At 33.9% G+C, this 72089-nt stretch overlaps 4 protein-coding genes and 1 long non-coding RNA gene across 5 annotated transcripts; 2 read left to right on the top strand and 3 right to left on the bottom strand.

The window, feature by feature from the left end:
* Window positions 1–5658: 5658 nt before the first annotated feature.
* On the bottom strand, window positions 5659–7935 carry LOC132046751 (transcription factor RAX3-like). The gene is made up of 3 exons (XM_059437487.1): window positions 7147–7935; window positions 6830–6959; window positions 5659–6666 (listed from the first exon to the last, which is right to left on the bottom strand). Exons 1-3 carry the CDS (start codon window positions 7280–7282, stop codon window positions 5952–5954), a joined length of 981 nt encoding a protein of 326 aa, XP_059293470.1. The 5' UTR covers window positions 7283–7935; the 3' UTR covers window positions 5659–5951.
* Window positions 7936–25056: 17121 nt separating this feature from the next.
* LOC132046750 (branched-chain amino acid aminotransferase 2, chloroplastic-like) lies at window positions 25057–32032 on the top strand. The gene is made up of 10 exons (XM_059437485.1): window positions 25057–25257; window positions 25384–25469; window positions 26753–26930; window positions 27075–27251; window positions 27336–27467; window positions 28177–28275; window positions 28778–28894; window positions 29583–29678; window positions 31562–31674; window positions 31750–32032. The coding sequence occupies exons 1-10, from the start codon at window positions 25135–25137 to the stop codon at window positions 31865–31867; spliced, it is 1239 nt and encodes a 412-aa protein (XP_059293468.1). The 5' UTR covers window positions 25057–25134; the 3' UTR covers window positions 31868–32032.
* Window positions 32033–33343: 1311 nt separating this feature from the next.
* LOC132046749 (uncharacterized) lies at window positions 33344–33685 on the top strand. Its single transcript, XR_009412776.1, has 2 exons — window positions 33344–33479; window positions 33552–33685. It is a non-coding gene; the product is annotated as an uncharacterized LOC132046749 (long non-coding RNA).
* On the bottom strand, window positions 33665–40068 carry LOC132046748 (protein CROWDED NUCLEI 4). Its single transcript, XM_059437484.1, has 8 exons — window positions 39625–40068; window positions 38327–38536; window positions 37888–38141; window positions 36677–36947; window positions 36482–36565; window positions 34918–36404; window positions 34585–34780; window positions 33665–33803 (listed from the first exon to the last, which is right to left on the bottom strand). Exons 1-8 carry the CDS (start codon window positions 39814–39816, stop codon window positions 33690–33692), a joined length of 2808 nt encoding a protein of 935 aa, XP_059293467.1. The 5' UTR covers window positions 39817–40068; the 3' UTR covers window positions 33665–33689.
* A 1925-nt stretch (window positions 40069–41993) lies between these two features.
* Window positions 41994–47914, bottom strand: LOC132046746 (uncharacterized). Its single transcript, XM_059437483.1, has 10 exons — window positions 47411–47914; window positions 46598–46784; window positions 46325–46458; window positions 45504–45616; window positions 45132–45255; window positions 44682–44831; window positions 44395–44550; window positions 43857–43936; window positions 43719–43768; window positions 41994–42568 (listed from the first exon to the last, which is right to left on the bottom strand). Exons 1-10 carry the CDS (start codon window positions 47801–47803, stop codon window positions 42429–42431), a joined length of 1527 nt encoding a protein of 508 aa, XP_059293466.1. The 5' UTR covers window positions 47804–47914; the 3' UTR covers window positions 41994–42428.
* Between the last annotated feature and the right edge of the window lie 24175 nt (window positions 47915–72089).

Raw genomic sequence — 72089 nt, 5'->3', positions numbered from 1 at the left:
ATATTGGCCCAAGAGTTTTCGAGCCTAGTGGGTTAGTCCTGTCCTTCAATTTAAGGGTCATTTGCACGATTGTACTTCAAAGGCACCGGTCTTTAATTTTTGGCCCTCAAATTATTGTTCTTTAATTTATTCCCTTCGCCTGATACCCTGAGGCTCTGAGTTAGAATCTAGACTCAGTCAAAAAATAAAAATCACAAAGCAAAGGTTTGTAGTAAAATTAAGCCTACTCGGACAAAATTAGGCCTATTCAGGCAAAGGTTTGCCTTAAGGCAAACTTTTACCTGCAATGCCTTAAGGCAAATCCTCCCCAAGCGCCTAACTTTTCGAAAAAGTTGGGCCTATTCGCGTACACTTTGCCGCAAACTCTCTCTGAATAGGCCTAACTTTGCCGGAATAGGCCTAATTTTTGTTACAAACCTCTGCCCTGCGATTTTTTTTTTTTTTTTTAATATTTGACTGACGGGGGGTTCGAACCCATAGATTTTTAGGTGAAGGAAAAAAAATTAAAGATTTCAATTTTGAGGGGCATAAATTAAAAATCAGTGCCTTTGAAGGACATTCCGCACAAAAGTCCCAATATTGAAGGGGTCATTTGCACTTTTTTCCCTATTTTGTGCTGGTCTTTAATTTTTGTCTTGCAGGATCGAAGCCTAGAGGGCATAAGCTATGCATCATAATATCCACAAGTTATGCTAGCTTCCTTAAAAAATTTACAGCGAGCTAGGCATAAGTTCGATTTTGAAGGGAAGAAATAAAACACCAGCTTACTTGAAGGGCAAAAATTAAATTAAGATCAGTTCATTTGAAGGCCAAAGCGTGCAATTAGCCTGCCAGAGGAAGGCCCATAACTTTTACCGCCATGTTATGGGCTTGGGCATTAGTAGTCCATTGGAGCTCAAGATTTTGGATTAATATACCAGCTGGCCTTGTTGAAACAAGTTGAGCTTCTGAGAAAATGAAGATGGGGTTCATTGGGCACTTATGTCCCTATTTCGTGCTGGTCTTTAATTTTGCCCATCATAACAAATAACATTTTCACATGGTATAAGTTTATATTTTTGTATTATAATATTTCATAAGTTATCTTACGCATTTACAACTCGCCTTTCAAGTTAACTTACGCCAAGATAGTTCAATTGCTAAAGGACAAAAATTAAAGACCAACCCATTGGAAGGACAAATCTTGCAATTTCTTCCTGGATTGACCTTCTAGGCTTTCATTATAAACTAAAACAAACATAGGAAGAAAAAACAAGCAAAATAAGCTTTTTTTCCTCCATAAAATTATAATTTCAACTGATTGCATAAAGGATCGATTCGACGATATAACAAATGGAATGTATTTACTGTTATATTTAGTTAGGACCTTTATAAGCAGAACAAATAGCAATATGTAATATTTTTATTAAATTGCAATTATATTTCTATTGTTAGATCATTTTGTAGAAGAGATAGGTTTTATAATATTATTTTCCAAGAAAAACTTCATGGTAATAACCCGTGGATGAATTATATTACACCGCCTATCCTACTTTATGGATATTTAATAAGCAAAGGTTGGTTTAGAATAAAATAAAAAGATTAGCAAGTAGCGAGGAAACGGTGATCGTGGAGTGGTTGTCACAGCTTAGGCTAATTTAGTGCTATAATCACGGATTTGTTTGTTGTTTAATTATTTGAGATAATAAAACTCAGAGACTACCTTTATTTTAATAGTTGCTTTTTGAAAGTTATATAGTTGTTTCTGCTGAGGCTTCAGAATTCCCTCTGACTTTATATAGAAAGTTATCGAAGTAAGCGCTCTTTGTCATTTTAATTTTGTATTCACATTCAATTTGTTAATTGAATTCTCCCTATCTCTGATCTTCTCCTCTAATCCCCTAATGTAATAGGAAAGAATGAAAATAGCGGCACTTCCATGATTGTAAAGAAGAATAAGGAGCTTCTTGTATTGTACTTGTAAAGTTGTTTACACTTTTTAAGCCTACTTTCGAACACAATAATTATGACTTGGGCTTTTAAGTTGATAATATTGCAAGTTGTAGTTAGATGCCGTTACTACTTCTTTAATGAACTCTATGATGCAATAAATATGTAATCATATCAATAAATTATCAATATTCAGATATACAGCGTCGTCTTCAAAACAAGAGATAGAAAAAGGAGTAGAAGTTTAAGTCTTTATTTTGAATAGGCGTAAAGTTATTACTTTGAATAAAATGAAAGTCAGCTATTGGGAAATTTCTCGCATTGTTATCGAGAAATTAATGTGACAGATTTCTTGCCAAAGTTTAGGTGATTTTGATGAAAATGCATATTATGATAGCATTGGGCAAGTCCCCATTTCGAATGAGAGTTCTTCTCTAACAAGATTACAGATTTAAGGGAAAATTTCAGAGACCTCCCCCTATGTTTTGCTTCATTTCACCGAACTCCCTTCACGTTTGCAATATTACGGCTATCTCTTATTTTAATTTTTGCAACAACTACTTTGTTCTATTTATTACTAATGAAAAATAATATACCTGGAATAATTTGCCCTCTGTTCAATTCAATTTCATTTTTTTGTCCTTTATTTTTTTTGTTTCAATCCTTTTATGTAAATTGAGAGGAGATCAGTTCACAATGATTTTACTCTACGTTGTTAAAGATCTCATTTTTTTTTAATTATTTCTTTTATTTGGGAGATATGGCTTTAGTTTCTTCAAGTTCTCAGACTGTAGAAGAATTCTTCAAAGATGACAGCACTCGCCGTGCTGGGATAATTCATGCTTGAACTAATGGTGAAATCATAAATAAATGCATGCTTTTGCCTGTAAAATAAATGAAATTGGATTGAAGAGAGGGTTGAGTATTTGGAGCTCACATTTTAAAGGAGATATTGATAAAATAATAATTAATCAAAAGAACATGATCTTAGGGAGGGCAAATCAGTCCATATATATTACTTTTTCATTAGTAATAAATAGAATAAAATAGTTGTTACAAAAAAGTTAAAATAGGGAAGGTAAGATAATATTTTTAAACGCGAAAAAAGGTCGATAAACGAAAGTAAAAACGTATTTAATATCTCTGAAATTTTCCCTTATTTTAATTCATATCCTTATATATGCTCGTCCCAGAACGTTATTAGTTCTTATAAATAAAGTAGTTCACGTACGTACTATAACTTGATATTGGACTGGGGTGATTGTTTCAAAATGAAATAAAATGGAAAAAGACTTAAATGATATCCTCTGCTGGCCGGGTAAAAATTATAAAGTGAACAGTTAGGTAACAATCCACATCAAGATGAGAAACAGATCCTAGTCTTCAAGATAGACGACGAAATGTATGTATAAGAATATGTCACTTCTTTCCTTGCGGAGTTCATAGTAAAAAAGCAATAGATAAAGATGGTTAGGGGTGTGAATGGTTCGGTTCGGTCAGTTTTTTGCAAAAATTTATATCATATCAATTTTTTCGATTATTCTACTATATAACTAAAATTAAACTTTTGAAAACCGTTTCAATGAGATCGGTTTTTCTTCGGTATCGGTACGGTTCGGTTAATATTCAGTATTTTTTTAAAAATCACTTAATGCAATACAAAAAACAAGGATTAAAAATCTATGGAAGAAACAAACTGAAAACACTACATTATTGATGCTCACAAATACAACGACATCTACTTATAACTTATAAGGAACGCACTAAATGATAAATACATATATTCGTTGCTTCTAAAAGAATATTAAAATTATTAAAAACTAGAATAATACAATGAATTGATGGATCTTGCAGCTAGCAAGGCAGCAAACCAATAATTGTATCAAGACATGATAATTGGTGTTTAAAGATTATTTTTATCATATGAAATTATTGAAAAGTAGAACTATATAAATTAATTGTCATATAGGTTCTAGTGGCAGTGGAGAAAGAGTAATTGTACTAAAAAAATTAGTTAAAGAATTTGCAATATGAAGAGGAGGAGAAACCAAACCTTTTCTTCTTTTGGAGCAGCTGATGATATTATCGTGTAGTAGTGTCTGAGACTTTATGTATTTGGTTTCAATAGGGTCGACGGGTAGGTTTAAGTTTTAGTTATATCTCTCTCCATTTAAATTCATCCCAAGGACAAAAAATCTAAAGCTATGTATTATAAATTATGATACATAAAATATATTTCTACATATGTATTTATTCGGTTCGGTTCGGTATTTTTTCGATATTTTTTATACAATAAAAAGTCCACCCTAATATTATTCGGTACGATTATTGATTTATTTTAAAACCTTTAATTTTATTAAAAAGAACCTAAAAATAAGTTCGGTACGATACGATTCGGTCGGTTCAATCGGTTTTTGAAAAATCATGGACATCCCTGTAGAGGGTAACAGTTTAACTCCGGTTGACAAAGTAAATGGTACTTGCAAGCTGAATCAACTAAAAGGAAAAGTAACACCAGGTCAATCTTTTTGGTGTTTAATTTTGTGCCCCACTTTTTCATCTGCTTTTGACTTCATTTCTTAGTTACACTGTACTGCAGTTTTGAAAAAAATATATCAATATCCTGTCAAAGAGCCGAGTGGAGGGTGACGAATTTTTGCCTAGTGAAAATCTTTCATCAAATACAATTCTAAATCATGTGAGTGGACTATATAAATAATTTATATACGTTCTACTCTATCTAGATTTATTTATTACACTAAGATTCTTCATCACATCAATTATTTTTTGCATAAATAGCCAATTTATTGCAACTCTTTCTTCTTATTTAGAATTAATACCAACTATCTTTTGAATCGAAACATAGGTGCAGTTCTTATCAAGTAGTACCATCAATTTTAAACATAAAAACTGAAAAACAAAAGAAACTGTAATTTCATTGGAGAATGGTACGTAAGAAAAGTGCCGTGTGACTAGCACTTTCTAATCAAAGAATGGGCAATGGGTCAGTATGCTCATGCAAAAGGGGCTTCCTTCGAACTTTATTTTGCTACGTGGGACTGCTTATTCTGCCTAGGAAAATAAAGAGCAAATAAACAAAAGTTTTAAGAATGCCAAATGCATGGAAAGCTAATTTGAAGTGTGATTTTCAGTGCTAGGGCTCTTTCTAGGGTAAGGATATTCTTCGTTCAAATCGTCTCTACCTCAAGATAAGGACCACTAATAGTAAAAATAATTAGTCCATGAAAAAAATATACTTATGTGTATGTCGTGCTAAAAACGTCGTTACTTAAGAATATTGCAGTTTCTAAGAGAGGACAAACAAGTAGTACAATATTGTTCATGTTGAAAGGCACCACTTGTGATACGGTGACATTGAAATATCGGAAAGCGATAGTTTCACTAAGTGTTGCTAACATGACTTTTATACATTAATTTTACATATCTTAAAACTGAAGAAAATATCCGACATTTCTGTTCCTGCTTGAACAACATGACACGGACCTTATTATAAGTTCTTCCTCGGCTTATTGTTATTTGTATTAATTGAACTCAATATAATACTAAGAAGAAACTGCCATTTATGGATACCCTACATGCTAAATCCAATCAAGTTGTGGCCAAAACTTTAAAGTACCTTTCCAACTTTCATTGCCGTTTGCCTTTTCCAATGGAGATTTCTAAAAATGCTTTTGTCGTACGCACACCTCAAACGCTATGGACCATGTATTAAATTGAACTATGATCAGTTTATTAATGTATCAAATATATATTGTGCGTACAATGATGTAAACTAGCAGTGCAGGTCTCTATCTCTAGGATTCCATACTCACACCAACCATATGAGCTGGTACAAAAGCAATCTAAGAATACATAGCCCGTATAGCTAAAAATATGCTCGCATATATCGAGTAAATACAAAGAGTTTTATAGTACTGTAGTAATCAAGATGAAATTGCTAGTGGAGCAAAACATACAGAAACTAGGAAAAGTAACGTACATATATATATGGCTAAAATGTTTTACTGTTTCAACATGCCCAGGTACCTTGGCTCTTCAAATACATAATAGGGTGATACGGTTTCGAATAAGGATGGGGGGTAATTAACGAGAGGGCTCAATTCTTCCCAGCCTGTACTTTGATCTTGTGATGTAGTGGTGCTAATAGTGCTGCTATTGACCATTTCAAATACACTTTTATCTATTGGCTGAGAATGAGTACTAGTACTGTTAGCCACGTCATCCAGCCCAACGGAAATGTAATTATTATACTCTTGAAGATTGCTGTTGATAACTCCGTTGCTAGGGTAATAGCCGCTGCTTGTCACTGAAGAAATATTACAAGTATTTCCATTTAAGGGATTCATCGATGCAAGCTGATTGGTCGAGCTAATTTGACACAATTGATCTTGGGCAAAATAAACCTGATCATTTGAGTATTGAAAGTTGTTGCTGTTTGAACTGCTTTCTGCCAGGTCATTTTGTGGAGCAATTAGTGCAGAGAAGAGTAGTGGTTGTACTAGAGGCCAAGAATATGCATCGATAGCTTGCTGACTAGCAAAGAAATTTTCGTGTTCCTTCATCGTTTCTAGCTTATTGTGATTGTATCCGGTCCGTGGTCGATGATCCTTTCGCTGCTTATTGCCTAGTAGTAACTTTTTCTTCAGCCTTGTATTCCAGTAATTCTTGATATCATTATCCGTTCTTCCGGGTAATTGTGCAGCAATAATGGACCACCTTTGACATTGAAAAATTGTAACATGTTAATGAATTATATATCGATTTATCAAGATGCTTAAAGTACCAAATTAAGAGAAGTAATAGATAGGGAATAAACTGTATAATACAATAGCCATGAGGGTAACCCTAGAACTGAAAAATGAGTGATGCAAGTTATTACCTACTGCCGATACTCATATAGAGACTGCAGATTATGTTGTCTTCCTCCTCGGTGAACTCTCCGTGTTTGATGTTTGGCCGGAGATAATTCAGCCATCTAAGCCGACAACTCTTCCCACATCTCTTAAGACCTAATTAAGCCATATAAAAACAAGATGAACTATAAATTAAACCTCATCAAATTCTACAGAAAGAAGCAACATCACATAGAAATGTTTGCATGCTAGTAGGACTTGCAACGATAACTTGTTGATCATATAATTAAGAAAAATAAAATTTACCGTCTCTAACTGTTTACACAATTTCATCATTACTCACCAACTTTCTGGGGAAGGGTAATCCAGTTACCACCAGTGCCATGTTGCTCAATATAGGCTTTGAGTTTGGAATCTTCTTCAAGTGACCATGGTCCTCTCTTGACATTGGCTTTGTCACAGCAAGGAGCTCTACCCATTTTGGTCTCAAGTATAATTAGCCACTCCTGCTGAGTCTTATCTCTGAATATTAATCTCTTTATTTATATAGAAGATAGACAGATGGAAGAGGGGAGAGAGTGCGAGGGTAAAGATATATGGGAGACTATAATAGCTGGAGAAGGAGAGACATGGGGATGGGAATGATTAGCGGCTTTTTCAAAAAAGTGGAAATGGAAAAAGATTGTAGTCTTTTATTAGATATTAAAATAATAGGGCAATTTGAATGCCAGAAGAGTGAATCAAATGTTTTCTCATTGTCTTACTTAGTATATCGGAATCTATATACCATCATGCAATTCATCATCCACCTTCTGTTCACACTCACAAATACACACACTATTTCGCTGATATCAAAATCTGGTATTATGTAAAGTTAGATCCTGAACGTTCATTTTTAGGTGTGTATACTTGGACATTTACGGTCCGATTTGCTTTAAGAATAGTTTGTTCTTTACTTTTAGTTACTAGAAAGGTACTTTGGAAATAGTGATGAGTTTTCTGTTTGGGAAAAACTTGAATTACGTACATTGGTATTGAATTATTATGGGGGAATTAGTGAGGTAAAAAGAAAAAAAATAATGTACGGTCCGATCCATGGAGTACATAGTATATGCATACAACATGCATAATGGTCTAACTATGCCCGTTAACCGGTTTAACCGGAATCGGACCGGTAACCGGTTAGGGAACCGGCCGGTTTCCGGTTAAAAAACCCGAACCAGGACTTTACAGGCTTGAAACCTCAAACCGGAACCGGTCCGGTTAAATGCTCCAAAACCTTTTTTTTTTTGTATTATATATATATATATATATATATAGTATTTATTAGTATATTGTAGATATGTTAACAAGTTTATAAGTAAAGTTTAAATATTTGCTTGTAACAGCAAGTCGCAATACATATACGTGTATACATATATATATTAAGTTATATGCTTAAGTTAACACTATATACTACATATACCTAAATATAGTAAGAATATATGTATATATATCAATATACCTAGGTTATATAACTTATATATATATATATACATACTTTAAGTATACTATAGATACTTATAACTTATATATTATAACTTATGTTATTTATAGCTTAATTTTTTTCTAAGTTTATAAATTCGTATATACGTATACATATATATATATATATACACACCTAAAATATAGTAAGAATATACTTATATATATATCTATATGTATCGGGATATAACTTAATATATATAAATATGGGTATAACTTAATATCTATATATATATATATATATATAACTTATATATATATATAAACTTAATATATATATATATATGTTTAAAGTTATATATGTATATATATACTTATAACTTATGTATATATATATATATATATATATATATATATACTATATATTATAAATATATTCTTAGTATATTTTAGTTATTTTTCAAGTATATAACTTTCTAGTTTTTAATTTAAGTATATTCTTAGTATATTTTAGGTATATTCCTAACTTTATAAAAGTAAAAATATGAACACAAGTAAATAGAAGAAAGCTCAATGAGCCATATATTTTATTCATTCTTGGATAACATTTATTTGTTGTAGTTTTTTTTAACTTGCAAATAATACATGAGTAGTATAGAAATAGTAGAATAATAAAATCACCAATTTTGAACCATTTCGTTAATTTCCCCCACATCATATTCGGTCATGGAAATATTGTCACGCCCCGAACCATGGCCTGGGCGAAACACGGCACTCGGTGCCTTACTGCATGTGACCGAGCGAACCACATGGCTTGCTGAATCATCATGATACATAACATAAGCGGAATATAACATGAATGCATGATGAGCCATAATACTTAATAAAAATACTTGTTTAAATATGAGTGCGGAAATAACATGAATGAGCCAAAATGGCTACACGACCCGAATGTCCGACATAACATAAGTCTATGAAACCTATCATGATTAGGGACAAGGCCCCCAAAGATACCTTAGATCCATAACAAATCATAAAAACAAAACTTGACTAAACCCCGAATGAGATGGGGTCTTATCTGAATATTAATCTCTATATGTAAAGCAATGAATGAAATAACATGGGACATAAAGTAACAAAGATAAGAAAATGAACATGAAACCGAGACACAGTTATGAGCATGAACATGAATACATATATAATATAAAGCATGAGTAAAACATGGTAGGTAGGGAGAGCATTTCATAACCGACAATATAATATCACCACGTGAGTACGTAGTCCGGTACTCTGTCGCCCGGAGGAACGTGCACGAGAGTGTAAAATTAAGGTATCGTCCTATCTCTGGGCGGAGCGATCCTTGTCCTACGGTGGCTACGTAGTTTCGGGCTATATTCTCGGTAATTTGTGCAACTCCCAAAACATGAACATAATATAGTTGGCTAAGAAGCCCATGACTTTCGTGAAATAACTTGTAAACATGGTTTCACGAAGTAACTTGTAACATAGCTTGTACCATGGTTTTATGAAATAACTTGTATTTAGCACGTATATTTCTTGTATCATGGCATGAAAATAATTATATGGTTTAATTGCATGAAAACTTGTAGACATATAGGATATTCATGAAATAATCATTCTTAGTCCAAAAACATGCATGCAAGAACCCATGGAATACAAAATATGGGTTTTCATGGATTACGGACAGATTCTCAATAATCATAAAGAAATATTAAGAACTCAATGATGAAATTATAACAATTCATACATAATATAATCATGGACATGGACCTAGGGTTATCCTGAACATGGTATAGAAACCCTAGTTTTAGTAGAGAATCATAATTTATGGATTATGAGGGCGTGGGAAAAAAAACAATGATGTTCCCACACGTATAGTAACTCTACATACAATGCTCCAAACTTGAATTAAATACTTTAACTTTGAAGAAGATTTCAAAATCTTGAGTTCTTGAACAGAGATGGGTTTTCTTGAAAACCCTAGTTTAGGAATGATGATTTCTTGTTTAGATTACAAGGATATATATTAGAATTGACTTGGAATGACTATAGGCTTACACTTGATGATGGGAGAGAATAGAAGGTCGTTCTAGGGCTTGGGGGTGTGAAGAATGAAGTCCTTAAAAACGAAGTTTTATAATTCTTGATCCATTTTAAGCCCTATTTTACGTCCAAAAATTCTACGGACCGTATGTCTTACCGTACATCCATTCCAGTGAATTGGGCTTTCTGGGCCAATTTTACGGTCTGAATATACGGCCCGTATATCTGCAGAACACTATTTTAGTAAAACGGGCATAACTTTTTGTACAGATGTCCGTTTGACCTCCATAATATACCGTTGGAAAGGTATTTCAAAGATCTACAACTTTCAAGAAGGAAATTTTCCCAAATTCCTTACAGATTTTTTTCAGTATACTCATTTTAATTGAGACGTGAAACTCACTTAAAAACACGCTTAGCTTCCGACTTTCCTTTGCTAAAGGACTCTTCTCATGTCTTTATTGGGTTTCAAACTCCATTTATACACTACTCAAATTGGGTTCATGATACCCTTGTCTTATGAGTCAAATCTTACAATGCACGAGGTGTTACAAATATCTTCAAAGTCTTCCATTTGTTCTCTTCATTTCTTATCTTCGCCTTTTTTGGTTGCGTCGCTCCGATCTAATCCAATCGCGAATACACACTAGTACTTGCAAGCTAAAGCCGATAATGAATGTCTAGTCTTCCTTGGCTAAATGCGTGTATACTTGAACCGTAAGGATATCCAACAAAGTCTAGAATTGCAAATCCACCAAAGCTACTTTGGATTGTTGCAAAATCACCAACTCCACCAACAATATTATAATTGCAAAATTAATAATTGAATCTATAATAAGACTTTGTAATATTTATTTGAGAGAAATATAAAGTGACTAATTATTGAAAGTAACTATAATTGAGAGATTGAGATTTGAGAGAAAGAGAAGAGTGAATTGGTGTGTTAAAATGAAAATGAAGAAATATAGGGGTTGAATGGGTTAAAGTGTTAAAAAAAAAGTTTGGGGGTTGAAAAATTAAGTAAATGGGGGAATTTTTGTGAGGACCGTTGCTAAGCACCCGTCGAATTACAAAGAAAAAAGTTTTTTTTTTTTTAATTTAACCGTACGGTCCGATCCATGGGAACCGGACATAGTGTATGCATACAACATGCATAATGGTCTAAGAAACACTGTGCCTCATTTATTCATCCTAGCTGTATGTGGAAATTTAAAATGGTACTCCAATTTATTTAACTCTTGTGTTATTATATTAATAATTGTTGGAAAGTTTTTAAAAAGTTGTTGAAAAGTTATAAGGTAGAAAGAAAAAATATTAGAATTCAATTTTACCCAAAAGGCCAAGAAAGGTATGTATATTATGCCGAGAAAGGTATGTATATTATCTTTCTTATTACATTGAAACTAACAAATATAATTACTTTAGCGGAAAAAGAAAAAAGAAAAAAACTAACAAACCAAACCTAGCAAACTAACAAACTAGACCTAGCAAAAAAGTTTCCTATTCCTATATATTCTCTTTGCATATTTTCTATGTCTCTAGATATCAAAATTACTATCCAGCACCTGATCAACCCTTCAAGTGCAGATTCCCTTCATGAAATTGATCAGCAATTAAAAGATGAAGATTCAAGAATGGAAAGATAAAGAGTGTTGACAAACTTTGATTTTCCAGTTACATCTTACTTTCCTCTACTATTCTTTAAGTCATATACAGTATATAATTAGCTATGATATCTTCGTCAATTCCCCTAATTAATTATCAGTTTTCCATTTTCTCCAATATAATTAAATATCTTATGGGGCCAAATACTAATGTTCAGTTCCCTCTAACTTGAGGTCAATTTGGTCCCGTTCTCTTCAAACTCTAGTTGGAATAATTCTTCATTCGATAGGGGCGATAAACTCTAGGTAAAAATAGAGAAGTAGAGATCATTTGCTGATAAACCTATAGCTAGCTAGCTACAAACCTATAATACATTGGTGTGACACAGAGGTGTATCAATGCTAACGCGACTGGTATAAGTAAAAATTGAATCTCAAGCTTGAGAGACTAGCCTAATAAGCTATAGTAATACAACGCTCCACTCATCATTACAGTACAATGTGAAAGTAAAATTAAATGTATACTCGTTGTTTCTTGAGGTTAATACTTCCACCGCTTCTAAGAATAATTCAGCGTTAAGTACTTATATTCACCAGGTTGTACCGAATTAATGAATACAAGGTACATTTACATTCATTAATTAATTAAGTCTTAAGTATTATAAGTACAGTTTTTAATGTCTAAGTCTAAATTATTTGATTTGATGTTTACACTGAATACGAATAAGTATTTTATCTAATGAGCCGTGGGACTTTTGTCTCCAAGCATATAATACATGTAGATGAACCAAATTAAGAAAAACAGCCGCATGATGCTCTGTCTAGGCCAAAGGAAGGAAGATACATCATAATCGTGTATACACGAATGATGAATATATCTTATTTAGAAGAGGTGATTGAAAAGGAATTTAGGATTAAAAATACATTCCACTATCACATCTTATGCCACAATTGTCGTCACCGGAATTGACTGCTGCCCCTACTTTCCTATTGCTGTAGTTTCTTGGACGTCGTCTTCAGCTTTCAAGTTTTAAACTTCAACTGTAAAAGGAGATTCATTTTATTCAACGTAAACTATAAAATAAATAGCTCAAGGCTACCAAATAGTTTTTTATAAAAAAGCTACCAAAAAAGTAATCTTGGTTACGTATAGATGTTTTTCGTCACTTTTAAAAGAATGGAAAAATTAGGTGGACTCTGGTTTAAAAAAAAATTGAAGAATATTATTTGCAAAAAAAAAAATTCAATTTTGTACAAAAACTATTGTTCAATCAAATGCCAAGAAAGAAACGTTTTAACTTTGGAAAAAACTAAAAGCTACTCTCGAATAGTCATAAATACGACTCTGTCAAAAGCAGAGGATGAAATGTATATATGTCCATTAAACTGTTACTAATATTCTATACTAATTCTTTTGTTCCCGGCCGGGATCACCATTAAAAACGAGTAGTAATTAATTGTCTTGAGACTTGTACTTGGTTTTCCAGGAACAATTTTGAGTTCTGTGATGGTTATTCACGATCTTAAGGGCCCGTTTGGCCATGAGAATTTTTCACTTTATTTGAAAATAAGTGTTTGGCTATGAAAATTCCAAATACAACTTGAAATTTAAAAAACAACGAAAACTTTGTTTTCACTTTTTTAACTTTCAATGCATTCAAACAACTAAATATTGTTTACAAATATTATAATCAAACACAACTCCATTTTCAACTCCAACTTCAACTCTAACTCCAAAATTCCAAATAAAGTGAAAAATATTTGGGTTTCATGGCCAAACGCCTACTAAAGTCTCGTACTTATTTTTCCTCTATCTAGTCACAATTTTGAGTAATTGCCTTAATTGAAAAATTCACCAGATTATACAAACTGTAAAGTTCTTAGTTTCTCTGAAAACATATGGGCTTAGTAGCAGGTAGCAAAATTTCCTTTGTATGACGTCAATTCCTTCCTTTCTGAAATATATATATTATCAAGGGAGGAAATCAAGTAAATAACACCTGGAGTGCAGCTATAAAGCAATGGAGATGAAGCTGTTTGGTACATGCAACCTGCACACACACACAAAGGAAAGAAGTAAGAAAAAGTCCATCCTGAAAGTAATCAATAATTCGGTTTCCATAATATAAACACTGGATAAGAATGTCACAAACATGAGAGAGAATATATGGTGGTGGCCTACTCCATGGACCGTTTCCTCCTTTCAGTGTTGAAAAATCTATATCTGATTTCTTAACAATTTTTTAATTTCCCGAATCATTATCTTTATGTACTTGTTTTTACAATTAACAAGTTTTATAATAAGGAAAGACAGTGAAATTCAACACCCATTTCTAAGTAAATTATATAAAATAAAAAGCCACCTTTGACTTGTTGCAATTTTCATCGCCCAAAGTCAGTCCTCAGATATCGCTCTTATTGTTGTTCTGTTCATACACCTTTCTTAAGCGCAATATCTCTCTGTGATATCCCTGTTTTTTCTACATTTTGTTTTCTAGTGGTTTTTGTGAAGAGTCTCACAAGCCCTACAGGCTACAGCTTCTATCCTAATGCCTTTTTTCTCCTCTTGTCATGACTGGAGTGGAGTTTTCCCAAGCTCCCAATGCTATTTTATTTCTCTTCCTTTAATTAAAACCTATATATTTGTCTAAAATAGCGATAATATTGCGAAAGTTTATGATAAAGCTCATATAAGTTTGTCCTCGTTGATGAGAAGACAAAAGAAAACGTGGAATTACGAGGAATAAGATAAATAATGAGGAAAAATAATAATAATGATGCATGTGTTATTTGTAAAACATAAAAGTTAATGAAGAAGATTGTGATCTACATTGGCAGTAAATTCTCGAGGTCATTCAGCAAACCAAAGAAAAAGAAAAAGATAAAATTAGACGGATGGAACATGTAATCACAGGTTATGACATGGACAGAGTATTTACTATTCCATTTGTGAAATCCGTTTGAAAAGTAGAAATATTGTGGTCACTTTTCAGTCCTATCTTTGAAAATTAGCTATTGTCTTTTACGGGTAAAATTTCATGAAAATTGATAATGTATTAGAATTTCACTTGTAAAATTTGAAACTAAGTGACAATGACTATTTTTTAATTACTAAGATAGAAAAGTATGAGTAGTTATTTGTGAATTTTACCTGTTTGAGAGGGTAAGGATATGATGGGCTTCTGGTGGTGATTGAGAGCCATATTTGGATGTGGGCTGCCCAAAGGGAAAGCCCAATAAACTTCATATTGGATAGCAGCTACTTACTAAGTCGGGCAATTCGCAGGAATGTCCTTAATTTGGGGTGGTCTTTAAATTTTACACATTAAATTGGTGGCCTTTAATTTTTGTCCTTCGTTAGAATTCTTTGGTTTCGGCTTCGAACTCCCGCTCAGTCAAAAATTAAAAAAAAATTGCAAGACAGAGTTTTGCCTTAAGGTAGAGTTTTGGGTAAAACTCTGCCTTAAGGCGGAATTTTGCCACCTGAAGGTAAAATTCTACCTTGCAAATTCAAACCTCTGTCTTGCGAAATTTCTTCCTTTTATTACTGAGCTAGGTTCGAACCCAGAACCTCGGAGTATTAGACGAAGGGCAAAAATTAAAGACCACCAATTTTGAAGGGTCAAAATTAAAGACCCCACAAGAAGAAGGACAATCCGCACAAAAAAAAATGTACTAAGTCCAATCTTAAGTCCTTTGGATCAAGAAACATAATTAACAATGGCTCTTTCCACAACTACAACATACTGGATAATTTACGAGAATGACCTTAAAAATGAGTGATTCTGAACTTTTGACCCCATTTGTTTCATAGAAAAACTTTAAGTTTAACAAGTTTTTTCCTATGGCCAACAAAAAAAGATTTATGTACTAAGTCAAATCATCCATTTTTGAAGTCCTTTGGATCAAGAAACATAATTAACAATGGCTCTTTCCACAACTACAACAAAAAATAGTTTAAATAATTTACTTTAGAATGACCTTAAAATGATGGGATTATGCGAACTTTCCGATCATCCTAGCCCTTCAAAATTATTTTACAAATAAACTTCAAGTTTAACAAGTTTTTTCCTAATACGGATAATTTTTTTAAAAAAAAATATAAAAATAATTAATTTTTATTGAAAAAAAAAAATTTGGATCAAGATTGAGTTATTTTAGGTGAAAGTAAAAAATTATCCGTTTTTGAAGTGATGATGCCACGTGGCATTTGGTGATAGGCCTACACGTTGCTAGAAAGGAAAGCCCTGCATTATTTGCTTATCTATCTGTTGAAGTTCGTGGCAATTTTGGGCCCATTTTCAGAATAACTATATCATTGGGATCACTGGTGTATTTAACCTCTACAAAATTCTTAATCTTCTTTCACCAATCCAAACTATGAGAAGACCCTTTGTAACGTTTCCACCAGTTCGTTTAAATTAGCATGTCAGGAATCATAGATGAATGGAGGAAGGCGGAAGAATTATTAACATTTTGATAGATTGTCCTGACAGATAAATTCTGCTGAATCCAAGGAAGGAACAAACATAGTATTGTACTTTTTTTTTTTCTTCCCGTGTTTGCAAAAATATCGACAAAACTTTTACAATCAAAATGGGGCAATTCGCAGAATTTCTGCGAATTGCCTTTAAATTTTGCCCCTCATATTTGTAATCTTTAAATTTTGCCCTTCGGCTAAAACCCATGGGTTCCAAAAAGTTCGAAACCCCACTCGATCAAAAATTTAAAAAAAAAAAAAAATCGCAAGTCGAGTTTGAATTTCGCTATGTCCCCCACCGGCGGAATTTTAGTTATGTTTAACCAAAAAGTTCGCCGATGGGGGGCGTACTTTGCCTTTCGAGGCATATATTTATTTTTTTTTTACTTTTCAAAGGTAAACTTTTAGTTATGCCTTAACTAAAAGTGTGCTCCATGAGACATAACTAAAAGTATGCCCCGTAAAACGGAACTTTCCTGAAGGAATAACTAATGTTATCTCACCGGACTTTCGGCATACCTATAAGTTTCGCTTATAAGGCAAAGTTTATGATTTAAGGAAAAGTTCCGCCTTGTGGCATACTTTTAGTTATACATTAACTAAAAGTCTGTATCTATACGTATAACTAAAAAGATGCCCATATAAGGAACTTGTCCTTAAATTAATTAAAAGTTTTTTATAAAGCAAAGTTTATATCTTAAGAAAAAGTTATGCCTTTTGAGGCATACTTTTAGTTATGTCTTAGCCCACTAAGTTATGCCTTAACTTTTAAAAGTTAAAGTGCACTCTATAAGACATAACAAGGAAAAAAACTTTTAGTTAAGGCTAATTAATGCCAAGTCCATAAGTATGAGTATGTCCACTTTGGCTATTCCTTAACAAGTGTATCACAGTGACACACGCGACCCAAACCTTGCTTTGCGATTTTTTTTTTTTTAATTTATGCTTGAGCGGGGGTTCGAACTCAGAACATCATGGTTTCTGCGCGAAGCTCAGGATTGCAACGCGAAGGACAAAAATTAAAAACCAGCAATATGGGGGTAAAACTTTAAAGATCACAAATATGAGGGGCAAAATTTAAAGACCACGCCAAAAGAACGGTAATCCGCGCAAAAAACGATCAAAATGAGCTACTCCAAAATAGTATTGGGCCTTTACAGTGGCCCAGCTGGTCCGTTGAAGCATTTAAATCAAGTTCATCATTTATCATTTATAAATGGACCCTCACAGGGTCACGGATTAACCGACGCATATTCTCAAGGACAATTTGCACGATTGTCGAGCTCAGTAAAAAAGAAAAAAAAATGTAGAGTTTAGTAGCAAAATTAAGCCGGTAAAATTTTAATATAGTAAAAAAAAAAAAATTATGCCTTGTAAAATTTTGCAAGATAAATTCTGCCTTATAAGGTAGAATTTTCGTGAAGTCTTACCTTGCGAAATTAATTTTTTTCGACCATGGCTGCTGCTATTACTGTAGGATTTTCGACCATGGCTACTGCTACTACTGTAGGATTCTTCTGGTTTGTAAGAGAAAATGAGATCTAGGGTAGGTGATGGAACAGAGAGAGAAAGAGGGGTGAGGGAGAAAATAAATTTGGTAGGTGAGAGAAAATCAATTTAAAAGACTAAGAGATGGAACGGAGAGAGAAAGAGGGGTGAGGGAGAAAATAGATTTGATAGGTGAGAGAAAAATATTTGAAAAAAAAATTGTGGGTAAGTGGGAGAGAGGTACCTTATTTTTAGGGAAATACACTGCAGCTACAAAAATAAGTTATACATAGTAATTTGATAAATAATTAAGCTACCAAAAATAATTTAAAAAAAAAAGGTAGCTATTACTAATAAATAAGTCTTAGAGGTAGTTATGGGTTGTAAATTTTCCTGCAAAATATCCAGAGAACTTTTACAATCAAAATGAGCTACTCCAAAATAGTATTGGGAGCTGGCCCGCTGAAGCAATTAAATCTGGTTCATCATTTATGGATGGACCCTCAGAGAATCACAGATTAACCAACGCATATTCTCAAGGACAATTTGCACGATTGTCGAGCTCAGTAAAAAAAAAAATTTAAAAATATATATATATAGAGTTTCGTAGCAAAATTAAGCCGATCAGTAGAATTTCAGCATAATAAAAAAGGAAATTATGCCTTGTAAAATTTTGCAAGATAAATTCTACCTTAAGGCAGACTTTTAAGGCAAATTCCGCCTTATAAGGTAGAATTTTCCTGAAGTCTTACCTTGCGAAATTAATTTTTTTTTGAATGAGGTTCGAACCCAGAATATCGGTATTTTCTATCACTTTCTGAAATGAAGGGCAAAGATTAAAGACCAACGCCTTTGAAGAGAATCCGTGCCAAAAAAAAAAAAAAAAAAAAAAACTTATTCTAACCAATAGTAAATGCTACGAAGATCGGTAGGCAAACAATTTGAATCGAATCGGACACGGTTAACAAACCGACCGGTTTCCGGTTAAAAAATCGAACAAGCCACCGTTCCGGTTTTAAAAAAAAAAACCGGTTCCAAAACCTCTTTTTTTTTTGTTTTTTGTATAGTATATATATATATATATATTAGTATATTGTAGGTATATTTACATATGTTATATAAGTTTATAAAAAGTTTATATATTTACTGACTAACGAGGCTAACGGTCGACAATACACATATACGTGTATATATATATATATATATATATATATATATATATATATATATATATATATATACACACACATATACATATACATACATATACATATGTGTGTGTGTGAATATATATGCTCGTGTAGCACGGTCCCAATATGTTTATTCAATTAATCGGTTTTAAAATTTATATTTAGTAAATAAACTTTCTAATAGCATTTTAATTGTTATTATATATATAATATATACAAAATATATTTTACATACCAACACTTTAGTTATAATAAAAAATCAAGTTTAAAAATTAAAAATATATGATGGAATTAAGTCTTGGAGATGAAAAGAGTTAGATTTTTTTTTCATTAAAATTGTTCATCCACGTGAAAAATAAAATTAATAAGGATATTAGAGAAAATTAATATTTTGATTCTATTTTTCCTTTTAAATTTTTTAATATCTTATATGTATATCGATAGGTTGTTATCAATCGCAATTAACTAACTGTTCAGATATAAACATAGAACCATTGTTATATATATCAAATTTTTAAAAGCAAATCAATAAAATATTTTTATTAAATTAATTAAAAATATGTTAATAAAGGGTAAATTAGTTACATTGTAATTTTTTTTATATTAACAAAAAGAATTGTTGTATAATGACATCAATGAAGTTAATTTATAAATAAAGATAGCATTTAAAATTAAATAATTAAAAGTCTTGATACAGTGAAATACTTTAGATGTTTCTTCAAATTAAACCATACAAAAAGGAATTGGAAAGTTAATGAAATTATTTGTCTTTCTTACTTCAGTCTTTCCTTTTCTTCAAAAAATATTGTAGTTTGTTTTCTTAATGAATTGTTATAATTTCTTAAACATGTATGTAGTTTTAGTGTTTCATGTTTATCTAACTATTTGTCCTTAATTATATAAAACATTGATTATCTCATAATTATATAAAACATTGATTATCTCATATTTCAATATAAAAAAATGTGATGATTATAATTATTTATTATTATTATTATTATTATTATTATTATTATTATTATTATTATTATTATTATTAGAGCTACAATATTTCTTTAATTAATTTTTTCATAACTATATATAAAAATAATTTTAAATTGATAATTAAGCGTGTATTAAGGTATATAACTTTTTTACTTGTCCGTATAAATTTTATAGAAAAAAAAATTGAAACAAATTTAATCATTTCCACATAAAATAAAGACAATAAACTTTCGGATCAATTTTTAATTTGGTTCAATTAATAATATTTTGTGGTGTAACTATCACCCTTCCACGTCATCCCTCCTAGAATTTAATTAGCCCGCATAATTATTCAAATTTACCAAAATAGGTGAGAGCTTATAAGGTAATTAAACCTTCAATTAGGGGTAAAATGGATTAAAAAAATCATGTGAGGATATATATATATATATATATATAGAGGATTTATTAGTTATTATGTATTTGTCTTAAAAGTTCATTATTATAGATTATTTTGCAGAATATATAAGCTCATAGAATCCCTACAAGGGTAGATTTAGATATTATATATAATACCCCCATAGTGTTGGATCAGTAAAACTTTACATTGCAAAAGAAAAGATCAGATAAATGCACTATAATATGAATCATAAAACTGGAAACAACTCATTGCAGGAAAGTGGAACAGGACATATCGGTGGCATATATATATATATATATATATATATATATATTAACATATATATATGAGGTGGAAGCAAAACAACAGCATATGGACCAACCCCCGTGACTAAGAAAAAAAATATAAGGAAATAATGGAAGAGGATCAATCCCGAGTGGAACATATCATTTTGCCCAAACTATACATATATAGATATTTTAATAATATAATTTGTGTTAGTAAGAATATACTTATATATATCATTTTCATTTAATATTTTAACTTCTATATATATATATATATATATATATATATATATATATATATATATATGCACTTTAAGTACATAATTTAACTGTAACGGATGGATATATATTATATATATGGAAAAAAATCTTTGGAGGAAACGCTCCCCACTATATATATTAATTGGGCATATCGTGCACCAATCGTAAAATCAAAGAACGTGAAAAATGAGGTAGGAGGTTCGATATATTAAAAGTAGACTTTAAAAACAAAAATAAAAAAAATTGACTTAAATAAATAAGATTAAGACCTAAAAGTAATTAATTAAAAAGTTTTTAAAAATTTGAAAATTATTGTGAGGACTACAAAAGTATATTATAGCTATATATATTAAAAACAAAAAACAAAAAAATTGACTTAAATAAATAAGATTAGGACATAAAAGTAATTAATTAAAAAGTTTTAAAAAATGGGTAAATTATTGTGAGGACTACAAAAGTCCTCACATTTGCTCTTATATAATATAGTAATATATATATATATATATATTAAGTTATATAACTTAAGTTATATATATATATATATATATACTTATATATATTAATATACTTAGGTTATATAACTTATATATATATATATATATATATATATATATATATGTTTAAGTTATATATGTATACGATATATTATAAGTATATTCTTAGTATATTTTAGTTATTTTTCAAGTATATAACTTTCTAGTTTTTAATTTAAGTAGATGTATATTATAAGTATATTCTTAGTATATTTTAGGTATATTCCTAACTTAATATAAGTAAAAATATGAACACAAGTAAATAGAAGAAAGCTCGATGAGCCATATATTTTATTTATTCTTGGATAACATTTATTTGCAAGTTGTAATTTTTTTTAACTTGCAAATAATACATGAGTTGCAAAGAAATAGTAGAATAATAAAATCACTAATTCTCAATCATTTGGTTAATTTCCCCCATATCATATTCGGCCATGGAGATATCTTCAAAATCTTCCATTTGGTCCGGTCCACTTGCTATCAAATCTTCAATCTCTTCCTCTTCGCCTTCCTCCGCTTCTAAGTTTTGGTTGCGTCGCTCCGATCTAATCCAATCGCGAATGCACACTGGTACTTGCAAGCTAAAGCCGGATAATGAGTGTCTATGGCCTTCAATTTGTTGTCTTCCTTGGCTAAATGCACTCTCCGAAGCCACGGTTGATACCTGAACCGTAAGGATATCTCGAGTCATTCTTGAAAGTATCGGATGACTTGCCTTGTATTTCTTCCACCATGCTAAGACATCCAATTCATCTAGTTCCTTGATATCCACATTTGGCTGCATCAAATAAAAGTTATATTCATCAAAGTTTGCACTACAAGGAGGAGTTGGCTGTGAATGTAAAACTTTTAAATGCGACAAACCCGACAAGCCCTTTTTGCTATTTTGAGAAGTAGTAGGGCGTGGAGCAACGGGTGTAGCATGTTCTTCCAAATTAGAATAATGAGTAAAAACTTTTCTAAACTTGTCATCGATATCGAGTTCGGCTTCAGCTAAAGATGGTTGAACTCCCTCTTCAATTTCTAAAAATGTATAAATTTGACCAACCAATGCTTTAGTATAAGACACTTTTAAACAAGGATTTAAAAGAGAACCCAATATAAATAAAGTTGGGATGGAAAAAAAAATACTTCTTAAATTTTATTATCATATAAAAAATAGTCACTTGATAACCGGATTTATAATTATACTCTTGTAAAACTCTAGCTATTTCCGCTAAGTAGGCTAAAATTTCGATTACCGTGGGATAGAATTGTTTAGAAAAAGCAAGAGTTGCATTATAAAAAATTTCTAAGAGTTCAATACATTCCTTAACATCTTCCCAATGCGTAAAATTTAACCAATCATCATTATTAATATTATATTTGTTGTGAACTTGTTGTATGGGAATCCTATACTCATATGCTTGTTGTAGCATAATGTAAGTGTAGTTTCACCTAGTTTCAATTTCTACTTGAATTTTTCTAGGTCTAAGGTTATTTTATGCACAAGCATTCTTAAAATCTCTAAGTCTTCCCCTATTAGCATTACAAAAAAATAAACGCAACCGCATCTCTAACTTTTTGAATAGAATCGTCAAAATACACAAGACCATCTTTAACAATTAAGTTTAAAAGGTGACAACTACATCTCACATGAAAAATATTTTTTAGCGGAGGATTTAATTCTCTTTTTAAAAGACCAATCGCCTTTGTATTATTAGAAGCATGATCTAGAGCAATACAAAGTGTTTTTCTATAAATGTTAAAAAATCTCATAATAGTAGACATTGAATCCGCTAAATTTTTTTCATCGTGACGACCTTTTCCTTCATCATATAAAAAAGATATAATTCTTTTTTGCATAACCCAATTGTCATCAACCCAATGACATGTAATAGCAAAAAATCTAACTTGTTAAGATTAAGGCCCAAATCGTTGGTAAGAGAAACATTACAATTTAAAGAATTAAATACATGGCGCAAATAAAATCTATATTTTTTATACAAATCTATAACATCCGTTCTACAAGTACTTCTAGGAATACCCTCAAATAACGGATTATAACAACGTTGAATGTAAGTAACAAACCCCAAACCCAAAGGAAAGGAAAATAGTAAACAATTATAAGCTACCATTTTAGCTATTTCTACACGCTCTTTTTTCTTGTCATACTTAAAATTTTTACCGGTTCATGGATCTATCGTCATTTGAATACCCCCCACATTTGAACCCGTTTGCTCTCCCCAAACATCCATATGTTTCTTTCTCATATGACCATTTAGTGTACCCGTTCCACCATCCTTACTAGTTTCTTACCTAAAAGCAAATACTTGTCCACATAGGGTACATTTAGCTGTTTGACTTTTCCTATCCTTAGTCATAAATTTTGAAATTTTAGCGGTTGACTTACGAATTCTAGACGGTTTGTCTTGTGTATGTGATTGTGCAGGACATGTATCTCCTATGAGATTTTCGGGGGCTTGTGTTTCATCATCATCATCATCATCATCAATTTCATTAAAAATGTCGGTATAATGTTGTTGCATTGCCTCATGACCTAAAAGTGGATTATTTCCACCAACATTAATACCTAAATTAGGTGTTTCTTCCACAAATGTTTCCTAATTAAGCCCACCCCTAACAATACCACTTATACCGGCACCACGTCTAAATCTCTTCGCCATTATTAAATAGAATTAATTTAAATCACATTCAAATAAATCACAAGAAAATAAATTGCAACAAATTAAATTGCTATAATTAAATTGCGAAAAATAAAGATAGAGTTGGAACGAAGGTACCAAATTACCGGACTAATTTCCAACAAAGTGAAGGCGGCTAGAATTGCAAATCCACCAAAGCTACTTCGGATTGTTGCAAAATCACCAACTCCACCAATAATATTATAATTACAAAATAAATAATTGAAACTATAATAAGACTTTATAATATTTATTTGAGAGAAATTTAAAGTGGCTAATTGTTGCAAAGTAACTATAATTGAGAGATTGAGATTTGAGAGAAAGAGAAGAGTGAATTGATGTGGATTAAAATGGAAATGGAGAGGGGTTTATATAGGGGTGGGGGATGAGTTAAAGTGTTAAAAAAAAAGAAGTTTGGGGGGTTTGGGGGGCAAAAAATGGGTTTGGGACCTTTTTAAGCAACGATTTTTTTTAAATGGACCGTTAAATTGTCAAATTAGCAGCCCAAGCCCCAACGGCTACAATTAATTTTCTTTTTTTTTTTAAATCGACCGGTTTTACCGGTTTAACCGGTCTGATTCCGATTTAACTGGTTTAACCGGTTCCGATTTCAAAAAAATCGAAACCGGACCGCTATGTAATAAACGGACCGGTATGTCAAGTTACCGGTTTAAACCGGTTAACCCGAACCGGTTGACGGGTTTACAGTGATAGGTAGGATTTAGCGTTTTAATGAAACGGGCTGAACCACTCGTTGTACATTGAGAGAATATTCAAACTAGGGTTTAATTAACGATAGTACTAATTAATTCCTATGATTGGCTTAGTCAAGTCTATGGAAACGATAAAATAAGAAAGAGTCATAAGATTTGGCAAATTTTCAACGCCGGAGCAAGGAGAGAGAAAAGATAAAATGGAGAGCGCCGCCGTGTTTGCGGGGCTTCACCCTAATCCCGGCCACCTTTCACGAACAGCTCCTATTAAGCTTCTTCCTCCTTCCATTGATAAAACTCATTTTTGTCCTCTCCCTCTCAAGGTCTCCTATTCAAATCTCCATTTTTGAAAATGTTGCTATTTTTATGGTTATGAATAATAAATCCGTCCATGCTTGTGGTTTTTGTGTAGATTTGGTTAATTTTCTGTGTTGGAATTTGTATTGCAGCTTCAAAAGCAGGTTCATTTTGCTTCTTACATTAATAATAGTGCAATAAACAATGGAAATACATTTCGCGTGGCCTCTCCTGCAAGGTATTTTGCTTTTATTTCTTTTAGTTTTAGGATTCAGATGTCCCTGCTCCTAAAGCATACATATCAAAATGTTTTAGGGTGAATTGTTGTAAAATATTGTAAATTAGTTGATTTTGGAGCAAGGTAATAGAATCAAGGGAATCAACATCATGTCCTCGCGAATTATTTAAAATAAAATTATTTTTTCAACAAATATCATGTCACGAGTTGTTCATAGAGAAGTTATAAACTTTTAGGTATGTATGGACCCTAACTGCATTTAGGAACCACATAGTTTGGCAAAATACTGTATTTCAAAAGATTAGTCAGGAACACCAATTATGGAAGGGTGAACAGTAAGTGCATAAAATGGCAAGACTGCAAAAGAGGTGTCAAGAAGCTTGCCACTTATATGGTGGACTGTTTGGAAAGAGAGAAATCAGAGATGCTTTCAAGATAAACATAGTGACATACAGAAGCTGAAGATGAATTGTTTAGCTCTTTACTATTTTTGGTGTAAGCAGGAATGTCTAGTTGAAACAGAAGATATCTTTAATGTTTTGGACAATATGTAACTAGTAATATAGGAAGGCGCTTTTTTGCTATAATCTGTAATAGTTTGGTTGGGGGACTATACTTTTATGGTATAGTATAGCTGTGGATATATAGAATGTTATTGTTGTAAAAAAAAAAAAAAAAAAAAAAAAAAAGCTTGTCGCTTATCACTTTCTCGTTCATTTCTTTTCTTATGCGTCACCGCCAGAACACTCCTATAAAAATGTCCAATGATGTCTGTACAAAGTATCACCAATGACTGAGTAATCATTACCTTATCATAGCCCACTTTCCAACTTGCTGGTTTTGTTGTTCGTGCTTCTCTTATAGAGAAGACTTGTTTAATCCTGGAGAAACATTTAGTATTGTTGAAATAGTTTCTTAGGACAGTGCTCAGCACGACTCAAGCATTATTTGTATTTGTTTATCAATAATTATTACATTTATTGTTATGATCTTTATTGTTTCCCAACACCATATTGGGAAGAACCAGGTCAAACATAGAAATTCATAGGTCTTGTCTCTTCTCAAGCTGCATTGAGGTGACTCAAACTTCATTACACAAAGACATTACTTCTCTTTTGCCACTTTTTCCTTCTATCATAAGAGATAAAGTCAAATGCAGTTTCCTGTGGGTTATAAAGTTCTTAATTTACAGATAATCTATGAACTATGAGTGGATCTAGATCCTTTGCATTGATTGTTAATTGCTTCCAGTATAACTGATAAAAGCTTTATTTTTATAACAGCAACGTAACATCTGAATTAGCCGACATCGATTGGGACAACCTGGGCTTTGGCTTTATGCCTACTGATTATATGTATATCATGAAATGTTCTCAAGGTGAAAACTTTTCTAAGGGTGAATTACAGCGTTTCGGTAACATTGAGTTGAGCCCGTCAGCTGGAATATTAAATTATGGTCAGGTTAGTGTTTGCCCTTTTGTATTAAGATGGTATCTGAAGAAACCTTTCTTAATATCTTATATATTTCTTGCTTGTTATTCATTTGAATGATTACAGTTTTACTTCATGTGTCAGACTCACTGAAAATGCTTGAACTTTTAATAGGGATTGTTCGAAGGTTTAAAAGCATATCGAAAACATGATGGCAATATACTGTTGTTTCGACCCGAGGAAAATGCAATGCGCTTGAAGATGGGTGCTGAACGTATGTGTATGCCTTCTCCGTCGGTTGAACAGTTTGTGGAAGCAGTAAAAGCCACTGTTTTAGCGAATGAAAGATGGGTAATATGTCACTTCAATCTTCATAAGAGACTATGTTATTGAGTGACTTGTGCCCACTAAATTTGTTTTCTTTGCTTACTTCAGATACCTCCTCCAGGTAAAGGTTCATTGTACATAAGGCCACTGCTTATGGGGAGTGGAGCTGTCCTTGGTCTTGCTCCCGCTCCTGAGTACACACTTCTGATTTATGTGTCACCTGTTGGAAATTATTTTAAGGTTTTCTCTGCATCCCTTCCATTTTTAATGCATTAATGCTTTTGTTGTATCCTCTCTTTTTAGTGCTTTCTTCTGCTAGTTTCTACATGTCAATATCCGAAGTACAGCTTGTAGACTATTAAATGTTTGAAATGTAGTTGATATGTCTTCATTAATTTGACAATTGCTGACTAAATCATGAGAAAAGTTAGAATTACAATGTAAGAATGTATAGTATATCAGAATAATTATTATTTACGAAGATATATTTGATTGGTCATTTGAATAACTTCAACTAGCTTTGAGATCTTGAAACTTGAGCATGGTGTACTGCTTATCAAAACAAAGAAAAGAAACTTGAGTTTAGTATATATGTCTTGACATGACGGATACTAGCAAATAGTAAGTATCTCAATAACTGTTAGTTGAAGAACTGAGAAATATATAAAAGTAATTAGTGTTTTTTGTGAAATGTTGCGAATGTGAAAAAGTTGACTGCAAGACATATCACAACGTAAAACACAAAAGAGTGTGGAGTCCATGGTCCATAATTTAGGAAAGGACTGGTCGATTGTTGATTTGTTGTTGATTATCAGAACTCGAGTGTGCATGGTAGTCTTTTGCTATAAATTTTCATGTCCATCTCTCCGACCTTTTGATAATCATATTGTACGGCAGGTCCCTCTCACAGATCACTCATTCTCCTTTTCCCTTTTGTCTTTCTCCGCAGGAAGGTTTGGCACCTATAAATTTGATTGTTGAGACTGAAATGCACCGGGCAACCCCTGGCGGTACTGGAGGCGTCAAGACTATTGGAAATTATGCTGCAGTAAGCTAGCCTTTTGGACCGTTAGTTTATTTAAACATTTGTTTCAGTACAAGTTTTATCTGCCGAACACCTTAATGGAGCCTTAGTTACATTTTCTTCTTAGAGGTTGACGAGAATAAACATACACGTGTTCCCACTCGAGCTTTTCTACCCTTCTTTATGTTATCATCATCTCTTTGTATTCACTGAGACATATGATCAAATCTTTTGCAATTAGCTCTCCCCTTACCCTTCCATATCTTTCTTACAAGTTTATAGTCATTTTATAAGAAATGTTTGCATTCTCACGCAATTCACCTAACTGGAGTCAATCTCATTCTTTCATGCTTTTTAGACTTCTATTCCATGTCTTTAATTCACATGTATCCGAGGTGTAGAATATTAGTCTAATATTTTCCTGGACATATGTAAAAAGAAATGCAAGATTGTTTCATGAGAAGAAATGCTACTTGCACCCTTCACCAATTATTTGATATTTTTCATCTTTGGGTTGTAAATGTAGGTACTGAAGGCACAGAGTGCTGCTAAAGCAAAAGGCTATTCCGATGTTCTGTACCTTGATAGTGTTCAGAAAAGATATCTGGAAGAGGTTTCCTCTTGCAATGTCTTTATTGTGAAGGTATAAAGTTAAACCAATGTTCTATGTCCTCATTGTAGGATATTTTGCTTGTGGTGCCGGAGTGAGAATGTGATTCTGGTTTAATAGTAATTAGTGACGTAGGAACTCTGTTTTTGATAAGGATGAGACAGGAATTTCTTTTCGAAACTTATCTTGCAAAGAATACTTTTTTGTCTTATTATTTTTATTCTTTATGTACTGCTTAGGAACATGTGATTTTCTGCTTTTAGATGATTTTTGTAATTTCTTAGCATTTCACTTCTCACAATCTTTCTTCGTAAATCTTGATTCTTGTTTGAAAGTTTAGCCCTTGAGCATATGTTCCTTTTTACACTTAAACTTGGTTTCATAGAAGTTGATGTCTCATGGATATGTGAGCTATTATTTTGTATGTTTAGTAATCAATTTAAAATTTTCAGTAGTCTTAGAGAAGAATTGGCTCGATCAATCACCCCCAAAAAATGATCTTAGATTTCTTATCTGTTCAAAATCATTTTCAACTTTCTCAAAAATTTCACATGACTTTCTATTATTTTATTTAGTTGTTTTCTTACATGGATGCTATGAGTTATTTGAACAATCTTCTTAAATTTTCTTTTTTGGAAGCGTAAATGAGTCTTTACTTAAATTAATGCAAAAATTTTCATGTTGATGAAAGCAACTATGTTACTTGATACCATGTTCACAGGGTAATTTGATAGTAACTCCTGCAATTAAAGGAACCATTCTACCTGGAATTACGCGGAAGAGCATAATCGACGTGGCTATTAGTCAAGGATTCCAGGTACCCCAGTTTGTCTTCAACATAACATGCTTATGCTAATGCTGGTTTAAATTTTGTTTATTTTTTGTTGTAAGTTGGGTTTCTTTTAATTTATTTAGTGAGTTTGAGTGAAAGAATTAGGATCGAGGTGTGCGTAAGTTGGCCCGGACACCACCTTTATTAAAAAATAAAAAAGAATTAAGGTTTTGTTTGGTAGTCATTAGGAAATTGACCAATGAGATAAAAATTATCATGGAATTGGATTGTTATCCACCATTTCTGGGAGCATTTTGCCCCTGGTTGGTGGTATTAAAATGCTCTGATTATTTTCCCTAAAAATAAGGTGCAAAAGTACCATTTTATCCTCACTGTAGTTAGTTTGAGGAGGATTTTTCCGAGTTCTCTTCTTCCTCTCAGCTCCAGATATCCAAATTCTCTCAGTTTCCTGTGAATGTTAACCACTCTGGCAACTATCCCCACCACCATCTGGTCGCCATGCACCCCTTTCCCCCCTTAAATGAGCAACTCTTTTATCCCCCCCCCCCGGGCCCCCACAACCCCTTTTCCAAATCCTCCTTACTATCAGCGTTTTCTCCTGCGTCTTCTTGCACTGTGCCAGCACTGCCTCCCTTCTCTGTTTTCTTTGGGTTCATGAACTTTCTCCTTTTTTTTTTTTTTTTTTGGTGGGTGAGGCCGTGAGGGGTGCTCTTTTTTCGTCTTCACTTACGCATTTAATTTTCCCTTTCCCCGATTATTTTCCTGATGTGCCTTTGACCTTTGTTGATTTAAGAATTCTAATTCCAGGATATATGACATGCTACCGAACAACGCATAATAAGGTCCCTTAGTTGACCTAAGGAAGAGTCAAAACTTATTCTGTTATATTTGCGATAAACCATAGTCTAAAAGGCTCCGAAGCATTATTGTGCTTGCAAAACCAAAAGCAGATACAATCGGGATCAGTGAAATGAATATCAGGGAAGATTTATGTTTTCAATGAACAAGCATTAACAATATTAGAACAACTACGCCTCAATGCCAAGTAAGTTTGGTTGAATTTTATACAAGCATTGGAAATATTGAGGACTGAAAATTTGAATGAAGTGAAATACATTCCATGAGTGTTGATGGTTGAATATTCTTCATAGAGAACCATGTTTGCCGGTAGATTCACCATCTCATGTAGACACCTGGTATCCCGTGTTTTTTCTCATCACATCGCTGAATTCACCTTCATTAAAAAAAGAGACACGTTAGCATCAAAATGCTTGAGGTATCATTCTAGTTTATGCAACTAGAACTCTGATCTTCTGTTGCTTAAATCAGCTGGTTAAGACCTCATTTGTTTCGAAAAAATAGTACTTAACTTTACCAACTCTGATGTGTATATTGATCTTCTTGCTTCTGAATGTTAAGAAATTCCTTCTAGTTCAGCTTACTAGTAAAAGTCTGCTTTTGCCCCCAAAGCTTTGGTCTAGTCTAAGAGCGCAACGCGTGATGTGACGGGTTCGAACCCTACCGAAAACAGAATTCCAGTATTTAAGTGGAGAAGAGTAGCGAGTGGGCCCATTCTCCACTGACCATTGGGGATTTCTCGGTTATTGAAAAAAAGAGTAGCGAGTGGGCCCATTCTCCACTGACCATCGGGGATTTCTTGGTTATCGAAAAAAAGTCTGCTTTTTCTACCTTGCCAGATTTATACCATGAACGCTGGAAAGATTAGGTTCCTGCCATAATAACATTCACCTTATGATTGAGAATTGAACTTGGAAAAAGAATGTGCAATCCCATGCTTATTCCTTCTAGTATTTTTGCTGGATTTGTCAGTTTGACTAATTTGGTATGCATAATAGGGCTTTAGTTTTGCATCACTTCAATTATGAGAACAGAATATCAATGTGTAGGTTGAGGAACGGCTGGTGTCTGTGGACGAACTGCTTGATGCTGACGAAGTTTTCTGTACGGGAACCGCCGTGGTTGTATCTCCTGTTGGTAGCATTACTCATCAAGGGAGAAGGTATACATATTTTACGATTTTGTTTTAACCCGCTGTTGATGATGAACTAATGTATCGGATAATTTATTCGTGCAGGGTAACATATGGAAATGATGGTGTTGGTGTTGTGTCGCAGCAATTATACTCTGCGCTTACTAGCCTACAAATGGGACTTTCGGAGGATAAAATGGGTTGGATTGTTGAGCTTAAATGAGCTCTCCAACCAAGGGTAGTTCTTTCTGTTGGTGCAACAATGTTTGACTTGGAAGTTTTCAGGCACTTGTGATCCAGGGTTTATCCTTGACCATTCATTCGTGTCAAGTATATCTGTATGTTTCATATGTATCCGTCATCTATAAAACAGTCGTTTCCACCCTAATTTGGTGATTTTCTCCAGTTAAATTTTGTGATTCCGTCAGGCCCTAAATCTCAGTGAAATAAAATGCGATAGATTAGATCATCTATGGGAAAACAAAGAAATTTGACTTCAAAGTAGGTTTGGAAAGCTCACTTGAGCAAGTTCATTATTGGAAAGTTTGTCTGGAATAAAATCATTGTCGGACTCAGCTCCTCTCTAGTCTCTGGTGAACATTTCCTTAAACAAGCCAAGATTTAATCAGCTCAGAACGAAAGGAAAAAAAAAAAAGGATTTAATCAGCTCAATTAATATGCTAGGAATAGCTAAGAGGCAATAACAACCCCTTATTTTGGACCATAAATCATGCAAAAGGAAAGGAGAAAAAAGGGAGATTGAACCTGAAGGCTTGGTAAACAGAGATATACTAACATTAAGTGTTTTCTTTAATTTCATTAGATTTAGGGTAGAAGGGCTAGGAAAAGGGGAGAGGATTACAAAGTCGAGAACTGAACTCTAACCACTCGAGGTGAAAGTAGCCAACCAATTCAACTTCTGAGATTCCGTATTAACATCAGCTAACTTCGTAAATGTTAACAAAGAGCTCGAGATGTTTTCCTAGACTTCTCATGCAATTTACATTATTATATCTTTTTAATAATAAAAGAACTCCAGAGATCAACATCTCACAGCAGATTGCCAGATTGTGTTTTTCTTCTATGGAGAACAATAACCGTATGATAGCTAGAATATTGCCCATAACGGACCTACCTAGTTGTAGACATTTGGAAATAAGCGAATGTAACGGTTAAAAATTTAAGTTGAATTTAGATATACATTTAACTTGAAAAAATAGAAATTTTGAAAGCAGAAAAAACAATTACTTGAAAAACTAGTCAAAATCACTTTCTAAAACTTAAAACTCATCTTTAAAAAAATAAAATAAAATCAAATAATCAGTCTAATGTATAACCAAACACTATTTTGACTTTTTCTTTTTTGAAAACTCACCGCCGATACGGGAAAAATATCCTCCCTACAGAAAGCGACCCTGATATCTAATCTTTGCTTAAAGTGTCATAGATGCAGTATAAGCAAAAAAGTACTTATAAGCATACCGAAACACCTTCATAAGCTATTACAAACATGGGGATGAAATAATGTAATGAAATTGATCAACAGAATATTATACTGTGTCGGTCTAGAAACTCAGGGAAAAGCACAAATAATTCTGAATTCACATCTAAATAATCCCCAAAATCTCAGTACTAAGTTGCATTTACCACAAGAAGCAGAAGAATTTAGCAGACAACACACAAAACCACTTTGATATAATGTTTACTTACAACCACAGCTCTTTGATAAACACTAAACATTCACAACTGCTAAGAGTACCTATTCTTACAATTTACAAAATACTTAAGGTTATGAGTTAGCCTGAGAAAATTTAAATGTTTGGGACGCACATAAAGTCACCAAACATGGCATAACACCACTCACAATCAATCATTAGCTTGAAAATTCTGGTAGGAAGTCCTGGAAGTTTCCCAAACATGGCATAACACCACTCACAATCAATCATTAGCTTGAAAATTCTGGTAGGAAGTCCTGGAAGTTTCAAATGAAGAAAGCAAACAGCAAAATAGTCGAGGCTCAACTCTTCTCACATCTAGCAATCTCACTACTTCCTTGTTGCCCTGGTTCTCCGGGATCTCCTCTCGGCTTTCCCATTTTGATCTGATTCCAAGCTACCGTTGTTCCCAAGCTTCTCACCACTTTCCCCAGAGAGAGTCTCCTGCAGAAGTATGCTTTTATGATTTGCGTTGAACAGAACATGAAAAAAAGTATGTTAGCCTCTTCAATCCAAAGAAAGAAGAGTCTTCATCATACTTTCCCCCAATTTAGGTGGACCTAATTTAACTGGGCGCAAGCACTGGTATTAAACTGAGAGTTGGAATTTTATGCTACTTAAATATGTGTCTAAAAGTAGGGAGAAACTAAAATTTGAGAAAGATTTCAAACTTTCTTGGTGCGAAAATGAGCCCCACGATAACATCTTTACAGTTGGATGTTAAAAATGTATTAGATATTATAGGAAAAGTTTCCTTTCTAGGAGAGTGGACACAAATTTCAGACAACTCAAAATAGAATCAAGGACTGATAACTGAGACGAAGAAGTAGAAGTATGCACCTACTTTTAGTGCATACGACAAAATTAGACTTGCCTCCCAATAAGACATCTGTCAGTGCATTGCATGCACTGCCCGAGTTTTGTACAACTAGAACGGTGGATAGTCATCAAAAGTTTAAAAGCATAAAAGATAAAATAGAAAAGAAGCTAGAAAAACAAGCACAGCAAAAAATATCGGTTATAGGAAAGAATTAAATTTGTTCTGAAACAAAGTATACCAGAGAATCAACACAGAGAAGATTACCCTATTGATCACATACTAACACTACCTAAAAGCTAAAAATATATGGAGAAAATTACGGAAGTTGATAATTTCAAAACATCATGAAGCCGTAGCACGCTTGCATTGCTCGAACATATAACCATAAAGAAAATTAGAGCTTACCTGACTTCCCTCTGCAACTTTTTTCACATTGATTTCCGTCATTTCATGAACTGTAACAATTTTATCAATGTATACAGTAGTCTCCTCTCCAGCAATGGGAGTTTGGTCAGGTGGTACTTCCAGGTGTTCAACTGCTGGTGCATCTGGTACTTCTAGGTGTTCAACTGCTGATGCTTCAGGTGCTGGTGACGATGGGCTAGAAAGAACCAGAAAACAAATGACGGCAACAAACCAATATTCAATTTCTATTTGATAACTAATAACATACGGAACGGAGTGGGATAACAGAAAAAAGTGTGCCACTTGACACGTCAGTTATTAAGACAGAAATACCGTGATGCACCATTCTCGGTCAATTGAGATATAGTATCCCCATTTTCCCTCCGCCTTTTGTTACTTGGTGTACGCTCAAGCAATGTATCAGCACATCTCTTAAGCCATGAGAATGGAGTAGAGATAGGAGAAGATGAATTTCCGTTCTCTCTCGTGACAGAAGAAATATCTCGTCTAACACCATTATTACAATTCCCATCCAGACCAGAACCCATCACCAAGGGATGCTTCAAAAATCTTTTTGCAGAAGGTAATTTTTTGGGTGTGACAATACGATCCGGTATAATCTTAACATCCTCCAATTTTTTCAACTGCTCAATCTGAGCAAGAATCTCCTCCCTATCAGCATGAAGTAATTCCCTTTGTTTCTCTAATTTCAGCCTTTGCACCGTAAGTTCTTCTATAGCATGATTTAGCTCTGCCCATTCTTTATCCCTTCTCTCACGATCCAAATTAATCTCTTTTCTCTGAGCATCTAGTTTCTTCAACTCCAAGCCAGCATTTTCCAATTCCTTCTCCACAGTCTCCCTGAGAGATGCAATATCCTGAAGTTCTTTTTTCTTTTGCTCCTCAAAGGCTTTCTCCTTTTCCTTTAGGTCAGTTTCTATTTCTTCACGCCTTTTTTCAATGCGGTTCTCTAGCTCCTTTTTCTGCATCTCAACATCCAGCAAAAAGTTTTCGCGTTCTTTCTGAATTTTGCTAAACCACTCTGCACGTTCACTCTCAATCTCATACATGAAGGTTTCACGGTCACGAGAAAGTGACTCCAGATTTTGCTTGTATTCTTCTTGAATTGCATGTTTCTCTGCTTTCAGGCTGTCACGGCTATCCTTAAGAAGCTTAGAAATGGCCAATTTCTCTTCAGCCACACGTTCAGCTTCCTGCTGCAACTCTTCTCTCTTCTCATCGATTACCTCCCATTCAGTCTCAAATTTAGCTTTCTCTGCTTTCAGCCGATCTGCCTGCTTCTCAATTTCTTCCTTCTCCGCTCTAATCATATCAATCTCTTGCTTTAGCCTCGTTTCCAGAATCAGCAACTCTTGAGTTTCACTTTTCATAGCCTCCGCTTGCTCTTCCTCATGGTCGACATACTTTCTTTTTTCATCCAGCATTTTCAGAGACTTTTCAAGATCATGTCTGATTTTGTTGATTCCTTCCTTTTCTTGCTGCAGAACTGTTCTCTGCAACTCTACCTCTTTTTCAGCAGCTTGGAGGTTTCTTTCTTTTTCCTCAACTACATGTACCCTGTCTTCCAACTCTTTCTCCTTCTCAGCTAGTGTTCTTGATTGCCTCTCCAGATCATACTCCTTTTCAGTAATTAGGTCCTCCCGATACTTAATATCCATATCTTTCAACTCCCAAGCCCGCCTCTTGGTCTGGATCTCATCTTCCACCAATTTCCGTTTTGTTTCCAACTCTGCCTCGATAGAAGATATCTTAGTTACTAATGTGGCATCCTGATTAACCACAGCCTGCTTCATGCCATCCTGCATGGTTCAAAATAGTTAAGAAGATAAAGGGATTTCACAGTGAAGGATGGAAGCATAGTTTTGCCAAAACTTACCATCTCCTTGCTTTGGAGTTTCCCCTGTAATAGCAGTAGCTCTTCCTCTTTATTGGTAAGTTCAGTTTCCCTTTTGATTACGGCCTATTAATATACAGCAATTGATTAAACAAATTCCACGATATCTTTTATCACAAAAAAATCATATACATAATAAGCACAATATTATGTAAAAGAAGAGAGAAATAGGCTCACTTTTTCTCTTGCTGATAGAGATTTCAGTTTCAGCTCCAGATTGCGCTTCTCCTCATTCAGGGTTTTAACGTCATTCTCCAGGTTTAATTTTTCATCCTCCAAGTCTTTCTCACGTCTGTTCAGTTCTAGAGATCTGTTAAATATAAAATCTTCTCTCTTGTTGAGAAGAGCCTGAGCCTCTAATAACTCTTCTTGAGATCGCTGTAGAGTTTTCAACCTTTCAGAGAACGATTGTTTCTCCAGATGGATCTCTTTCTCTTTTGCTTCACAACTGACAGATCAAAGGAAAAACAAACTTAATGATGTGCATGAGGATAATAATAGCACAAGTGCCTCCATAGAGGATATCTTCATTCCTACCTACACTACCTAAAGATATGATCATTTTTCTGTTAGTTGAGAGGAACAAAACAATTGATCCTTTTGGTGGGGAAGATCCACAAATGACAGATATAAGTGCCAATTTCATGAATGCATTCAATCCCCTTTTTTAAAGGATAGGTAGAAATTCTACTAATAAAAATTAGGACCAAGTGGGTAAAAGTATACCAAAATATCTATGAATTTCATTCCTTTAATTTAAGCAACTAATCCATGAAATCCAGTCCACAGTAAAAATTGTTTACAACAGTGTTTACAACAACCACGACATTCCCAGTATTATTCCACAAGTGGGAATTTACAACAGCCTTTTCTATGCCGAGAATACATATTCCATAAACACCTAAATTTTACAGTAGACAAAGGTAAATTATTGTCCTCAAAAAACATCCATAATTTCCTTTTAACCAGACTGTCCAAAATTCATAATGCAGTCAATCCTAAAAATCATACTTCAATCGCGAAATCCTCTTTCTAAGGTTTGAAACTCGGGGAATAAATAGGACCGTCCCTCTACCCTTTTCCACTTAAATAACAGACTAGGTTCATAGCAGGATGCAAACCCGTGACGTGGGTCAACCACACATCCCTGTTTGTAAACATTTGGCATTGAACCAAAGTCCTAACGAGCTCGAAGAGAATAGCATTTGAACCAAAGTCCTAACGAGCTCGAAGAGAATAGCATCTTAGTAAACAAGGTACAACACATCACGAAGTAGAACCTGAATGGTGTTTTGACAGTCTAACTACTATGGAAACATGAGATCAGCAACGATCAAAACCACAATACAGACAAAAGAACATCCTCGAAATCAACATTAAGCACATACTCTGACTTGAATGATAATGTCTGTCTCCTAAGATCATCTTCTCGTGACTCGACTTCACGTAATTTTCTTTCTGCGCTACGATTAAAAAGGCTGGCTTCTGCTTCCAAAGATTCTGCTTTATGCAACTTTTCTCCCGCATCGGCATACTTCTTCTGAGCATCCTCCATCATGCTTTGTGCTTCAGCCAATTTATTCTCCGATGCAACTTTTGCTTCAGCACACTCCGCTCGCATCTCATGCAATGCTTTCTCAATCTGTTTAAAATTCAAAAACATGTCAGCAAGATAATGAGAGAACAACAAAAAAGAAATCAAAAAAGTGAAGAGACCATGGCAAGATACTATAGAAAGCAAGACAAAGCATTCTAAAAAGGAAATAGTAACGACAATTAAAAAGATAATGAACAAACACGGAGAAAAAATAAGTGGAGTAATCATACGTTTGCGACGCATTCTTTCTCAATTCCAAGCGCTTTCTTCAGATTATTTTCAACTTTCTTAGCTTCAGCCGCATCAGAAAGACGTGCAGCTTGTTCACGCTTGTACAAGAGTTCAGCTGACTCAGCAGCTGCTTTAAATTGCTCATTATTGGAAACCCACTCCTTCCTTTCCAGGATGAGAAGACCCATTTGATATTGATGGTCATAGATCTACATCCAGAATAGAGATGCAACCATGAACCAAGTTAGCGAATAAATAGAAGACATCCAGATGCAATAAAGACAAAAATAGACAGTAGAAGCCTAGCTTTTTAGGATTTGGTCCATCTGTTCAGTCAACCAATATTCCTGAAGGGGCAGAAGGAACATTACAAGAAAGGAACATCAAGCAAATTAAACAGTAGGTGCATTTAGTATGGAAGAAGATGGTTTCCATAAACAATGTTATCCGTGAAAACTGTTTAAGGGTGTGTTTGGTATGGAGGAAAAAACAAGTCCCTTAAAAAATAAGGAAAATGACTTCCCTGATGGAAGTAGGGAAAACACGTTCCGAAGTGTCCAAGCTCTTTGTCTCCTCCCCACCCTCAACGGCTCTCAACCCCTTGATCATCCCATCCCCCGCCACCCCCAACTTCCCACTCCCCACCACATCCCACCCCCATAATGTTTTCCTAAATTACATACAAATTTACTTGGACAATATTTTTTTGTTTACCTACCAAACACCAGAAAATAAGTAAAAAACTCACTTATTTGTCCAAGAACACATTTTCTAGGAAAACATTTTCCTTCATACCAAACACACTCTACGTTGAGCAAACATTTTCTAGCATTTAAGGTAAGCAAATACTGAAAAAATATTTTTCCTTGATGAAACCATTTTCCAGGAAAACATATTTTGCTATAACAAACGCACCACAACGCTAAAGCCGCATGAACAAAGACAATGCCCTGCTCATATTTATTTTCTTACAAGAACAACAACAACATACCCAGTTTATCAATTTAACCACACAACCCGGGTGAGGGTAGAGAGGTTGTTTCCGATAGACCCTCGGGTCAAAGGAAAAGTAACCAACGCTCATATTTATTTTCCTACAAATAAGAAATTCAACAAAGAAACAGCAACCTTAAAAGCTAAGGATTTTGCCTTTGGCGTCTAGTAATAGAACAAGAGAAGTATCCCTCAACAAAACAATAAGCTACATCATTAACAATCCTATAACAGTAAAATTGACCCCCAAAAAAGGAAGCTAGTGGGTTCTACTATTTCTATGAGTCCCAAAATTAAGATATACCTCAGTTTCGAGTTTGGCAATATAAGCAATAAGAGCAGATTTATCTCTACGTTTAATAGAGTCTTCATCAAATCCAGCTTCACGGAGTCTCTTCCATATCACTTCATCTGTCAAAGGGGTTTTAGAAACCCTACCTAAAGCAGAACTAGGCGTTGGAGTCAAAGCTAATCTACTTGACCCTGGACTTGCCATTCTTGATTTCACTAAAGAAAATTCCAAGATTTCACTTGTTCTTGATCAATTTGTTTTGAGTTCTTGAATTTAATTGTCCCTTCAACAAGGACAGTGGAGTTGTGGTAATGGTGGACTCCACACAAACCTTTTGTGCTTTATTCTTTGCCTTTTTTCTCTTTTCAGTCACACTTTGCTTTGTTGGCTTTGATTTGATTCTCTCTCTATGCCAGAAGTGGACTTGGCTGCTCCACCGTTTTGAAAATTGTACTGGTTTTTTTGCTTCTGTTATAAGCTAAGCGGACTACTCTAACGGCAACGTTATAACGGTAAACTTTAGGTCGAATTTACCGCTGATTTGTTTATAAAAAGGAAGAGGAAATTTTATTACCTTTATTAGCAGCTCATTTTGAAATTTAAAAGTCTGATTACTTTAGAAAAAAAATTAATTAGAGGAGGGAACCTTAGCTGGCAAAATCTCGACTCAAAATTTAATATTCAATCTAGGAAATTCAGTTTGTGAGCGGGTTTTTTGAACTAAATTTTACATTCAATAGGACATTTTTAGTTTTTTATGGAGTACATGATTTTGATACTTAAGATCCCAAATGGATTATTAAATTCTAGTAATAATCTAAGGTCAACCAATTGACAGAACTGTGACATAGCATGGATCTAGCCTTGATGTTTTTTCCTTTTTTTTATTTGGTCTTTTTGAACTGTTTGATAATATACCTGTGATTAGAAATAAGTACTTTCACCATCAATCTATATCGAATTTTTTATATAAGAGTAATAACGCATCTTGTGTGTGGAAAAGTATTATCAAGGCTAAAGTTACTTTGTCCAAGAGGATAAAATGGAATTTGGGTCACGCATAATTGTTAAACACATTTTTTAATTGGTGGTACAATGGCGGGTCACTCATTGATAGAGTTAATGTCAATATTAATCAAAATGACATTTTCGATTAAAGTATTTGGCGTGTTACCCGATACAGAATGAGATATAGCTTCTTTACCTTAACTCATCTAAAATAAAAATAAAATAAAAAATACTATTTTATCTCTTTTTATTTATGACAATATTGTATTTGCAAATAAATCCTGATTGGATATGTAATGAAAAATTTAACAACCAAATCTGTAATTCTGTATACGAGAATACGAGATGGATATTGATGATGATACTAGTCCAACAAAGAAAAAGATTCCCTAGTCATTTATGTCAACTGATATGGTCCAAATTCAGTTTGCATTTAGTTTGATTATTTAAAAGATGCTCAATTTTGTGATCTGGGTTTCCTATACATGATATACTTTACAATATTTGTTTTAGGTCTACAAATCTACTCATATCCAAATCAATTCCTTCTTTTTCGAGTTAAACACGCGTGCATATTTCGTTGATAGATAACATTAAGACTCGAAGTTAAGATCATAGTTTGATCTGATGCCATATAGTGATGTATTTATAGCATTAACAATATCATGATTTGCTAGCAAACATGTGCTTCTTACAATAATTTTGACCAGATCGTTTTCGTTGGTCATCTTATTGTTATTGTTCCCTCTTTTCGCTTTCAGTTGATAGTGGCACATTTAAATTTAGTTGTTCCTCCTTTTTTTTCTTTTTTTTTTTTAATTTAGATATCTCTGCGTTAGATTAATTAAATTTTAATTAAGCGGGAAAATTCCACATTTGAAGGTAAAGCGCTCCCTAACAAAGGTAAAATTTAGTTCCTCTGCAAAGTGGTTAAAAATATTGAGAATATTGAGACTAAGGATTTTAGTTTATACGAACCGAAACAGATCTATTTAGTATCTCCGTGAATAAGTCATTAGAGGGCAGAAGAAAAAAAAAATGTCTCTCCTTATGGAAACGAATTCATTTCACTAGGCTGAAACATGCCTCTCAGATAACTTATACTCTTGCAGTGACCAATTTCCATTTCCAAGTTGTTCCACTAATTAGAACTCGTAAAATACTTGGGGTCTTGATTGATAAGTATTTTAGCACTTCCTCTGTCCTAATAAGAAAATCAAGACTTGGAGCTCGAAACTTAAAACATTTAAGTTAAAAGTGTAAATTCAAAAATAACTTTCTCATTTTTTTTGAAAATAAAAATAAAATAATTCAGAATCTACATAAATCTTTATGTTTTGAAGAAAAATCTTTATGTTTTGAAGAAAATGGAGTAAAACACAACTGCTCAATTCCCAATATATTATAATGTCATATAACAAAAGGGACAACAGGCGTACTAGACTGCAGATGCAATGATGCAAACAAGGAACTCAACAGAAGTTAGTCTTCAAATTCTTACATCCTTTTCCTGCAGATGTAGTTGGCGTTAGGAAGAAAAAGCTTCTGTTCCATTTCAGAAATATATGTTTAAGGTAATGGTCTGTTAATGCCCTGATATGTTATCTTTGATAGTTACCACAAGTGATCATGTGATGGTGGAAAGAAAAGGCATTTCAGTTCCATATGCTGCACTGCAACTGATGACCAATCTCTCGAAAGCAATATGTACAACAAGGAAAACACCGAGGCGTTTGTAAAAAGGTGGTTTCTCATGTTAGCAAAAGCAAGTATAATTTGCCAGTTTTCTGGTGAAGGAAAAATACTGTCTACATGCTGAAAGTTGCCATCTTTTCATCATAGTAATCGTCCAGCCAGCCCTTGATTAGCTTAACCTCACTTGACCTTTGATCCAGAAGCCAATCAGGATCTTCAGCAGTTGCAGCACGCAGATCTAAGTGATGGGCACCTAAACATAAACAACAGTGTTCAGTTATTCAAGTTTTTACTTCTCTCCTCTTGTTGTTTTCTGACAATTATGAATTACCAACATTATATAGAAACGTACACATTGATGTCAAACCGTCAAAGCCATTATATTCATTGAGCTTCTATAAAGAAAAATGAACTGTATCCTTGCACTCAAGCTAGTCAAGAGAGTTGATTATGATCTTTTTTCGGTGAGCAGAAATTTGATCACGATCCTTTTTATTTTTTATGATGGTGGTGTTTGGGCCAGCTTGTGGCACCTCAACTATTCCACCGGGTACATATTACCCCCCCACCAGTACAAACAGCAAGTTGATCACAATCTTATGCTCAAGAAATCGTTTATCAACTAGCAGATATAAAGTATAACAGGGAGTACAAACACAGATGACAAATATAATTGGTGGAAGAGAAAAACAAAAGACAAGAGGGACTTAATAATGGAGTTCCTTCTCCCAGAACAAAACACAGTTCATGATGAGGGGGCTTTCTGTTACCCGCTCACATAAACTTTGATGAACTTACTGTCTCATTCAAACCTTGCATCACACAAATAGTTAGATTACATTTTTCATTGGTAGCCCTAATATTTACTGATGAAGAGGTTCATACAGTATCACTAGCTGAAGGTGCAACTTCATCAAGTTGAGTTTCAATTAGGAGACCCTGAGAGACTAAATGGCTAGTTGCTCACTAACTATAAACGTGAACAGAGGAAAGCAGTCAGCCATCACAATTCACAAATTTGTCGTTGAAGAGTAAAACAGAAGAATCCTTTAAAGAAAGCAAGTGTTTGAACTGATTGCCATTCTTACTGAAAAAACATGCTGGCGATGGCACTTAAGATGGTAGTAATGTGGCTATCCCAGCCTTGCGCAGTAACAGAAATTCATAAACGAACATATAAGGAAAAGAAAAGGAGAGATTGGTGATAATTGGTATCAATCATAATTGCTTGAAGAAACAACTAAAGGATGAGGTCACATTAACTCAGCAGACAGAAATAACGAAAGCCATTCACTCGGATTGATGACTGCTTATGAGAAAAGATGGCACATTTTTGCACTGTTACTTACATCAAAAGAGTGACGAGAATGAGGAATTATCTAACAATGCAGTTAGAGGAATACCTTTCTCAGTATTTAGAGCAACTATAGTCTCTGACACATCCTCCAGAACACTACACAAAATGTGGACATATAATTTTAGCAAAAATTTTTGGATTGAGTTTCCATAGTCTACATAAGAAACTAAAGAAAAAAGAGTACCTGCCACCACTCCAGGGATCTAACAGGCCATTTGAGAATATGATGTTGCTGCCAAAAGCTTTTAGCGCACTCTTGAATGCCTTCAATACAAGAAAGAAACAGCAAATAACTCAAACAAGGGAGCTGAAAGAAAATGAAAATCTAGAAACTAAGCAGTTTAGAACCACTGCTACATTTTAGACTCTGTACAAATTCCTTCAAAGGAAACATCACTTGATTGCACATTCTATGTATTTTCCAAATAACCAAATTTATAATATACTGAGCAATTTAAACATAAAATAAGTATTTAATCCTTTTGAAAGTTTTAAAATACTCTTCTTGTCTTATCAAAAAGATCAAAGATTTCAAAATTGTTACCCCCCTTCTTATTCTATCCACACCTACAAGAACATGAACCTGTCATAAGCTCTTCAGAGTGAATAGATCAGGAGATATAGACCTCAAAAGATCTTATTTTCTAACTCTACACACAGTATATATATCTTCCTCAAAAGAATATACAGAGCATTGACATAGTTTTTGCACATCGTCATACATGTCCACCAAATTCAGTTGTTATCCATGTCGGCCTCGGTTTGACATGATAATCTTTCAAGCACTGCTCTTCATTTGACTTTGGGTCATAATAGAACTCTCGAAACATACTAGTCGTCTTGTTACTTGCCATTGGCATAACCATCTCAGTGCATGCCTGAATACATTGTACGAAAGATAAAAGCAACTTAGTTAGGAGGAATTTTTGTAGGAACACATCCTTTTATGACTTAAAAACTCAAATTATGAGCAACTACGCAAGGGTATGTGTATTTATCATCACCATACCTGCCAACCCCAACCACTCATACCATGAGGATCATCGTCCAGATTGAAACAGTTAACTTTTCCAGTGTAATTATAATAGACACTAATTCCTTCAAATATACGCTGCAGGACACTAGCACCATCAGGCAAACCATCAATCTTCCTACATACCTGAAAGCAAAGAGGTTGGAAGGATATTATTCACAGGAAAGAAATTGCTCCACACAACTGACTACTTGCTGATTACCAACAACAACAACAACAACATGCCCAGTGCATTCCCACAAGTGGGGTCGGGGACACACAATTGACTACTTGTTGACAACCATGCAGGGAAAAGACATCTGTTATCTGCAACACAGTATCCATTGAGAGGTGAATGCTTTTCCTCATAAAGATGGCTTCAGCATCATTTATTGTAATCTTGAAAATACAGGTAGCTTCACTGAGAGAATAAGGTCCAGTTCTAACCTCTTTAATGGGGCTTCCAGGTAAAGGCATCAAGAAGTCGGTAGGATAGGGGTAGTTGGCCATTGCCAAGTAACTATAAGCAGATTCCAACCAGTTAGTCAGGCCGTCAACACTCTCCAGTTCCCTGCCACTCACAACGTTGGATCAAATTGCCTCAACTTGAAACTTGAATCTTGAGATTCTATAGGTTAATTACACTGTTAGCTCACAAGCTATGTTGCTCGGACTCTCCAAAAATGATGCCGCACCCCTGTCGGATCCTTCAAAAATGCACTACTTTTGGAGGATCCGATACGCACCCGTGTCCATTTTTGAAGAGTCCAAGTAACATAGCTCACAAGACAGCAAATAGTGGTGTCGTAGGCATCTTACCTACAGATGTGGAAAGTCTTTGTCAGTTGTGCAAGTCCGCCATTTATCTGTCCCACCTTGTTAATCACATCCCAAGACTCTTTGATAGTGTTAAAGCAACTCATACTCTCACGCTGCAGAAGGTCTTACAGCAAAGATGTCATAAATGCTAAACTAGAGTTTCAAGAATGGAATTACAAGAACTAGATTAGTGAAGGATCACTGTGCTAATTTGGCAAAGCAAAATCTGGATCCAATCAGTCAAATGTGATAAGATCTTTGGCCAAGTCCATACTAGATTCAAATTATGGGGTTGAGATTGATGTTAATGTGAATTAAATATCAGTCCTGAAGTGGACAGTGTAAAACTTTGCTGTCGTTTGTAAATCTATTTTATAGTTTATAAATTACAATGCCTAAAGTTTTATACATTAAACATTTACATAGGTTAATGTGCTCTAAATCTGAATTATAGATTCCAAATTCGGATCCATTGAAATCCTACTAGTCTAAGATATGACGGCATGATAGTCTACAATTGCACAAAAGTTGTACTGAGAATTAGTAAAAGTTGTGCCTGCCCTTCAATTTTTGACTCATGGCAAGATTACTCTACCACTCTATAAATTGAAGCTAGATATGTATCTTCACTTCATCAAATTCAAATCAAAGAATGAAGTAGACCAAAACTGATGCGATTTGCCAAAAAGAAAAAATTCTTCTTATAAGAGATTTTATTGGATTAGAATTTATCAAATAAGATCTGATTCTACTCAAAAGTTTCCCAAATAGATACTAGTAAATTTAGATGTCACTAGAGATAGAAACTCAGTCTTACGGACCCTGAAATCATTGGAGACAATGTTATAAAAGGTTTCAGGTGGCACGAGATCTTCAAACTGAAGTATTGGTGCAGAAGAAGCAAGTGCACCAATGGAAATATGGGGATATTTGAGCCTCATCCAAGCTGCAAGCACTGTTCCAAACACAAAAAAAATAGAGAACCGCTAAGTGAAGCACAACTCATAAGATTGATTAAATACAAATGCACAGAACACATTCTAGAACAGTTAAAATTACTGATGCACTAAACTAGTAAATGCTACAGTACTTACTTCCACCATATGATCCACCAAACAACACAACAGGGCATGCCTGTGCAGATAAATTTCTTTTAAGCTCAGTGATTAACACGGCATAATCAGCTAGAGCTTGTTCAGCTGTTAGATGTGACAAAGTTGTAGCATTCTTATATGCTTCTTCCTTACTTCCATACGGCATTGACTCCCCATAGTATCGATGCTGAAAAAACCAAATTGTAATTATTTATCAATCTTCACTATATAACAATGTAAGGAAATTTTCTGATTACAACTAGTCTACAATGGTGAGTGTAAGTTTACTCCCTTTTCTTCAATAAGCTATAATGCTTCTTATTCGCTTTCTGATTCATTAATCTACATCTCCTCTTGTGAAGTCTTTAACAACCTCTAATATGTTGGCTGGCATTCATCTGTTAGCATCTCCTCTTGTGGAGTCCTAAGAACCTCCCAATTTTCGGGCTCAGCCAGCCCAAGAGTGACCCTTAACATGGTATGATACTATTCCTTTTGGACAAAGCCTTGACTTTTTCCCCCAAAAAATATTGCCTTTTGTCACGTCAATTTGATGAAAACATACAGTTTAAATTGTTTGGTCAAAGTTCAAATAATTTGCCTTTCGAGAAGTTAAACATGACAACTAATTTGGGAAGGGGGGAGTAGGACTTTGTTCGACACTCAGCATAAGCTTGACCCTAGTCTAACTGCTAATTTTCCGAGATTTACGAGTATGGGGCTTGTTATGTAGCTATTCAAGCACTCAATTCATTGCTAACAACAAAAATAGAAACTTTATGAGTAAAATAAGAAGAATGGCAAGTAATTTACCTCAGGGAAGATAACCATAGCGCCAAAACGAGGAGCAATTTCCCAAACGAAGCCTGTATTAGCAGCGAACCATTCGATATCACCTTCATTCCCACAGTAGAGGAAAATAGGACCCAATCGAGAGGGACCCACCCAGTGTTGAGTATTGATCAGATAACGCTGTTGAAACGAAGGTAAATCAGCGAAACTGAAGTGATCCAGCTTCTGCTCGAAATATTTAGTCTCATACTCGTATTTTGGGGCTTTGCTTTTATCAACAAGTGAAAATGTCTTGCTTGAGCTCTTCAAATTGCCAAGATAATGAGCACCTGGCAATTTAATAGCTGATGCTTGACATAAAAATGAGATAATGATCAGTATAAGAAGAGTGTAGAGAAATGAAGAAGTTGACATTTTTGCTGGAGGCTTTGTTTTCGGAGACAATGAGGAATTGACACTCTAAACTCCAACATCATCTCTGTTTTGTTGCGCTAACTTTATGTGTTGCTTTCTTGTGGGATGATGATGTTATGGGTCCATAAAATTATGTTTTGGTACGATAAATGTCGAGAAAACGCCATAAATAGTCCCTTAACTATGGCAGTAGGCCTAAAATGGTCCCTTAAATATACACTTACCGATTTTAATCCTTTAAATATTTAAAAACTTATCAAGTTTCGTCTCTGCCTATTTTTATACAAACAGCGTAGAGAATCCCCTTCTTGGACAAGTCATCCACCATTTTCTTCCATTGCAGCTCCACAACTTGGCTGCGTCATCGGTGTCGTTTAACGCTTCCATTACCTGATGTGGTAGCAATGCACTAGCAGAATTCTTAGCCTTCCCCTGTTTCACTTTCTCAAGATATTCTCTAAACCTCTCTTCCTCGTATTTCGAAACTTGTCTTTGTACATCTTTATAGAACTAATGCAACCCTATTGTAAGGAATCGAACCCCAATTATTTTGCCCAATATAAAATCTCTGGTAAGTCGAGAGCTTTGTGTAACGGAACGAGCACTTGCTTCTTTAATCGATCCTTACTCTGTACGCGTAATATGCATCTTCAATTCCGTCGTATTACGATTCCTTTGGAAAAACCTTCCTTGCAATGGTCTGACATGAAAGTGTTGGACACCACTGTGATGAAAGCAAGGGCAGACCCATGTGTTAAATTTTGGTGTTTGAGCACCCATTAACCGTGGCAGATACTCTATGTAGACATATAGAAAACATTGTATAAACAGCACCCAAGAAACTAAAAAGATATTGAAGTTTGGTATAAAATAATAATTTTCGATGGAACTTCATTTTTTGAACCCAGGACCATTGAATCCCTCGGGTCCGCCACGGATTTATCCAAAGATATTGATTGTGCTTTTAAATTAAAAGGTATATCTATCAACAACTTTTTTGCCATATCAATTTTCTGCCATGTCGTCCTCGCTTTCTGGTTCTCGATCAACTTTATTTCTTCTTTAATATATTTTTCGCTTGATTTTAAATTTCATGTTGAATCGTTGAGGTTGTGAGTTTTTTTTTCCACAAGAGGAACTTTAAAAAAGTCAAGTCGGGGATCACCTTTAGAAATTGGATGAAAATATTCAAATATCCAACTTCAAGTAATTCGCAAAAAAATCAGATACGCGATTGTGCAACAATTTTAAATTAGGATCAAGCCTATATCTATCAACAACTTTTTTTGCCATATCAATTTTCTTCTGCTCCCTTGTCCTCGCTTTCTGGTTCTCGATTTCAACTTTATTTCTTCTTTAATTCCACTAAGTTGTCTCCAACCTCTGCTTTCCTCCATTGAATAAAATTAGGGCTTGTATCTGCTTTCTCTCAGGAATTTCATGTTGAATCGTTGAGGTTAGAGTTTTTTTTCCACAAGAGGAACTTTGAGAAAAAGTAGTGGGGAGAGAGAAACAAGTCGGGGATCGGAGTATGAAGACTCTTATCACTATTTTTGGGTTGTGTCTTTAATCAAATTGTTTGTATGAAAAATAGACGGAGATCAAATTTGTTAAGTTTTTTATAGTTAAAGTGGGTGAGGATGGCTTTAGAAAATAGGATTTTTTTTAAATTTTTAATTAACTAAATAGTTTAAAAATAATTGTTTTATCATGTTTTATTTTTTAATAATTATTTTAATATATACGCCACATGTACTACTTTAATTTGTCAATTTGCCACGTTAAGGGGTATTTACACACATCATATATTTTCTCGATAAATGTTTGATGCAAAACTTGTAAACCTTGTGTTTTAGAACATTAATTTCAAAATGGGAATGAGTTTAACTTATATAGATTGTTAGTGAAATAATGTTACATCCCGTACTGTTGTACGTTGGGATATGTCGTAGTAAATTCATATGAGCTTGAAGGAATTAAGGTCATTCATGAGGTTATAAAGGATTTATGACGGTGTTATTGTAAGACCCTGTAAATTTGACAACCATGATACCGTTAGATATTATTTTGATATGACATATATCTTAATATTATTTTGATATGACATATATATTCTTTTAAGTAAAACCTTTTAGTTAAGATTTGATAAGTATAATTTCGGGTAGTTACTATTATTACTACTTCCGAATATGCTTTAAATTATACACCTGATATGAGGAAGTTATAAATGAGAATTTTATAAATTATAGGATAGAAATTATTTTCTGACAAGAAAAGTTATCTTTTCCTATTTTGGGAATTAATAGTACAAAAATTTGTAATCTTGATACAATGTTGGAAAAATTAGAATTTTGATAAATATATTTTTGTTACCATTTATAATAGTTACCCATTAATGGATAATTTGGTATAAAAATTACACTAGTCATATTGCCTAACTTATTTTAGTTTTAATTAAATGATTTGTCCCAATTATGAGGATATTCTTTATGTAAAGAAGGGACAAACTTTCCAAAGTGGGACCACTACAAGGAATATTTTTTAAAAAAATCCTATACTGATCTATTAGCTTCTTACGTGTCACAATTTCCATTTGCTATATAACACTAAGCATTAATCATTATTTATAGTGAAGAAAGTGGGGGTTAGTGGGTTAGCCAAACTTTGATCCTTGGAAAAATTTAACCAACTCAATAATTCAATTCTATATGTATGTATTGAAACTTTAAGTTACGGATCTGGAAATTGTTTTACATACTCAGCACATAAGAGTGCCTCTAGTCCCAAAGGCCGATCATTCTTTTAACTCCCAAATAAACCACGACAATTAAAAATCGATGGTTCGAAATCAAGCCGTTAAGCTAGGATTCAAGGTTAGATGTTGTTATATTGTTTGGTCGCCGTTGTTCTTGTGTTGTTGAGACGCTGGATATATGGATTAATGATGGCATGTTATTGTTAATGTTGTGACCTTGAGGGAGGTGAAAGAAACAAGGGAGATGCTGCCCGATTTATTGTAGAATGAACTGTCTCTCGATATATGAGTGTTGTATCGTTTGTAGCGTGACACTAGTGTTGTTATTGTTCATTGTAGATTGATGCGTAGAGGAGATTGTCCCCGACAATAGTAAGAGCTTGGTGCTAAGGTATGTAAATGCTATCCTTCCTTTTTTGTTTGGCATGATTCTTTATCGAACGAGTCCACGTGCACAAAGAGGTGCCACTCATAGAGATTCCATGTCTATATTGTTTCGTGATATTCGTGTAGCAGTTTCCCTCGTCGGGAATTCACTTTCAGTTAGCATTGTTGCCACGTAGTTAATAGATAGAAAGAGAGATTGTAAAGTTTATAGAAGTGTATATTTGCCTTCGGGGCTATGATGTTTGCCTTCGGGGCTATGATCGTTGCCTTCGGGGCTATGATGTTTGCTTTCGGGGCTATGATGCATGCCTACGGGCTTATTGGCCATGTAGTTGCCTTCGGGGCTATACAGACGTGCGCTTGAATTATTAGTTATTAGACGTCAGAGGCAAGTAAGTACAGCTGGATTCTTTATTGAATTTTCAGTTATCTTATATTTCATTTCAGTGTTAGTTTCAGTCGCCTTACAGACTCGGTACATTATTTCGTATTGACGTCCCTTTGCCTGGGGACGCTGTGTTCATGCCCGCACGTTTAGATAGGCAGTTGGAGAGACCGCCTCATTAGATTGTCGAGTACCAGCTAGAGTGGTAAGCTCCATGTCACTCGGAGTTACCCAGGCAAGAGTTTTGTGTATATACAGATTATGGGTAGGTTGGGGCCCTGTCCTGACCATAGTACAGTCATTACTTTTTAAAGGCTTGTACACGTATTCCTGTATGATATGTATGTCAGTATAGCAGCCTTTCCGGCCCTTGTATATGTTCCTTTTGGTACTGTTGGTTGTAGACATTTTTGGCGGCCTCGTCGGCCTGCACAGTTATGTATATACGTTTTGGGTAAGTTTGCCCTTCAGGTATGATAGTTGTTACTTACAGATGATTCAGGATACGGCCTTATCGGCCTTGGTTGGTATTGTCTGTTTGCAGGTAGGCCTCGTCGGCCTAAGTTGAGGGTTACCCCCCCCCCCCCTCCCAGAATCACAGTTACAAAGTGGTTCGTTCGGGCCTAGTACGACACCGGGTGCCGACCACGTCTCTCCAGATTTGGAGCGTGACAAATAAATTTTTACAAGTCAAGTCAATTTTAATTATTGTCGTAGTTAATCCCCTTTTATTTTGAGATTATATGATCAGATCAAACTTCTGATATTTTTGCTTGAAATTTTGGTTGCAAAGGTCAAACTTCAAATATATTCAACTATTTTGAATTTTGAATTACCACTTCATCTTTGCTAATACTTTCAAATTTTTCCAATAACACCTACTTGATGTAAACTCAATTCTCATATTAGAAATCCAAAATCCACTTCTACAAACTTAGTACAATGGTAATTAATGTTGAACGCTTAACAGACTAAAGAAATTTTTAAAAAGGTGACTGCATTTTAAATGATGATGTGTTAATAGGCAGGCAATTTGCGCTATTTCCCTTCAAAGGCGCTGGTCTTTAATTTTTTCCCCTCAAATTACTGGTCTTTAATTTTTACCCTTCGCTTAAAAAGGTGGCCGAAAATACCCTGAGGTTCTGGGTTCGAACCCCCATTCAGTAAAAATAAATAAAAAATCACAAGGCATAAGTTCATATGAAACTATGCCTATTCGCTATGTAGTTACATAAAAATTATGCTGGACACAGCAAAGGTTTCTATGAAACTACATTGAACCTATGCCTATAGGCATAGTTACGAAATTAAGGCAGAATTTCATTTCCACGCACCTTTGCCGTACAAGGCATAGGTTCTATAGAAACCTATGCCTTGCGATATTATTATTATTTTCGACTCTGCTGGGGATCGAATCCAAAATCTCTGGTGCGTAAAGGGTACTTTTGCCCACAAATTTTCATTAAATGAGAAGTAGGGACAAAAATTAAAGACCGGCAAATTGAGGGTAAACAATTAAGGGAAAATAACATAATAATACCTATTTAAGACTCTATATTACAAAACATAAGGATATTTTTCCTTATTTACAAAATATACCAACTTAATTACAAAACATAACTGATTTGAAAAAATAAAAAACCCACCCTTCCCTCCTTTTCCCTGTTCTCCGTATTAATAGATCCCCCACCCTTCCCCTTTTTTCCAATTCTTAGTTTCATACAGATCCAAAAAACAACCCTTCTCCCTTTTCCCTATTCTCTGATTAACAGATCCCCACCCTTCGCCCCTTTTCTAATTCTTTTTTTCACACAGATCCCCACCCTTTCCCTCTTTTGCCTATTCTCCATATCATATAGATCTCCACCCTCCTTCCCCCCCCCCCCCATTTTTCGTATTCTTTGTTTCTTACAGATCCACATGCTTCCCTTCAAACGTGGGATGTGATTTTGATAGATGGGCCACGTGAGTTTTTCTCAGTCGCTCCGGGAAAGGATCAAGGTGATATACACCGCCGGTGTTTTTGCCTGGAACAAAAAAGGTAATTCCAAAGAAATCCCATGTGTTTGTGCACGAAATTGATAAAGAAGTAGAGATTTGCAGCGAAAAGTCCTTATGCAGGAAGAATTTGGTGGAGACGAAGGAATTTGGTGAGAATTTGCAGTGAAGGTAATTTGACAAAATTGTGAAATTGGTATTTTTTCAGATTTGCAGTTTTCTAGATCCGTGTTTTTCAACTGGTGTGAATCGGCAAAATAGGGGAAATTTGTGCTAAACAAAGAATTGGAAAAAGGGGATCTGTATGATACGGAGATTCAAATTTGTATTAAAATTGTATGGTAGTTGTATGCCGAGTTTGTATGAAAATTGTATATGAAGTTTTCTATGTTGTTGTTGTTGTTGTATTAAATTAAATTCATATGAATATTGTATGAATGCTGAATAAATTGTATTGTAGTTGTTTTAAATTTCCAAAAAGCTAACATGAAGTTTATATAAATTTACACTGTTATATACATATTTCATATCGCTTTCACACAGTTTTCATATAAAAACAAGTGTGAGAATTCTAAGCCTTGAGTGAGATATGCATATTTGATGCAATTTTCATACACAAAATTTTGAGCGAAAGTTTTAAGCTTTAAGAAAGATATACATATTTCATACAGGTTTCATACACAAAGTTTTGAGTATAATTTTTAAGCTTTGAGCGAAATATACACATTTCATATAATTTTCATACATAAAAAATCGAGCGAAAATTTTAAGCCTTGAGTGAAAATTTTCGTATATGTTTTGTAAGAAATCTATAGTTATATTTTGTAAACTAAAAAGTATCGTCATATTTTGTAAATATACCCTATTCTTATGTATATATATGTTATTCTAGACCAGTCCGTATGAAGAGCAATCCACGCAATTTTTTGTTAATTGGCTACGGAGTGAAATTACTTCGTTCCAATCCCAGAGGGCTTCTGGGCTTCGAGTAAACGAATTGTCTTGGTTTGGGAATGTTTTGTCCAGTATAATGAAGAAATCTGGGCTTCAAGTAACTGAGACTGTCTTTGCTTGGGCCTAAAATCACGTTTTGTTTGGTCCAAACTCCAAAGTAACGAAACTCACTACGTCCACAAGAAAAATTGTTGCAGTACTATAATATTAGTACATAACGTTTCCAAAGAACAATTTGCGCGGTCAATGTCTTTATAAAGTTTTACAACAATATGATTAACTGCTTACTGCTATAACGTAATAACTTATAGAGAAAAAGATACTAGAAGTGGTCATCTGTTTAATAAATTACTCGTTGAGTTATAGCTATGTGTAGATTAGGAGCCCGTTTGGATGAAATTATGGCTTTTGATTTATAAGTCATAAGTTAAGAATTTTAGCTTATGACTTTTGACTTAAAAATAAGTGCTTAAAAGCCTTTTTTATTTTACCCAAACGTATAAAAGTGCTTAAAAATTATTTTGACTTAAAAGCACCTAAAATAAGCCGATCCAAACAGGCTCTAGCTTATCATGTTTAAGTCCCTTATTGACAATTTCTTACTTGATGAGATTAAACTCATTCAAAATTATTTTACCACAAGAAAACTATTTTCGTTATTATAAATTTATACTTTAACTTTTTAAGAAATTTCACAATTTCCTTGCATTGCTTAATTGACTTATTTTAATTAATAAAGAATTTTAGTATTTTCTTGTTATATCCCGTATTTTGTACATTGGGATAATCCGAGCTAACCATGATAAGTTAAGGACAATACTATTCCGGGATACGAGGTAGAGACTTTTGACCTCCGATTTTATTTTAAGGCACAAGTTGCTTACAATTTTATTGGATGGAAATATTAAGGAAAATTTGGGGTTAAAGTGAATTATGGAAAGTTAACATTTCATGAATTAAGGGCCAAAGGCCGTGTGGTTTGGGGTGGCTCCCACCCATGGCTTGGCCAAATTTGATTCATCCAAGCCATGTGTGGGGCATGGGACACATGGATGACTTGTATATGAGCATATTGGATGACAAAGACTAGAATTCATCTTTTTCAACACTTAGAACTTTGAAGAAACTTGGAGAAAAATAAGAAGGGTCATTCGGCCATGGTGACTAAAAATGGAAGCCCTCGGAAATAGTGATCAAAAAATATTTTCTTCTAGCATTCCCACCAATTGGAAGGTCCCTTTGTAACGTAGAGTAGTTGTTGGAGCAATCAAACATTCATTCTTGGCAACTTACAACCGTAGCCAAGTTGAGAAGTTAAGGTGGGACCCACATGTCGGGATTTTATAAAGGACATATGAAGAGATATATGGGTAGTACATGTGAAGTTGAGCAAGTCCTAAGAAGGACTCATAAGCTAAAAATGAGTGTAAGCCCTCCAAAAGGACGATTTAAGAAAACGTCTTGGGTGATACGACTTCGAGGGGCCAAAACGGTATTATGAGTTTGGAATTTGGGAAAACTCCCAGAATTAAAGTTGTAGATAATTGAAATAGCTTTCCAATCATAGGTCGTGGGTTCACAGGAGACATCGGGATAAGGAGATATGGACGTTTTAAGGCGAGAGGTCGGTGGGTCGGCCCAACCCGAGCCCAACCGGGTCGTGCCCATTACCCACACCTTTTTAAATGAAATATCAGCCTTTTCTCCTCATTTTTCATACCAAAACACCCAGAAAATTCTGGAGAAAAAGAGAGAGGAGAGCCTAGAGAGAAAAACTAATTTTGACCAAAATCCGCGCCCTGAATTCCGAAGCCCGTGAAGAGAAAAGTGTCGTACGTCGCGTTGCCTTCAATTTGAGCTAAAAATCAACCAAGAAGAAGAGGGTGGACGTGGTGGCTGCACACTTGAGGTAAGATTAAGATTCCTTTTCATTGTTAACAAGTTTATTCGAGTAGTTTTAACATTAGAACGGAGGGAATAGTGTGTGTGAAATGGATGAAATTCATGAAACTTTGTATGTTGATGTTGAGCCATGAGTATGGGCTGTTTTGTGACAAGGAATGAACTAAATTTACTTAGTGTTTTGGTTGTTGTTGTTGTGAATTCTATGATGTAAAATGAAGGTTTAATGGTTCAAGTTGAAGTTAAAATCGTGTGTGGAAATTTGTTTTTGGAAGCTAATGTGAATTAAATATAGTTTCTTGTATTTATGAAGATAATGTTGTTAAAGTGCGGATTGTTGGCGTAGTTCATGAATTTGGAAGAAAGAAATGTGTTGTTGTTTCTATTAGAAATGGAGGGTTTCGGTTGAAGTAGTATATTGATTGGGTTGTTTTGAATATTGTGCGGATTGTTTGAAATGTTCTTGAACCTCGTTTGAATGATCTCGGATTAGTACTTGAACTTGTGAGCGTTGATGTTGGTTGGAATGTATGTAGTTGAATTAAATATAAATGGAATATTGTCGAATTATGTAGAAAAGAGTTGCTAGCGTTATAATGCGTTTTGAATTGATTATTGATGTTGTTAATATGGTTGTTGGTATTGTTGTTGAAGATTTGGCCGAGTTGAATTCTAGGGATGTTGAGTTTATAGGGAAATCGCCCAATTTACATGTAGAGAAAGTGATGGCTTGGGAATGAATTCCTAAGTACTTATAGCTAATGTTTGGTATTTAATGACGTTATTGTAGATTTTGGGAAGCTCGAGACTTAAGGTTGGTTAGCTTAGGAAGCGGACGAGGTATGTAAAGCTTACTCGTTCTTTCTTTTGGCATGTCTTAGATGCAAGTAAGATATGACATGATATGTGCCTTGGGGTAACTCCATTCTTAAGTTCCAGTATGCTTACGATTCTTATTTGCTTCTTGATATTGGCATCTTTAATATAGTCGAGCTATGGTCTTCATGTCTTTTGTATGGTTGGATTTCAAATGTTGTATAAAGAATTTTTGTTCATAAAAGATTCTATGTCTAAGAATGGCCGTAACTTTCATAGACAGAACCGGATTGCTTTGATATGCTCGCAAATGATTTTATAACGTATAATGCCCGTAACTTTCATGGGCGGGCTCGGATTGGTTTGATACGTGTCTACGATCCCTCAAATTTCTTTTTAATGCAGCCCTAATGATGTTTAGAACGGATTTGATATGACTATCGTTTGATACTCGAGCGTTGATTCGTCTACTTATCCATTGAGTCTGTAATGATGATTTGTGTGCATATGGTTTCTCACTACTACTCGCTTCGTGCGGTCGTTATTACTTTCTTTCTTTGCGTCCGGGCCAGGGCATGTATTCGTGCAATTCCACCGCATTGTTCACCGCGTCCCTCGGCTGTAGGCGGGGCACGTTATACTCGCCGCGTCCCTCGGCTGGGGGGCGGGCACGTTATATGATATGATGATGGCGCCGGCCCGCGTGATGAGCCGAGTATGATGTACATGATGGAGACATGATCTCGTTCACCGAGTCCCTCACTAGGGGCCGGGTTACGTATATATATATATATGATGATGACATGATGGCATGATGACATGATGATATGATGATTTTATTTACCGCGTCCCTTACTAGAGGGCCGGGGCACGTTATATGTATATGCATCTGATGATTTTACTTACCGCGTCCCTCACTAGAGGGCCGGGGCATGTTATATCTATGCATATGTACAAGATGACTTTCTAATTATGTTTCTCCGTTCCATAATGAATTTGACATGATATTGACACGCATGATTTATGTTTCAAAGGCAAGTCTTACGATTTTCTGTACTCCTTATTTCAGTACGATCTTGTTTACTGTATTTCATGCTTTACATACTCAGTACATATTCCGTACTGACCCCCTTTCTTCGGGGGCTGCGTTTCATGCCACGCAGGTGTATACAGATGAGTAGAAGATGTTCCAGCTGGATAGCGAGCTCCATTTCCTTCCGGAGTGCTTTGCCGAGTCGGACGTCTATGTTGTGACATCGAGTTATGTTAGAGACTTTGCAGACAGGGTCACGTATATAACATGTCAGCTTTGTAAGCGGCTATGTAAGCCGATGTATCATTATGCACTATATTACAGATTTCATATGATTACAGATTTTATTTGTTTTGAGAAAGATGAAAAGCGTGTTGTTCTTGAAAAGCTTTTGTTATGCATTCTTGTCATGGTTTAAGGGCCCAGCATAATTATGAGTATAACGAGAGTCAGCGGGTTCGCTCGGCCCTAAGTAAGGGTCGGGTGCCCATCACGCCCTATCACAGGTAAGGGTGTGACATTTCTTATATGGGGATTGGGGACATTAAGGATACATTAAATCTTCTTTCCAAGTTTCATGTTATTATTTCCCAAGTTTAATACATCAAGAAAAAGTAAGTGACCTAGGAACTCATTAAACATCATTTCCAAGTCTTTTAGTTAATACAAAATTTTATAATTTTGTTGTATAATGACATAAGAATGCATTACTTCTTCTTTTCATTTTTTTTTTTATTGTTATAGCCAACTTATGATTATTTTTTAGTTTTTGGGCAAGTGCCTTCTTTAAAACCACCATAAAATTATCATATGCATCAAAAAAGTTACAATCAATATAGAGCAACTTCATTATTTTGACCTTTTCAATTAATAAAAACTACTCTACATTATTTCTCAGTATGGTCATTAACATTAGAAATGCAGTAAATCTACATTCCAATTTAAGTTATTATTTCAATTTTTCAACATTAGAACTTCACCTAACATTTTGGAACTATAAATGAAACTACTCAAATCTTCATATATGTCAAAAAAGTTTTTAAGAACAAGAATTAATGTAGTGTTTTGAAACAAATGGATAATAGTTTATTAATTTGAAGGAACCCTTACCCAATATATATAAACATTACTAATAAAGTCTCTTGTCAAGCTAAAGAGTATATCTAGCTTGTAAGAATCTTACAATTATAAACTATAAACATTAAAACAAAAAAAGTGATACTAAGTTATAACACGTACGACATGTATTAAATAGGGAGGATAGTTGTCATATTAAGGAATTAAATAGTATAATTAACCTCACTGATCATTTTGCATTGCAAGGCTTTAATATGTGTTTTGAGCTCTCGTGAGAAAATGAAATAACTATGATCAATACGAAATGCGTTCGTAAAATCCTGTGTATCACGATCATCCATTACTAGCAAAGCACCAAGTGATGCGCTAAGGGAGAACACAACACACAAGTCTAGATATAATTGATCACGCATCAGTGTTATAAACCTTCTACTGCAGAAGAGGCATGAATAAACTTCCAAAGAAATAAGCCGTCCATAGTCCTCGACTCCCAGATCATCTATTTCTATATAACTCGTTTCCGTATCATCTATATCCATCTCATCTATCTCTATATAAACCATCTCCGCATCATATTTATTTTTGTGATTTTTGTAATTCTGCCCATTAAAGCTTACCTAGTTGGGACTCTCAACTACCTCCTTATCCAATACATTGTCAACTTGTATGATGCAAGTGATCCTCCGGAATATCTCATGTCATTTAGCTCTTTAATGGTGTATCCTTCACCTATTTCAACAATATAAGCATAAAGCATTTGAAGATTGATCCAATAGTTCCTAGTTAAGAAAAAAAGAAGAAGAACAAGTTGAGTGCTTAAACCTATGAAATAAATTAAACAGAACAATAATGATTAGTGCCAATGGTTTGGAGAGTGTATGTCAACATTTTAACATAAACAAGTGTTCCACGACCCTTTGCATGTCTCTCACTTGGCGAAGTATGACCGCAATTTTTACGTGAGTTAATTTAATAGATGATTTCTTAATTTTTACTTTGTCATACCATGATTCTCAAACTATCTATTATAATAAAAAAATCATCACTTAACTTATGATAAACGCTACTAAGTATTTTTCGTAACGAAAAAAATCACTCAATTTTGCTTCAGGACCATAGAAAGTCAATTGGAAAAATATAAAGCAAATATTTTTAATAATACTTGGGCAAATTTTCAAAATTTTATGATATTTTTATCATAATGTTCAGTCACTCTACGTGATACCTAGTGGCTTTATCGTTACAAAAAATAGTTTTGCAACTTTGGTGAAATAGAATAAAATTAAATGACCATCCGGGAAATTACTTCTTTTCTGTTACTACGATGACGATTATTGTTAGCACGAATTCATCTTACGAAAGAAAAGAGCAATTAAATCCTTTTTCTATAATAAAGCACGACTACTACTGCTCCAATTGTGGAAGACCACCAATGTAGATCAATCAAAAGCGAATATTCCATGGCTGTGGTCTTCACAAGCCCCATCATCATATCCAAAAAGAAAGAAGTGAGCAAACGAACAGAACATAGTGCCCGCACGAGAACACTGTAAAGTATTCTCTAGACAGTTTCTTTTCTTTTCTTTCCTCTGTTCTTTTCAGTTTTCAATTATCTTTTCTTTGAGAATATTAATAAAGTAATTACTGAAGTTTAATCACCCATCATTCGGATTTTCAGTTTAAAACTTTTTCTGTGTTTTGTTTCCTTACCACGAGATACTAAAGGGAACATGCAAATGTTTGGGTTAATATCACCAATGTAAGTGACAATTGCCTAATTTTAGGGAAGTTAATGAAAAAGTCAATTGGCTTAAATTAAGGAGAAATTGGAAAACTTAAATTACTGAACTGTAAATAAAGAAGTATCCATAAAGAAAAGCCCAAAAAATGATAGAAAGCACAAAATGATATACCAACATGAATTGTGATGGAATAGTTGGGGTCCCGCTTTTAATTAAAGATCTCTAGTTTAAGCCCTGCAAATGAAAAAACCCTATTGGTAGCGCTGCTCCTAAAATGGGCCCTATAATGTGCGATTTGAATTTAGTCGAATTATAATGCGAGTATCAGCATTCGTGTAGAAAAAAAAGAAAAAAAGCCTTCAAATGACATGAACACACGTGGAGAAGACAATAATGAGAGAGAACAGGCGATCACTCACATAAGGGGACCAGTTGCCAGTAACTTTGTGCCACAATTCGAGCCGGCAAATCCTCAATTGTGTTTTTTTTTTTTGTACAAACGCCCAAGTCAATTTGGTAATCATCTCTAAACTTTGTTTGGGTCACAAATAGGACCCTCACAGAGAGTTTTTGGCATTTTGCACCCTTAATGTAAGTCCGTTTTTGCGATTTACGCTCTATTCTATTTTATTTAATGACTTGGGTCCTAATCTCTGTATTTCTTTGCAAAATGATAAAATCATTCTTTTTATCATTTTTTCTTGAGGGGAAAATAGGAAAGATAGTAATTAATATCTCCCTAACTTTATTTTTTGTGAAGATTCAAAAAAAATAAAAATAAAAAGAAGTATAGAATGTTGCGGTGCCGATTAAAATTGATCAACTAAACTTATCAAAAACGTGATCTTTACTTGAAGTCAAAAAAAAAAAAAAAAAAAAAAAATAAGTATAGAATGTTGCGGTGTCGATTAAAATTGGTCAACTAAATTAATCAAAAACGTGATCTTTACTTGAAGTCCAATGATTTTTCATTTATGAAAATGCATTATGTTGCAATTAGAAAAAAAGTTTAGGGGAACCATGGCAGATCTCAAAAGCTTTTATGTCATTTTTTTTGTGCAACATTATATTTTTTTACCTCACAATATTTTATGTGGTTCAAGATTTTCATTTGCAGAAAAGCTATGAGCAGATGATTTCATGGGTTATCATCACCTTAAATGAAACAACTGCCCTTTGATACCATTCACTTCTTGGACATTGAAATTACTCGTTTTTCCAAAAGAGTAGAGAGTGCGGATTTTCTTTTGTCAGAATTAATGGATTATATTCGTGGAGAGAAAATAGAATCTGGAAAAGAGTAGGGAGGGAGGGCTCACTGTAGAGAGGAGCCAACTCCATTTTTTTTCCGATCAAGTATGAACCTTGGCCAGGATATTCAACTCTCAAAGATTTTGGGATATATTAATTATTTTTCCTATTTTACCCTTAAGGAAAATTTGAAAAAAGAGTGATTTTATCGTTTTGCAAAGAAATAAAGAAATTAGGGTGCAAGTCATTAAAAAAAATAGGATAGGGTGCAAATCGCAAAAGAGGGCATACGTTAAGGGTGCAAAATGCCAAGAACTCCTCACAAAACCCTGAGGATTGTTTGTACCGTGAATAAGTTATTTGATTATAATTAGAAAAATTAAATTATGATGAAGTTATTTAGTAAATATTTAGCTTATTAAATTAAAAATAAGAGACACGATGTATACTATGTGTTTGATCTTACACTAGATAAACTTGGATAAAGTTTTATTTTTAATTTTAACCTTTGTTTTCCTAAGAGACATTGGGAGACGACCTTCGAAAAAATGAACAAAAATATTTGATTATTTTATCTCAAAATTGTTATATATTCGCGTAGCATGTGACATAAAATTAATATCATAATTATTGTTTTTAATATCACAATCTGGGAATGCTTGTATTGAAAAAACAACCAAACACAAAAAGAAAACAATAACAACAATAAAAACATATCTAGTGTAATTTCATAAGCAGGTATGAAGAGGGTAGAATGTACTCTGACCTAATCTCTACTTTCATGGGATAGAGAGGTTTCCGATAAAGAAACTCACAAAAGAAAATAATCTTATTTTTTTGAAATTATTATCCATAATTCTTGTCCCAAATGCACCCATATATTGTATTGACCCCCCACTTTTTTTGTGATGGATGACGAGAAAGTTGGTCACGAAAGTGGGGTTATGACATGGCGAAGAGCCCTTATTGGAATATGAAAACAATGGAAGAGAAATTAACAGGTTTTACTTTTACCTTTTCCAACATTTAAACGCAAGCAATGATGCTTCCCAACTGAAATCCTAATCCATGAAAAAGTCTTTTATTAGAAAAGAAATACAATAAAAGAGAGAGTCATAAGTGGGGTAAAGATAAGAAAGGTCGTCCCTTGCTTTTGTGAAAGTCGGTGCAATTTGATCATGTTCCTTTCCTTTATTTATTATTTCTCTTTTGCCCTTTTGTTGAAAAAGATGAAACCCCGACAAGTCATTAAGCTATACTTTCTTACTTGGACTCTTGTCCTCACGCTAGGCCACATCCACATCATGCTTATTTATACTTCCAATTTTGCCATCCACATCGCATGAAATCTAATGTTCACTCATCCACAGTGCAAATCTTATTGGATCCGCCATTATATATCATACTGCACTTTTCCTGTTATTTTTTCTGGAGGATTTATAAATTTAAGAAAAATAATAACAAAAACAACAATAATTATAATTGCTGAAATTTGAAACCTACAGACTGGTACAATATATATAAATTGCAACTACTATTTTTATAGAAAGAAAATGCATGTAATTTAATCATTGTTTTAAATGATTATCTTTCTTTTTCCCGTAGTACTTTCATAGAGAGTATGTATCAGACACCTGATACAGATAAAAGAAATTGCGTTAGATTTTAGTATTTACTTTGGTTAGATTTTGATTAATTTTGCTCCTGTAGTCATAACTTTTCATGCTCCCTTGTAGTGTAAGTATAAAAGTACACTTCAAAATTCCGGGGAAAATGCATTTCACCTCTATATCTTTCTCTGTTCAGTATATTATCATAGGTTAACTTGTATTTGACTACTAAATCATCGAATAAAGAACCTCATCTCCAACAGCAGCACATAGCAATTAGCATCCCCTCCCAATTAATCAATCTCTTTTTAGTGTATAAAGGAATCAGCAACAGTTGCCATATATATAGGAAATTTGGAGAATCTCAACTATATCTTTTCTCCTTTGTGCTTTCTTGACGAGTAGTCGTAGTTTTGCCCATAGTTTTTTGTCCTTTGTTTTATGCTCCAATCCATTGTTTCTTGTACATCGATTTTTTTTTATTCATGTGTGGTGGCTACGATTCCTTTTTTTTTTTTTTTTTTTTTCCAGTATGGTGTATCATGATTTTTCGCTTTCGTTATTTCATTCTCATACTACTTTGAATTGCTTGTTCTTATTTAACCTTTTTTTGCCACGCTTTTGCTTTGAAGGTCTTTTTTAAACAACCTCCCTACCTTTCGAGGTTGGGATAAGGTTTAGACACGTTACTCTTTTCAGACCCCACATTGTGAGATTTCACTGGGTATGTTGTGTTGTTGTTGCTGCTGCTGCTTTCTTGACGAGAAGTGCTAACTTCCCTCCCCATTAAACAGAATATTTACCTCACTTTGGGATCTGTTGAAATTAACATGAAACTAGTTGTTCACAACTTTTCATAATTGACTTTGCGCTTTATCTCTTCGTTTTTTGAGACCATTCTTTTGAAGAGAAAAAAAAATAAAATTAAAGATGAGAATAAATTGTGACCTCCATTTGTTTTTCGTATTAGTATAAGATTCTGATTTTCTATCATTTCACGTTATCTCAAAACATATCTCTTTTTATCATCAATGGAAGAGTATTTTTCTTTTCCTTTATCATTATAGCAGGGAAGAAAACTTTATAAAATAGAAAAGATATTCTGCCTTTTATGGATATGATTTTCAAGTACACTTAAGATGCATCATTTTTCACAAGTGTTTTGAAGTAAATATTCCAAACTGGTGACAAGAATATTAGGAAGGTACGGCACAATAAAAGACAGGTTCTTCAGACCTCAACGGAGCACAATGCATGCAGCAGTACAAAATTAGAATCTGAGGTTGCAGTGGGGTTTCCTAACACAAATTATATGAAGCCCAACTTCTGTAACTAACATCCATCTGCTGCCTGTAAAGACAGGCAATAACGAGGGGGGTGACTACTAAAAATATACGGTTAAACCCTCTATATTTTAAAATCAAATACTTACACCTCCTGTATTCTGAAGATCCTATACTTATCCCCTATAATGTATATCCGTAGTTAAATAAATTAAAATATAATCATTAAAAGACAAACTAAAATTATAAATAAGAATTTTTTTTGGAGTTACTTTTATAAAATTCTAAAACAAGATAAGAAATTTAACAAGAAATTTTATTCATACCTTTGATTAAAAAAATAGTAATAAATATTTTTAGAAACATTTATTGCTCGAAACTCATAAATAGAATATGAACACAAATTATTTAATAAGATGTTGTCCCAACTATTAGTAATAAATTTCTTGCAGTTTAAATATGGTAGTTATTTGGAATTTTATCCAATTATAATATTTATTATACAGAAATTTATCTTTTTTTTTTTTTTTTAATTTTAGTTTTTTATTTATTTTTCGCTTCAAAATTATCTTAAATATACTTAGTTAGATAAAGTTTCATTTGTGTAGGATTTTCATTATATAAAAGCTTTAATTTTTCTTAGAAAAGGGATAACATCATAGGCGTAAGTGAACGATTTTCATAATAAATGGTATGTAAGTGTTTGATTTTAAGATACTGGAAGTCTATCTGTAATTAAGTCATAGTACAAGGGTGTTCAGTGTAGTTCATTCTTTTTTATATAATTACCAATACTTTTAACGGATTATTACAAAACCTTACAAAAACATCTATAATAAACTGTTATTCTTCAAAAATACTCCCTCCATTCCATAATAAGTGACTCTTTTAGCTCATGCACACCCTTTAAGAAATTACTTACTCCTAGAAAATTATGAGTATTTTTACTAACTTACCCCTAATTAATGGTTAGAAAAAGAAAAGTTATTTAATGATTCTTGATTATAAATAAGGGTAAGTTTGAAAAAATAAGATTAATTTCTTCTTGAAATCCTAAAGTATCACTTATTTTGAAATAAATAAAAAGCCTAAAAGGTCACTTAATATGGAATGGAGGGAGTTCTTTTTTTTTTTTCCTTCAAAATAACCATATTTTGAGAGTTTGACCGATTAAAATGCATTGATTCATTGAATAGAAGTTGAAAAATAAAGATAAAGAAAATCTTATCCACCTTCCAAAAATTCTGGTTTGCATGATTGCCAAGTTCTACGCTCCATATTCCTCAATCCCCCACGGAATCGAATACCCATAATACCAAATCATTGGCGGGTCCCTTTATTGTCGCATTCCACGCTTTTTAATATCTCTACCACCTCCTTCGCACGTGAAAATGTGTTGCTCTTTTTCCTTTTTCCTTTTCCTTTTATCTCTTTGAGGACCAATATTATGCAAATTACTAATACTGTAGTTTACTGTATTCACTATTTGCAATAGATTCGATTTGTGTTTAGGGGGGGAAATTCAACTATATGTATGTGCATGTACATCCTCTAGATGCATGAATTTAGACACAAATTCGAGAAGAAACGTCTTTTCATACTGATTTTGAGATGAACACCTTCTTCAAGTGAGAAACTAGTATTAAGAGGATTGTTATCACCTTTTATTATCATTTTTTTCCCTTGCCTTCACAATTTTTTGCTAGTCATTAAGATTCATCATCTTTTTTAGCAACTTTTTTCTTTCTTCTTCAATTTTAAATTAAATATTTCTATCAATCTGTTGATTGTTTAGGTGGGTTCTCAATTATTCCCAATCATCTTTGATAAGGTTCTAGTTAGGACGGACAGCACATACACACGCGCACACGCACATATACATTAGCAGAATCTATATTATAGAAATATTAAAAGTTCTCCAACCATATCAAAGTCAAATGCTTAGCAAGCTGCTTTTGGTATTCGTCCACCAGAGACAAAAATGTTTGGATGACAATCATATTAAACAAGTTTCTTTAAAAAAATTTGATACCTTAATTTCACAACTAGTCATATTATACTACCGATACTAAACCCATTACGCACAAGATTAGGTTTTTTGTTCTGAGTGGTTCATTCATGATTGCACTTATACAAGTCAAAACTCAAAACAGCAAGCCACTCACTCACTTTCACACGTTAATGGTAAGTGGATATGAATCTTTCTGTCTTAGAATATGATCTGCAATCTTTTGAACAAAATATATGCCATTATGCCAATCTTCCATAGAAAACAAATACGTATAATGATTAATTATCCTGTTAGTTGACGTCAACCGAAAACATAATATCATTTCACAACTTTCGATTAGTCCAAAATTCACTAACCATGGTCGTTAACGAATGCTTTTTAATTTTATTTTATATCAAACGATATAAAACACGGTCAAATTAACATTTTTTAGTTTCTGTCCAGTTGGATAATGTTTATAAATTAAAACAGAGGGAGTGTAACCCTTTACTTTTCCATGTGTATATATTTTTATACCGTAAAGATAAATAGCTGGTAATGAAACAAAAGAATTGTATTACTCACATAATAAGTAGTTATTTCCAAGTACCAGTTTCAGATGTCTTTCCTTGACTTGCATATATTCTCTTTTCCTTAATCAATAAGCTGCAGTTCATTTAGAAAATAGCCATTTGATTGATTCTTTTAATTAGTTTTGATGCAATTGGTTGGTTTTAGCATATGGCATGCCTGCCTGCTGGCTGCTGCATGTAAAATGCAAAGATGACAAAACAAATTGACTAGTATGAATTAGGACAACGAAAGAGGTGGCGGAAAGAACTCGAACACATTAAAATTGTGTAAACGGAACAAAGTGACATGTGCACTTTTGTTTTTGTATTAATTTGTCAAATATTGAAAAGAATAATGAAGTGATAAAAGTAAGTAGATAAACACAAGAATATGTAGATTGTGGGAAAAAAAACTGGGTGCACCACACCAGCTTGGTGAGAGATGACTGGTTAGGCGGGACCATGCCCATGCCTTATTGGGGAACAATTCCAAACCAACCTTGTTAAATGAATAATCTAAACAGAACCAAGAATGGGAGATGTATTTAAAGTTAGACCAAATCATGTTTAATGGGTGACCTAACTTCTCATCACCTCAGCCGACAATGCATTATTATATCTGTTTGTAAGCATACAGCTCAATTAGCATGGGGTCCCAATACATAAATTCGCACACATAGATCGAAACTTCAAAAATATTTATTTATATTTAATGAAATCAATTAATTTAACTTTAAAATTTTATTTAAATATACATAAGTAACAAATATATATGTAAAAATAATAATACATTTTTAATATATATTAAAAAATATTACTGTATATGTTTTTCATATTTATTGATTTAATATTTTTTCCAGGAAAGCAACACAGTACATCAACTTTCTAGTTAAGCAAAGATCCGGATTCTTGTCGATGAATCATATTCTGGCAGCATTATTACTCTTATGAAAATCCCTATAGTGTCTTCTACCTACTTTTCTTCCTCTATGTCTTGCCTCTTTCCTCACACACCAAACAATGAAGACATCATGCTCAGTACTGCAGATAGTGCACATCTCTATCTCATCTTCAAACCAACCTCACTATACCCACCTGAGTATATATTCTACCCAAAGCAGGATATACGGGAAGTAATTAATTCTACAACCAGTTAATTCAACTATATATTCCTGAAAGGTTCGCTCAATCTGGTAGCTTGTAAAAGGTATATAAACCAATTAATTAAGTGATTTTTGGTCGGTTAATTAGATGTGCATGCCTTTCCTTCTAGTTCTTGAATAATAGTTCAGTACTGAAAATTTGATTTATTTAAGTTATTTCACTTTATATATCAGGTACAACTTGGAAATTTCCAAGAAATAATTGTACCTAGGTGAATAGTAAGACGGTTATGGGGCTATACCTAATAAACATTAGTGATGGGTACATCATGGCTGCTGTCACACAAGCTGGTTAATGATTGTAGTACATGTATTTATGAGAAATATGATGATATAAGTACACAGTGGATTACGTAAAAAAAATGCAAAAAAGAATAAATAAGAGAAGAATCGCCGAAGAATCGTCCGAATGAGAAAAAAAATTAAAAGCGGGTGGTAAAGAAGAGTGAAATTTTGGTATGGTGATGGGTGGCCGAGGGCAGACGAATGATTCTCCATTTACATGTGAATCCACGTACTCATTATATGCATTTATTCTTTTGGTATTCCAAAAGTTCAAGTAATGAGAGAGCGTATCCTTGTTTGGTTAAAGAGGCCAATATTGTAATGCAGAGTTAAATATTTCTTCATTTTCAATTAGAGATTTCAGATTTGATATCTAAAAATAGAATACTCTTTGAAATGGAGCCCATTATTCTCAATATGAAATTTCTCGACACAAATTCGAATTTGTTATAAAATAATAAAGCAAAGAACAAGAATATTTGTAGAGAAAGAGAGAAGAAAGGAGAATTCTTAATTCTCTCGTTAGGGATTGATTTACAATGAAGGAGAACCTTTATATATATAGGGGAAAAGTGACTTGATCCTAAAGTCACTAGGGGAAAAGTGACTTGATCCTAAAGTCACTAACCCTAATATTTCTCCTAAAGATAGACATCCATAATAATAAATAATATTTATAACACTCCCCCTTGGATGTCTATTTGGTAGATAATGTGCCTCGTTAAAACCTTACTAGAAAAAACCCAAAGGGGAAAAATTCTAGTGAAAGAAAAAGAGTACACATTTTTAATAATACGCCATTTGGTTGTCTCATTAAAAACCTTGCAAGGAAAACCCAATTGGGACAAAACCTTGGCTAAGGGAAAAAGAGTACAACACGTATTAACTCCCCCTGATGGGTACATCGCTCCAAAACTTGAATTTTCGCATTCCAATCTTGTGCACCATCTTCTTGAAAGTTGTAGTTTGTAGAGACTTGGTGAATAAATCAGCCATATTATCGCTCGAACAAATCTCTTACACGTTGATATCACCATTCTTTTGGAGCTTGTGTGTGAAGAACAACTTTTGTGAAATAAGTTTTATCCTTTACTGAATCCACTCTTTAGTTGGGGTATGTATGTTGCTACATCTTCAGTCTTTGGATAGAGTTGCATTAGCATATAATATTGTTGAAATCACTCCAAGTGCATTCCTGAATTGCTTTATAAACATATGTTATCTTTATATGATTTGATTGTCATGTAGACCAACATCATATGACTATAATCCCTCATAGTCGTAGCAAAATATATAAATGCATCAATTGCATAAAGATATGACACTTCAGGACCAAGAATTCTGCAAGTTTCTCATTTCAACTTCTTTTAACGAATAATATACTGCTTTTGAGAATTCTTTAAGAGTTTCAATAATATTCGTGTAAGCAACTTGCACCAACAATATGACAGATTTTGATTTTCACAAAGACGTAAGGATAAATACAGTCATTTGTGCCCTTAGTCAGTAAATATCCATTAAGGTGATAAAATCGCGTTCACCTTGCTTAACTTAATTGATATAAGAATTATGAACAAATTTCTACAACTTGTATATGCTTCAGGCATTTAAAATTCTTCAGGAATTTTCATATAATTTTGTCAAGTAATTCATATAGGTTGTGACAACATCTATTTCTATTTAAATATGTGACATCTTCTGGTGTCCGGACAGCAGGTCCAATAAGCTTTACGCTAACCAAGGTGCGTCATTTCACTCGATAATTATTTCTACGTTAGCATGCTTTATATACGTAAAATTCAGATCCTCATAATCTTTTACAATGTTGCACTATATTGTACCAAAGATATCGTCGACGATATATCATTTGTATCGGTTCGCAATGTGACATAACTTATTGAGATCTCATCACTTCCATTATTTTTAGCTACCTAAACCTCTCACGAGGTTTCATGAAGTGTTATGTCATAGGCTCTTCAGGAGCACATTGCCTCCTTATAATGATCATTGTCTCCTTATAATGATCATTGATCATTTTGCTCCTCTTTCTTTTCAATGATTCTTGCTTTTGGAACCGATTAGTCTACCACGCTTCATGCATGCTGTAGACTCTGTCCTTCAGGGACATGAATTTAATAGGAGCATTTTGCAGCTGAAATTAGAAATTAACTTTGGGTCGGCAAATGCTTTTAGCATTTGAGTTGAATTATCTTTTGAATGAGGATCATACTAATGATAATTCATAACATATTTCTCAGCTGCTTCTTCTCTCCCCTTTATGTTAGAAAAACTAACATATATCCCATCTTCTTTAGGGGAATCCATCTTTGTGCATCACGGTAGATTAATTAATCATATACCACACATAAAAATTGTTAGATGGAAATATCTGGTTCCTGACCTTGAACCAATATCATAATTCTTTGGTCTGAAGCATATAACTGTTGTTGTATGCAATATAGCATATTTCAGATCACCACATGAAGCTTTGTTCTCATAAACAATGGTTTAGCTATTTAGTAGAGGCATTTAACGCCAAACCAAATTGATATAAACCAACATTAATAAGATGAATTATCTTGATTACATAATCAAAATCGTGCTCTCAACTCAATTATTTTGAAATAAGTAACTTTGCATATGTCAAATCGGGTTGACAATAAAAGCATTAATGTGACCGTCTTATCGATGAATCTATTTAAGACATCACATAACATGCGAACGCCCATATTCACTTTTTATATTTTTTCGTAATTTAGGGAACTCTATCCCAACTTTAGCCAAGATAATCAACTTATCGCTGAGAACAAGTAACAACAATAAATTCTTGAAGAATCTTCTAGTTCTTCAATATATGCCAAATACTCAATTTTCATATCATATTTGAATCGGGATGGCCAACCGCTCATGCCGACTAATAAAATTATTATACTAGTAAACTTCAGGTTTACCATACCATGTGTTATATGTTTTAGTAAACTTCTAGTTTACTATGACATGAATTTTTTTATTTTTTTTTAGGAGAATTCTTATTTCTCTTGTTAGGGATTGATTTACAATGAAGGAGAACCTTTATATTTATA

Source organism: Lycium ferocissimum, chromosome 2 (assembly GCF_029784015.1).
Source record: "Lycium ferocissimum isolate CSIRO_LF1 chromosome 2, AGI_CSIRO_Lferr_CH_V1, whole genome shotgun sequence".
In the NCBI taxonomy this organism is placed as follows: Eukaryota; Viridiplantae; Streptophyta; class Magnoliopsida; order Solanales; family Solanaceae; genus Lycium; species Lycium ferocissimum.
The sequence above is the reverse complement of the archived record's forward strand: the minus strand, read 5'-3'. Positions and strand labels throughout refer to the sequence as shown.

Coding starts and splice junctions, on each gene's coding strand:
- LOC132046751 (XM_059437487.1), bottom strand. CDS start 7,282: ATGGGTAGAGCTCCTTGCTGTGACAAAGCCAATGTCAAGAGAGGACCA. Junction 6,960..7,146: donor TACCCTTCCCCAGAAAGTTG/GTGAGTAATGAT, acceptor TGGCTTAATTAG/GTCTTAAGAGATGTGGGAAG. Junction 6,667..6,829: donor TATATGAGTATCGGCAGTAG/GTAATAACTTGC, acceptor TCAATGTCAAAG/GTGGTCCATTATTGCTGCAC.
- LOC132046750 (XM_059437485.1), top strand. CDS start 25,135: ATGGAGAGCGCCGCCGTGTTTGCGGGGCTTCACCCTAATCCCGGCCAC. Junction 26,931..27,074: donor GAATATTAAATTATGGTCAG/GTTAGTGTTTGC, acceptor AACTTTTAATAG/GGATTGTTCGAAGGTTTAAA. Junction 31,675..31,749: donor ATTACTCATCAAGGGAGAAG/GTATACATATTT, acceptor TTATTCGTGCAG/GGTAACATATGGAAATGATG.
- LOC132046748 (XM_059437484.1), bottom strand. CDS start 39,816: ATGGCAAGTCCAGGGTCAAGTAGATTAGCTTTGACTCCAACGCCTAGT. Junction 38,537..39,624: donor TTGCCAAACTCGAAACTGAG/GTATATCTTAAT, acceptor TTCTGGATGTAG/ATCTATGACCATCAATATCA. Junction 36,405..36,481: donor AACTCCAAAGCAAGGAGATG/GTAAGTTTTGGC, acceptor TGAACCATGCAG/GATGGCATGAAGCAGGCTGT.
- LOC132046746 (XM_059437483.1), bottom strand. CDS start 47,803: ATGTCAACTTCTTCATTTCTCTACACTCTTCTTATACTGATCATTATC. Junction 46,459..46,597: donor TGGTGGATCATATGGTGGAA/GTAAGTACTGTA, acceptor TGTTTGGAACAG/TGCTTGCAGCTTGGATGAGG. Junction 42,569..43,718: donor TGCTCTAAATACTGAGAAAG/GTATTCCTCTAA, acceptor GTTTATGTTTAG/GTGCCCATCACTTAGATCTG.